This window comes from Helianthus annuus, chromosome 16 (assembly GCF_002127325.2).
Source record: "Helianthus annuus cultivar XRQ/B chromosome 16, HanXRQr2.0-SUNRISE, whole genome shotgun sequence".
Classification (NCBI taxonomy): Eukaryota; Viridiplantae; Streptophyta; class Magnoliopsida; order Asterales; family Asteraceae; genus Helianthus; species Helianthus annuus.
The window spans coordinates 55,661,111-55,733,199 of record NC_035448.2 but is presented as its reverse complement, the minus strand read 5'-3'; the positions used below and the strand labels follow the sequence as shown (position 1 = coordinate 55,733,199).

The 72,089-nt window shown below is 36.3% G+C and overlaps 3 protein-coding genes and 1 long non-coding RNA gene across 8 annotated transcripts; 3 read left to right on the top strand and 1 right to left on the bottom strand.

The window, feature by feature from the left end:
• The first annotated feature begins 14,094 nt into the window (after window positions 1-14,094).
• Window positions 14,095-16,981, top strand: LOC110916025. Of its 5 annotated transcripts, XR_002579421.2 has the most exons (8): window positions 14,095-14,204; window positions 14,373-14,478; window positions 14,717-14,887; window positions 14,976-15,077; window positions 15,188-15,250; window positions 15,431-15,490; window positions 15,570-15,728; window positions 16,664-16,981. XR_002579421.2 is itself a non-coding variant. In XM_022160781.2 (7 exons), the coding sequence occupies exons 2-7, from the start codon at window positions 14,436-14,438 to the stop codon at window positions 15,596-15,598; spliced, it is 468 nt and encodes a 155-aa protein (XP_022016473.1). In that variant the 5' UTR covers window positions 14,095-14,204; window positions 14,373-14,435; the 3' UTR covers window positions 15,599-15,796. The 5 variants fall into 5 exon arrangements, 2 of the variants coding, with proteins under 2 accessions (XP_022016473.1, XP_035841615.1); XR_004884187.1 differs by lacking the exon at window positions 16,664-16,981 and having other exon boundaries at window positions 14,971-15,088; window positions 15,570-15,796; XM_022160781.2 differs by lacking the exon at window positions 16,664-16,981 and having other exon boundaries at window positions 15,570-15,796.
• A 7,920-nt stretch (window positions 16,982-24,901) lies between these two features.
• Window positions 24,902-25,891, bottom strand: LOC110919231. Its single transcript, XM_022163507.1, has one exon. The coding sequence runs from the start codon at window positions 25,889-25,891 to the stop codon at window positions 24,902-24,904; it is 990 nt and encodes a 329-aa protein (XP_022019199.1).
• A 22,297-nt stretch (window positions 25,892-48,188) lies between these two features.
• Window positions 48,189-49,705, top strand: LOC110918494. The gene is made up of 3 exons (XR_002581370.2): window positions 48,189-48,815; window positions 48,911-49,041; window positions 49,150-49,705. It is a non-coding gene; the product is annotated as an uncharacterized LOC110918494 (long non-coding RNA).
• A 4,278-nt stretch (window positions 49,706-53,983) lies between these two features.
• Window positions 53,984-54,871, top strand: LOC118488199 (protein FAR1-RELATED SEQUENCE 5-like). The gene is made up of 2 exons (XM_035985422.1): window positions 53,984-54,276; window positions 54,407-54,871. The coding sequence occupies exons 1-2, from the start codon at window positions 54,025-54,027 to the stop codon at window positions 54,869-54,871; spliced, it is 717 nt and encodes a 238-aa protein (XP_035841315.1). The 5' UTR covers window positions 53,984-54,024.
• Window positions 54,872-72,089: the final 17,218 nt, after the last annotated feature.

Genomic DNA, 72,089 nt, shown 5'->3' with positions numbered 1-72,089 from the left:
CCGAAAACAGCGTGAACAATGGACCCATACTTCAAGCGCCCGTTCCCAAAAGAAGAAGAACCATGCCCCATGGTTGTTCTTACAAAGAATTCTGGTCCTGCAAACCAATAGAATTCTCGGGCAATGAAGGACCCATTGCAGCTTTACGCTGGATAGAGAAAACTGAGGCAGTTCTGAAAATAAGCAAGTGTGCTGAAGAAGATAAAATAATGTTTGCTTCAAATCTGTTTAAAAATGCAGCCTTAGAATGGTGGAACACTATCCTCCAATCCAGAGGAAGTGATAAGATTTATAATATGGAATGGGAAGAATTCAAGAACATGGTAGAAAGGAAATTCTGCCCTCCCAATGAAAAAGAACAGATAGCAAATAAGTTCCTAAATCTTAGAATGACCGGGGTAGACAGTAAAGGTTACACTACCACATTCTTTGAATATGCTAGGATAGTACCTACCCTTGCATCACCTGAACCAGTGTTAATCTCCCGTTACATTTGGGGATTAATTGGAGAAATTAGACATGTAGTCAAGGCAGCTAGACCCCAAACCATAGAGGAAGCTGTAGAACTAGCCAATACCTTGACAGATGAGTTAATCCGTACTAGAGAAGAAGACCAGAGGAGAAACCTAACCCAAAGGCTTACTCAAGAATTCCGTTCTGGGAATTCCAATCGTAGGAATGTAGGTTCTACCTCTGCACCCTACTGCAAAGCCTGCAGAAAGAAGCATTATGGAAGATGCTCTACTTACTGTAATTTTTGCAAGGCCCCAGGACACAAGGAAGAGAATTGCAAGAAGAAATCCAGTAATGGAATGTGTTTCAATTGTGGGGAAAAAGGTCACATTAGGACAAACTGTCCGAAATTGGCTCCAGCTGCAACCAACAAAAATCCTAAAAATGCCAGAGCATTCGTGCTAACTGCAGACGAAGCTAGACTAATTCCGGACGTCATTGCTGGTACGTTTTTAGTTAATGATATTTTTGCTAAAGTATTATTTGACTCTGGTGCAAACCAAAGTTTTATTAATACTTCGTTTTGCAAACTCTTAAATCAATCATTAACTAAACTACCACAAGAATGTCTAGTGGAAACCGCAAATGGAGAAACTGTTAAGATTTCTGAAATCTTGCAGGGGGCAAGAATAGAAATTTTTAATCAAAAATTTATTGCAAACCTTTATCCAATGAATCTGGCTGGATTTGATGTTGTGTTAGGAATGGATTGGTTAATAGCCAATAAAGCCAGTATTTTATGTGATCAAAAGACAATTCAATTAAAATCCACAAGAGGTGAAAAGAACTCAATTAAAGGAGATAAACCTTTTAGATCCACTAAATTCATCTCTGTGATGAAAACTGCAAGTTGTATAAGAAAAGGATCTATAGTGTATTTGATTTCAATAATCACTAACACTAAAGGAAAAGAATTAAAGGATATCCCAGTAGTGTCCCAATTTTCAGATGTCTTTCCAGAAGAATTGCCAGGACTACCGCCAGACAGGGAAGTTGAATTCAGAATTCATCTGTTACCAGGAACAGCACCGATTGCCAAAGCACCTTACCGTTTGGCACCCGCGGAAATGCAAGAACTGAAGAAACAACTAGACGAGTTGTTAGAGAAGGGATTCATACAGCCAAGTTCATCGCCATGGGGAGCACCAATATTATTTGTCAAAAAGAAGGACGGATCGATGCGTATGTGCATTGACTACCGTGAATTGAACAAAATCACGATTAAGAATCGGTACCCATTACCGAGGATCGATGATTTGTTTGATCAACTTCAAGGAGCTCGATTTTTCTCTAAAATCGATTTAAGATCAGGATATCATCAATTAAAGGTACAGGAAGAGGACATTCCTAAAACCGCATTCAGAACAAGGTATGGTCATTATGAATTTACTGTCATGCCATTTGGTTTAACCAATGCCCCAGCCGCATTTATGGACATGATGAACCGAATATGTAAGCCATATTTGGATAAATTCATAATTGTCTTCATAGATGATATTCTAATTTACTCTAAAAGTAAAGATGAGCATGCAAAGCACTTGCACTTACTTTTAAGTTTATTGAGAAAAGAGAAGCTTTATGCTAAGTTTTCAAAGTGTGAATTTTGGTTAGAACAAGTACAATTTCTCGGACATTTAGTTAACCATGAAGGAATTCATGTAGATCCAACGAAAATCGAGGCAATTACCAAATGGAAAACCCCAGAATCACCAACTGAAGTTAGAAGTTTCTTAGGATTGGCCGGTTATTATAGAAGATTTATTCGAGATTTTTCTAGAATAGCCATTCCTTTAACTAAGTTAACCTGTAAATCTGTTAAGTTTGAATGGGGACCAAAACAAGAAGAAGCCTTTAGAATCCTTAAGCAAAGATTAACCCATACACCCATACTAGCATTACCAGAAGGAACTGAAGACTTTGTAGTCTTTTGTGACGCTTCTAAGTTAGGTTATGGATGCGTATTGATGCAACGTCAAAAGGTTATAGCTTATGCATCTAGACAGCTTAAGAGTCATGAAGGAAATTATTCGACCCATGATTTGGAATTAGGAGCCATAATTTTTGCCCTTAAGATTTGGAGACATTATCTTTATGGTAGTAAGTTTACCATATTCACAGATCATAAGAGTTTAAGATATGTCTTCGGGCAAAAAGAATTGAATATGAGACAGAGACGCTGGATGGAATTACTTAGTGACTATGATTGTGATATCCAGTATCATGCAGGAAAAGCCAATGTGGTGGCTGATGCTTTAAGTCGAAAATATCACGAAAAGCCAAAAAGGATACGTTCTCTTAAATTAAATCTACAAGTAGATTTAAACAATCAGATTAGAAAAGCACAAGAATCAGTAATCAAGGAAGATACTGAAAAATTAAAGGGAATGATTAAGGAATTAGAACAAGGAACGGATGGAATTTGGAGGTTCCATAAAAAGAGAATGTGGATACCTAAATTAGGAAATTTACGTTACCGTATATTAGAAGAAGCCCATAAGTCTAAATATACGATGCATCCAGGAAGTGATAAAATGTACCAGGATTTAAGGAAAAATTTCTGGTGGATAGGGATGAAAAAGGATGTAGCAGCTTATGTTTCTAAATGTTTAACTTGCTCACAAGTTAAAGCTGAACATCAGAAACCCTCAGGATTGTTACAACAATTAGAAATACCAGTTTGGAAATGGGAATTGATAACAATGGATTTTGTTACCAAATTGCCTAAAACAAGGAAAGGTAATGATACAATCTGGGTGATTGTAGATAGATTAACCAAGTCAGCTCATTTCTTACCAATAAAGGAAACCTTTAGTATGGAACAATTAGCCAAATTGTATGTAAATGAAATTGTTTCATTATATGGCATTCCTTTATCAATTGTTTCTGATAGGGATAGCCGTTTTACCTCTCATTTTTGGTCAAGTTTCCAAAAAGTAATGGGAACCAGGTTAAATCTAAGCACAGCTTATCATCCTCAAACGGACGGACAAAGCGAAAGGACAATTCAGACAATGGAGGACATGCTTAGAGCTTGTGTAATTGATTTTGGAGGTAACTGGGACGAACACTTACCTTTAATAGAATTTTCTTATAATAACAGTTATCACACAAGTATCAATGCTGCACCATTCGAAGCACTTTATGGACGAAAGTGCAGAACCCCAGTCTGTTGGGCAGAAATTGGGGAAAAACAATTATCTGGACCTGAAATAGTACAAGAAACAACTGATAAAATCATTCAAGTCAAGGAACGACCGAAAACATCACGTGATCGCCAAAAGAGCTATACTGATAACAGACGCAAACCATTAGAATTTCAAGTGGGAGATAAAGTATTATTGAAAGTCTCTCCCTGGAAAGGAGTGGTAAGATTCATCAAAAGAGGAAAGCTTAGTCCCAGGTATATTGGACCTTTCAAAATTCTTAAAAGAATAGGACCTGTAGCCTATCAGCTACAACTGCCAGAAGAAATGGCAGGAATACATGATGTGTTTCATGTATCTAATCTCAAAAAGTGTTTAGCTGATGAATCACTCGTAATACCTCTCAAGGATATAGAGATTAATGAACAACTCAAATTTGTAGAAAGGCCTCTACAGATTGAAGATAGAAAGATTAAGAATCTCAAGCATAAGAGATTAGTTCTGGTCAAAGTGAAATGGGACTCCAAAAGAGGACCTGAATACACGTGGGAACTGGAATCAGAAATGCAAAAGAAATATTCACACTTATTCCAGTAGATCTCGAGGACAAGCTCTAAAACAAGGTGGGGAGGATATAACAACCCTCGGTAAAACCGACATTCTCATAATAATTCCGACACCCTAATATATCTTTAAATATATCAACTTGTCTTTATATGCACCCCGTATGTGAAAACCGAGCCCGAAAATAGATTATACTATATAAAATAAATAAAAACCTTAAAAGATAAGCTGAGGCGGGCCGCGTAGGGCCTCACCTCAAGTTCATGCGGGCCGCGCGAGTAGGTGACCAGACTTCTCTTAAATCATAAGTCCAGGCGGGCCGCGTACATGTCGGGTTAAGTTAACACGGGCCGCGAGTACCTAGAATTGTGGCACAGCCCGGTGCGGCCACGTGTCCAAAGCGTGTCGAGCCTATATCATGACCGGACCAAGCTACACCGTTGACCGAGGTTGACGCGGGCCGCGTGAGCCCGGCCCAAACCCCACGCGGGCCACGAGAAAGTGCGTTTTCAGCACTATAAAGAGAAGGCAACGGGCCTTCAGTTCAACCGTTCATTTCCTTTCTTTCTCTCTTAAATTCTGTAGTGGCGTTATTATAGCCGGGTATTATACCCCCTAAATTAGCGAGGTTCTGCTACGATGTAAGTATTATAACCCTGGAGACGTATTAGATACGCTGCCCGATTGATCTAGGGTTCCGTAACGGCTGTCGTGGTTCTGCCCGACGTAGTCGTTGGAATGCCGTCTCGGGGAGGGTATTACTAATGTTAAAATGGGTTATTATACTAACACACGTGCATTTGTGTAAATTATAGATATTCACCAGGAAACCCTAAAGAATCACCTAAGACAGCAATGTGAGTTGATCCACTTTTGTAAACCTTTTTGTTTATTGTTTTTACAAAACCTCACTTAATTAAATATATACAAAGCAGTTATTGAGTATTTGTAAGGGATACAATTATAGTGGGTATGTTGGGGTTTTGTATACAAAATTGGTTACTGGCGTGGTAACATCCCATAAGTTGAGTATGACCGTACCACTGATGTTAATTGTGATGTCTTGGATACAAATGTAATTGCGGATGTGCCCTCAATACTGCAAATTGGTTTTTACTTAAACTTGATTAAACTGGGAATCACTCACCAGTATTTTCCACTGACAAAATGTTTTTAAAACGCGTTTCAGGTAACAAAATGTGAAAGCCAAATAGAAGCCAGCTGGACAGCACTGAAGGCTTGGAAAAGTGGCAATAAAGTTACCTAAGAATAAAATGGATGTTTTTATTAAATAAATAGGATTTATTCCTATGAAACGTGTGTATTGAAAACTTGGGTTTTTACCCATATGTTTAATGTAATAAAACATGGTGGTTTACTCTGATTAAATATTTCCTAACTACGGTCCTGATGAAAATTTCCGCTGCCAAATTGGATAAATAAATGTGATACCACCGAAACTGGCTCACGGCCGCCCGTTCCCGGGAGATAGGGATCGGGGGCTGTGACAATATTGCTTCCTATCTCCATACACTTGGTTGACTTCCTCAGTGTAGTCACTCGACCCCGTTGGACATTGTTCCGCTCTATGTCCAATATCACCACACTCTTCACACACATCAAATTGAACCGCACTAACTTCCTTCTTCTTCATTCGAGCCATTTCCCGCTCTAAGGTAGAAATCCGATCCTTAGAGTCGAGATCGGGAAGTGACCGGGAAATGGGATGTTTCTTAGCTCGATCGGCCGATTCTTTCTCTTTCGACCGTTTACTCATCCGTTCCAAGAACTCCCAATCATCATCTTCATGGTTGTTTAGAAGGGTCCCATTTCTCGTTGATTCAAGTCGGTTCCATGTGTTGTCCCCGTACAAAGCACTTGACCAACTCCCACTTCTCTATTTGATGATGTGGGCATCTCCGCATCATTTCTTTAAATCTTGTAAAGGCTTCATGCAACAATTCACCCGATAATTGGCGAAAAGACCTAATTTCATCACGAGCATCGTCGGTCTTTGCCATAGAATAGTATTCATCTAGAAAAGCTTGTTGCATTTCTCCCCATGTGCGGATGCTATTGGCCGGGAGTGTAAGGAACCATTGCTTAGCTTTATCTTTCAACGAGAATTGGAACAAGCGAAGTTTAACCTCCTTTAGTGCGAATTTGTGCCCCCCGATAGTGTTACACACCGAAGAAAATTCCGCCAAATGCGTATATGGTTCATCATTAGACCTCTCGTTGAAGTGGGGAAGTATATTGATGTAATGCGGTTTACAGTCAAACATCCTCCGTTCGCATACTATCGGAGAGTCATTTTCAGTAACTATTGGTCGGAAACCGTCATTCACTCCCCGTGGAGGTTGTTGACGACGATAAGGACCGTTAACCTCTTGATCACCCATTCTCTGGTTATCCCTTCTATCATCTCTCCTTTCATTCCTTCTTTCATCCCTTCTTTCATTCATTCCTTGATTTCCTCTTTGATTGCCAACCCCCACAAAACGAGGAATCCGGTTATGGTGAGCATTGTTGTTATTGTTGCGACTTCCACCATTCCGGTTCCGTTGATAATCGTTCCGTGGTTGACGGTTGTTCTCATAACCATCATTCCTTTCGTTCCCATAACCATAATCGTCATCTCCAACATAATTGGCATTTTGATAGCCAAATTCTTCATCTTCATATCCTCTTGCATTATAGCCGTTATTACCCCGATTTAAATATGCCCAATCTTCATCATCATCCACCGATCATCATAATAACCCCCGTCATCCGAATTTTCTGTATGAATGCTTACATATTCCGGCGATTGATAACCGGGAACACTATAAGGCTCATCATCGGGGATTTCATTCCTCAAGTCATCGATGTTGAAAAATGGGTCTTCATTCACGGGATTGCGGCGATCACGATTACCTCTACGATCAGAATTGACATTCCGATCATCAAGGTTGATGGGTAAGGAAGCTTGTCGATGAAGGGTTTGTTGTTGGGGTGTTCGTTGGGTGTTATTGGGATTTTGATTTCTGAAAGGTGGTGTGGGTGGTCTAGCGTTGACGTTACCACCCGGTTGCTAGTGAGGTATAGGTTGAACATTTTGGGCGGGATGAAAGGTTCCTCGGGATTGGAATTGATTTTGATTGAGGTTTTGGTTTGAGTTGAAATTTTGATTAGAATTGTGGTTCGCCATAGAATCGGTTTCAATGGTCGGTGTGAGTGGTGGTGTTTGGTTGGTTTGATTAGAAGCAAGAGTTGCTTCTAACCGGCTTGCTAAATTTCTTCTTGCTACTCTTTCGATTTCCGGTTCGTAGACTAAAGGTGAAGTCCTCCCGGAGTTCCGCGTATGCATGCACTACCTGTAACCTGCACAAGTAACACACCCTGCATAACAAGGAAAAAGACAAAGTACAGGAAAAGAAATTATGCAATTTAAACAGTTAATCACACAAATTCAAACAATATCCAAACACAAAGCGCACGCATTCCCCGGCAACGGCGCCAAAATTTGATCGGAGTGTCCCGCTCCGGTCAAAGATAATATTTATATGCCCTTATTACCCTTAACAAATAGCTAGTGGTAGCAAGGGGTCGAACCACGAAGAGTATGTGGTTTGTGTGTGGATTCGATTGAATTATCAAGAATGTCACAATTTATGAAGCTTACTAGAATGTTTTTGTATTTTTGTTTAATTGAGAGATGTGAAATTAATTTAAAGAAATTGGTGTAATTGATTGACAACTAAAAAGTAACGATTGCACAAAAATTTGATTAATAAACGATAATGAGAAAAAGGGTTCACACCCGGTTTCGGTAATTGTCAACCTTGGGTTTCTACAAGTTTTAGATTCAACTCAAATGCATTCGATTAACGGATTTAGTGTACCGTGACTTAGGTGCTAATAGCTATCAACGTCCCGAAGAACGGACAAAAATACACTTTGTAATCAACACAAGTAAATCCTAACAACGACAATGCACAATTACATATCACCATTTCGCAAAGTCATAACTTTTAACATCGTTCGACAATTTACGAATTCGCAACAAATGTAACACTATTGTCAAAAGTTTCAAAAACCAAACACAAATTGTCACTAAGTTGAAACAAGAACAATTCGAAACCCTAAAATTAACAACTACCTACACCAGGGTGAAACCGAGATGATTAGCCGCTCATGGTTGAAGAAACTTGATCACCGGATGTTTGGAGCTAGATGAAGATCATCTTGAGGCTTGAAATATGGGGAATTGGTGGATGGTGAAGGTCTTGTGATGAATGATGATGAATAGATGGATGAATGGATTGAAGGTTAGGGTTTGGAATCAAGATTGATAGGATGATGAATTTCTCTTGATTCCGGTTGTTGATGTTGAAGGTAGATGGATTAGAGATGGAATGATGATGAATATGGCTCCAAGATGATTATTCAAACTTCAGGGAAGTGTAACCCCCATCTTCAATGCCTACTAGCCAATGAAAAATCAAGTTTTCCATCAAACCACAAAAAACTCACGTTTCAAGAAATTATAAGCCGTCGCCGACGGCCCTTAACCCGTCGGCGACGGGCTATGAATCTTGAAAGTCCGTCCGATGGCTTATGTAACTGGATACGCAGGTTATCGGCCGACGGGCTTAATCGGAAGGCGTCGCCGACGGCTTGGGACCCGTCGGCGACGGGCTCTCAAAACCTCATTTTTTGATTTTGCTTGTTTCGCTCCCGTTTGATCTGTAATGCGTTCCGGTGCTCCGGTTTTCGACCCGGTGACTCGTAAAGCTCCCAAAAAGCTCCTTAAACTTCGTTAAACCTGCATAAACACAAATCTTATTAAAAGTAGGCCATTCAAGATTGAAACTTATGTAAAAACACAAAGTTACGCAATAACGAACACCGGTTTTCAACCACGTATAACCACCATAGTTGGGCACAAGATGGCTAGCTCATTTAACCTCTTCGTGTATGCCTTGATCTCAAACCCCGTCATCTTCAAATTGAAAAATTCCACCTCCAGCTTGTGGATGTCGTCACGACTGCAGTACTCTTCTTTGATCAGTTCTTTGAAACCATTCCATGGGGTGGCATTAGCAACCGCCAACCCAAGCAGTTGAACCTGTGCCTTCCACCAGGTTAACGCAGCACCTTCGAGTGTTCCAGTAGCATATTTCACCCTACGATCTTCAGGGCATTCACACATTTCGAAAACAGACTCGAGCTTCTCGAACCAGTGTAGGAGACCTACAGCTCCTTCAGTGCCGCTGAAGGTACTAGGTCGGCAATCCATGAAGGTTTTGAACGTGCACACAGGAGGCTGAGCATGTTGACCTCCTGCAGGAACAGCTGCGAGTGCCTCAGCAACTCGTTCGTTGATCAGAGCCGTCAACTGGGCTTGAGTGAGGTTGATACGTCCTCCGCGTCCGCTCATGGTCATCACAATGTAGCAACGTAAGTGAGAAAAGTGTCGCGAGAGTGCGGAAGTGTGGGATGACAGCAGAGAGTAAGCACACAAGGTTCAAATAGAAATTATCACGTTAACTAACGCACAACGTGAACTATCTAACCGAGAATATAACATAAATTATACCACCTATTGTGTCGAGTCTTGCACGTGGAGCAAAGCGTCGTTGTGGATTGTTGAGCACTTTACAGGTTATAGTCTATTTTTATCAAAAAAGCTTTTCACTTTTTAAAACCAAGTTCACTATAACCAATGGCTCTGATACCAATCTGTTACACCCCCAAATTCCACCATGCGGAGTATCACCGCTTGGAGGCGTGACATGACCAGGATCGAGCCACCAATCATATTGAACAACGTATTTAAGTAAATAAAAACCAACCACAATACAATTGGTGACCAAAAGCTAGTTAACCAAGTTTTAATTTAAACAGCGAAAGCATAAACGTAAATCCAAAAACATAAGTCCATAGTTCATAAGTTTAAAGTCCAAAGCATAAGTTTAATAAGTTCATAAGGATTTATATATTAAACACGGAACACAACACTCCGTATCCCACAACGACTCCTTCCTCGTGCAAGCTCCAAGCATTTAACAACCTGTAAGACATGTAACAACGAGTCAACAACAAAGTTGAGTGAGTTCACGGTTGGTTGATCAGTTTTAAGTTGTTTCTGAAAACGTGGTTTGTCTTTCGTTGGCCTAATTGCCGTGGGGGTTACCCCGTAGTTGAAAGTATGATTAACCAGTTCATTCTTTATTACCCAAACCATATCCATGATCAGTGGGGGCTTCCCCATGTGAACCACTAGACCGTACCAAGGAGAATACGCAGGATTGATATTGGCATCCTACCTATGGAGGATGGCCGTACATATCCTACCCAAGGAGGATATGTAGATTCCGTTTTAAATTCTTTAACCCATTCCCAACCACCGGGAATCCCATGCCTTAGAAAGTGTGTGAACTCACCTTGGTTTGCTCGGTTAGATTAGTTACTCTAATAATCAGAAATTAAGCACGTCCTAATAAAGTACAGATAACAATCAATTTCTCATGCATAACACGTATCCTACGTACGGTTCATCTACTCGTTACTTCTATCACATACCACACAATTCAAATGCCAATTTATATCGTTAAGTTACGTTATTTTGCCCTAAATGATATAACTAGTTCACAACATAAGCAAATAATCACACAAGCGTTTTAGTATTGAAATATATGTTCTAAATATATTTTTTCCACTTTTTTATTTAAGAAAATCAACCTCCGACACTCGTTTCTTGTTACAAAAATTATGGCGAAGTTTATATTCAAAACACAAGTTATAAAGTATACTTGTAACCCTTATTTGGAAAAATAATTTTCTAAGTCTTGAGATTTTTAGAAAATTTCGCCAGAGTTTCCCCTAAAAAACGGAGGTGTCCATGCTATTAAGCATATCATTTTCTTTTCAAAATCAATCAACAACAATCCTTGAACCATTTTTACATTACCAAGAGCAAAATATATGCGTTTCACACTAATCATGAACTTGATATTTTTCGAAAACGCGTAGTAACTTGGTAATGCTTCTAGTGGACTTAGTTACCTTTCGAAACGTATTTATTTATTTAAAAATCATTCTCACAAAATGGTTTAATGTTTACAACTTGTAAATAATTTTTACAAAAATTAACCCCTTTGAACCCTTCTTGTAAATAAAACATTCTTATACTTGTCTTATTTCTAAAAATAGTGTAAGTGTTTGTAATAGTCATGATTTTCCAAAAACCGCTTTTTTAACTTGGTTTCTTTACAAAAACCTTTTTGTAACTCTTGGATTTACAAAATCATCAACTCACTAGTTTAGTTATATTTCACGGAAACATCATTTTTATCAAGTTCATCTTTAGCTAGAAAGTGGTTATTTTATGTAACACATAACCACTTTCTAATCTTGTTAAATCATACTACTAAATAATATTTAACAAGATTCATATGGTGATTAACATCACACAATCAAGGATCCTCATAAAATTAACAATATGTTCACTACAACATCATACTAGTAGCATTTTATCTTCATGTAAACTTTCATGTAATGTTTCATGTAAAGGTTTATGTTCAAGCTTCTTGTTTAAACTCTTTTAGTGTTCTTATGAATCTCAACATAATATAACTTTTAACTACTCAAAGTAGGAATAAACAAGGGTAGATCAAGACTTACTACTAGCTTATAGCTAGGGAGGAATCTCTAGTGAAAAGGATAATGAAAAGGATGTGAGAAAGCAAGAAATGAAGTTCCTTCAAGTTCCTCAAGCTTTCACCTTCACAAGGCACCTTCTACCACTTGAATGGAGCTTGGAAAGGATGAATATCGTGGTGATAGAGTGGTGGTGGTGGCGGTTCTAGTGAGGGCCGAGAGAGGGAGAGAGAGATGAGGGAGTTGGAGTGAGGTGGTGCATGAAATGATATGGTGATCTTGGTGCCCATACTTATAATCTTTTCCTAATATTTTGTTCACTCCATTAAGCAAACAATCAAATAAAATATCAAATAAAATCTATGCACAAGATATGAAACATGTGGGGGGAATGGTCCTTGTGACCGAATTCGGTTAGGGGGGGGGGGTTGGATGTAAATTTTTGAACTAAGTTGGTAATGGTAAGTTAAAATCCAAGTATACACTTACATATATTAGTTACTTGGTTTTTAGTGGGTGTTAGGGTGTTTAGGGATCACGACAAGTCAATAAATAATGAAACAATGTTTTTGACAAAAATTTAGTGTTCCGGGTAATGTCCGGTTAAATACCGTTCCGTTAAAGTGTTTAATTATTCCGTAAAGTGTCTTTTATATATATTTTTGTAACACTTTTAATTCCTAACACTTAGGAAGACATACAGGACCATTTAGTCAATTTTTCTGTACAAGACTAGTACGTTAACAAGCACATGTAAGTATGATGCAGTAACCATAGAACAGTTAAGTAATTTAGCACAGTCATTAAGCACTTTAATTAACATTAATGAATCGTACGGATACATGAAATTATGAGGGTTGTCACGTTCTCCCCCTGTTAAGAAAATTTCATCCCGAAATTTAGCACGTGGTTACTGAGGAAGCTAGTTATGTTGCGTTGGTTTCCTGGTTTTCCTGGGGTGTCACATCATCCCCCCATTGATTTGGAATTTCGTCCCGAAATTCTGCAGTAGCTTCAGTCTCAGTAGTGGTCGCACTTTTCTTAAACAGCTGGGGATACTTGAGTTTCATTTGGTCTTCTCGTTCCCAGGTATACTCTGGGCCACGACGGGAATCCCAACGGACTCGAACGAGAGGTATCCTGGTACGCTTGAGAATCTTAACATCTCGATCAGTAATCTCTACTGGTTCCTCGACGAATCGCAACTTTAATTAACATTAATGAATCGTACGGATACATGAAATTATGAGGGTTGTCACAGAACGCAAATGAACGAATGTTCACGAACATCTTACCGAGCGTTCACGAACACAATCGAACGAACGAGATCTCTATTCATGTTCGTTCATTTAATTAATCGAACGAAATTTCTTGTTCATGTTCGTTCGTTTATTAAACGAACGAACATAAATGAACTTCCCGCCGAACGGTTCACGAACTGTTCGCTAAACGTTCGGTTCGTTTACAGCCCTACGCAACACCAAACACCCCTAAATTTCTTGACGGCACACCTGTCCTCCCTTAAGTGCTTGTTTGTTTCGACCAAAAAAAGCGCGGCCTTGATAGAGGGGCATGAAAAAAAATCGCCAAAGGGTATAAATATATCTATCCTCAAGGATTAGGATCAAATACAAAGGATCCTAATTGTAAGAAGTGTAAGAAGGATTTATAGAGTGACAAGTGTCCAATAACCTAAAAAAACCCACTACACAAAAAAAATCCCACTACAAAAAAAAAAACCTTAAACATCCACCACCACCAAAAACCTAAACCCCCCCCCCCACATCACCCACCCTAAAAAAAAAATTTTTTTTTTTTTTTTTGCCGAGGGGGTGAGGGGTGGAGGGTGGGGGGGTGGGGTGGGGGTTTAGGTTTTTGGGTGGGGTGGGTGTTTAGTTTTTTTTAGATTTTTTTTAGGTTTTTGGGGGGTGGGGGTAGGTTTTTTTAGGTTTTTAACACTGTGTTCCCGAGTTAAAAATCCCTCCCTTCCCTCCCCTCCCCTCCCCTCCCCTCCATGTCTTTCCAAATTGGAAAGACTATTTTCAGGCAAAAAAAAACCCATTTTCCCTCCCCTCCCCCTGTTAAGTGGATCTCTGGAACACCATTTTCCCTCCCCTCCCCTCCCCTCCCCCTGTTAAGTAGATCTCTGGAACACAGCGTTAGGGGTGGGGTGGGGTGGGTGTTTAGGTTTTTGATAGTGATGTAGTGGGTTTAGTTTTAGGTTATTGGACAGTTGTCACTCTATAAATCCTTCTTACACCCCTATCCTCAATCCCTAAACAACTCGAAACCCTAAAATAAGAATCGGAATTTGTCTCTCATCAGAGATGGAAGACGAAGGTACGTACGTAACTATGTCCAATGATTTCTTATTTTACGTGTGTGTTTTTGGTTCTTACCAATTGAATTCAGTTGCCGTTTCTGTGTGTATACAATTGAATTTGTATAGACTGTATCTTTGTCGTTCAATAAATCCGTTTTTGAATTGATAAATTACTTTTGGCTTAGTGAAAGCTAAACGCCCCTCAGTGGATCCAAGCCCTTTCGCCCCAGTGTGGAAACAGGCTGGACATGGTTGCCTTTAGGCAGCCTCCATACAATTACCTTGAACCAGGTTCATCTCTTTCATACTTGGAATGTTGTTACCTCTTTGCTTAAGTTAGAATATCAAGCAAATTTAACCATCCTTCAGTTCACTTTTCTTTCTTCAAATTAAAACAATACAAGGATTGTTTTTTTTTTTTTTTAACAAGCAGGATCACAAGGGGGGGGGGGGGGATGTAATCCCTGCGTATATGTTTTTGCAATTTCTTTAGAGACCCTAACGATAATACTGGTAATGTGAATCTCAGAGATGGATGAGGAACAGGAAGAAGAGATCGACGAACCAGATTGCATGTATCGCATGGAGGGAGGTCGCCTAGTTCTCGCAGGAATTCTTCCTAAACCACCACCATTGCCGCCAAGGAGACGGGACCAAGATGATGATCATCCTTTTGCTGTCACTTATGAGATGTTTTGCCGTACGGATTCTTACACTACTCACAGCTATCTTACACACACACACACATATATGATCAAGATGTTTGGATTAATTAATTGGCAGAAAAGCTGAATTGAAAGGCGGAAATGTTTACCTTAGCGATCCTCTCTTTACATCAAGGGTATCCACCTTGGAGCATCCATACCCATTCCTTGCAGCATTTCCATCAAGTAACACTCCTGTAATTTAGCATATTAGTTATTAAAATCTCTTGGTCAAATGCATGCATCATCATCTTCCTTTCTGTTGATCGTACTAACAACTTATAATTAATCACTAGGATCATGCTCTAACCTCACTGAAGAAGAATTGAATGCTGCAAGAGATGCCGCTGCCGCTGCTGGTAACAATCAAACTTTGTCCTTTGACTTTTCGTTCTATATAATTAAGAGATTTGATATGTTTTGGTCTCTTGACCATATTTTTTTGTAAAATGCTACTTACAGTTAGGATAATTAAAGTTATACCGTATTGTTTTATAATCCTCAACCATTGCTAAAAATTATTTATAATTAATTAATAGGATCATCCTCGCTGATCAAGGGAAATCCTGAAGCCGATTCGTCAGCTCCTGTCGCTTCTGGTAACACTCGTTTGGGTTGTTAAAACATTTTACGACTTTGCACTTTTGACTTTTGACTATATATTATTGCTTTTTGCAGATTCGTCAGCTGCTTCTGACAACAACTAAATCTACTCGCTTGGTTTTTAAAATGTCCTGGAGTATGATCACTTCGTACTTTTGACTTTTGTTCTGTTCTCGATGGCCATGATAAGTAGCGTCGTACAAAGTTCAAGGTCCCAAAGCGCATGCTACCATGGTAATTGATATTAGTGCAAAGACATTTTAAATATCTAATTAGACACGAAATTAGGTTTTGACGTTGAATATGGTTGGGTAGTTTGACCTAAATTAGGTTTTGGGAGAAAATGATAAATTAGCCGTTTAATTTAATGAAAACTAGTTTTAAAAGAACACCTAAATTATTATTAATGTGCCTAAAGTGTTGGAAGTATAACTAGATGTCATTAACAGAGAATTTTGTGGGTTTTAGTTTTCATCGGGTCGAACCAAGAAGCTTTTACTCTATTTTATCGGTTCATTTGGGATTAAATGAGTCCCAACATGTAGATAAACATAATCAGAATACGTTAGGAGAGTATAATAAAAAAAATAATGAAATATACAATTTTCTTCAATTATGCATAAGTTGACTTTGGTCAACGAGAATAAGAAAATAAACTATAATTAACAACCAAGCCAATCTTCATTTACTCGAGCAATCTGAGTAACAAAGGGGACATTAGTCAGGGGCCAAAGGTAAATATTTAACCCCATGAACTTTAGAAAGCACACATGTATATATCTTAAGGGAAAAATTACCTTCTGAGTCCCTATATTTTACATTTTACAGGTTTTAATTACTTAACTTCAAAATCAAAATGTTTAACATTCTTAGTCTCTATAATCATTTTTCTTAACCTATTTAAATTCAAATTTCTAACATCATCCATCAAGTCTGTTTTCCTAGATTGAAAATACACTTTTTCACTTTGTTTATGTATACATGTCTAGTTGGATAAAATCCATGATCTACTTTCCTTGATTGAAGTGCAAGTAGCTAATTAGCCACTAACATGTTTTTTTCTTGATATGTTTGACCGATAGTTGTTACATAAACAATGAAAACTGAAGTAGCTTGATGAACTAACATCCCATTTTTTTTACTTTATTACATTATTACTTTACTAATAGGGTGCCTGCGCAATGCGGCGAGGAGACACGTTGCATTCTGACACTCGTTTCTGGTAGTTTTCTTATTCGTATAATATTTAGGGTAACATTATTGTGGTAGATATATGTCATAAGTATTATACATGTCTAGTAATTATTAAATTTAGAATTTAAATATCAAGTACTTTATTAATAAACCATTGATGCAATAAAGTAACACACGACTAAGAAAAAATAAGTCTTAAACATAAATAAAAGTTATATAAAGCAACAAACGTATAAGGAAATATAAGTTTTAAATATAAAAATTGAAAACTAAAATCTCAAGTGTTAAGTACTTTGCATCATGATGAGAAGAGTTTAGTAATCATACGACTTAAACATTTCAAGGATGTCATCTATATTGTCACGTCACCATTTGTCATTATTGAGATCAGCGTCCACCAGAATTTCTTGTATCTCTTCCTGTTTGATTGTTACATCTTTTGGAGGATGAGTTTCTTCTCTGTTCTCCTCTTTAACTGATACATTAGTAGTAGCTGGAGCAGTTTGGGGAACTAAAAAAAATTGTTAAATATTTTACTTACATATTTTTATCATGTTACCGTTATATATAATATAGGATAAAAACGACGTTCACAGTTAAACATAATATAAAAAAAACAATACACATGTTTTAGCAACATATATACATGTGTAAAGATCTGAAAGGATGAATATTGAAGCTCCAAAACCACTGAATAATAAATAAGATGAATGTTAAATGTGAGCATATAAGAATAAATTAAAGTTATACACAACAGAAAATTGAAGTCCCTGTAAACCTAGAATTCTAAAAAACAAGAAATATTTTGAAGTGAAAACACTAATGAATTATACCATATCTTTATTAACTTTATATCATAGTAAGTTCAGTTATTTAGTTTAGCTTTAAAGTTTATTACTTTATTATTTTTTAATTAAGAAATGCAAATTATTAGATTAATATCCAAGAATAACTGTAATATTTTATTATTTCATGTTGACTATATCTAACTACAATATCTATTTATTGCAACTTTAGAATATTAACTTATATAAGTTCAGTTGACTTGTAAATTTAGGATACTAACTTTATTTTGAACTTTATTAATATGGTCAATAACTGCATTATATTAATACCAAAAATAAAGTTCAAATATAAAATAAACTTTATTCATACGTCTAAACCAAACATAACAACTGAAAATGAAAAAAAAAACATAAAAACACTTGATAGATTTCATATTAGACTCCATGAAATCTGTTCCGCTTCTGAATTGACACTCAAGGTATTTTTAATCGGGTTTTCTGGTTTGTGTTTGAATCGACAGTGTCTTCTAATTCCTCTTCTTTGTTATTGTTCTCAGAATCTTCTAAATTAATAACCTCACTCCATTTGCATTTAGAGAGTCTCTTGGATCTCTTCCTTCGAGGCTCAAACTTCTAATACTTAAAAAGGAAAAAAATTGAATACAAAAGTTAAAAAAAGATTAAATAAACCTTATAATTACATCTTCATTAAATTCACGTTGAAGATTAGACTTGTATGGACTAAACATTGCACCATAAGAAATAATATCAATACTTTTATCACCATCATCCTGCAATAAAACACACATATAATAACATAACGAACATGTTAATATGAAAGATATACGCAAAAATAATACTTAAAAACCAGCCAAAAAAAAAAACCTTCGAAGCTTGTTCGACAACTGGGTTGTTTAAATTGGCATGTTCATCATGCAACTGAATCTGAAAAATCAAATAAGTTGACATTCACATAAAAGTAAATAAAAGAAAACAATTATTCACTGCTGTGATATAACAGAACAGACCTTAGATTTTTCAATCTCGCATACTTGTTTTTCGCAACAATTGAATTCAGAACTGGATCCATTTTTTAACTTTGTTTAGCAATAGATATAGGGGTATCCTGCTATGTATTTGTAGTAGTAACTATAAAAGTGTATTAAGGTTTAATTTTAGATTTGTCACCCCTTTATTTAGGAAGTTTGTTGTGGTTAGTTTTAAATTTTTATAAGATATATCTAAAGATGATATTAGGCAGTTTTAATAAAATAAAATATGACACATAATATCTTCATTTTATATTACCATATTTTTAATTCTTTTTATTTTTGTTTGCATAGATGGAGCCCATCTTTGTAGATTAGGCGCATTAGATCACAAGTATTAATTACTTGTACATTAAAGCATTATCGACTTGTACCTTTTAATCCGTGTGTTGATATTGAACAAGACAACTATCGAAACGTCGACAAAAATGTGTAGGTCGTCATGCTATCTTTGGATTTTTTTAAGCAATATAGCTTATAAGATATGTCAAGAATACGTAAAAAAAAATTATAAGTTTGTTGGAGGGGTGAATTGTAACTAATTATCTATAATTTTGTTAAAACTTCAGGGATTTAAAAGTAATAATTTTATGGGCTAAAAAATAAATAGTGTTTAAAAGACCAAACTACCCTCATTTTAGGGGTCTTGTTATAAATAAATGGGGGAAAAGTTCTTATTTTTTGGGTATCTTAAAATACACCTCCCTCATGCATTATCTATACTATATTATAATGCATGAGGGAGGGGTATTTTAAGATACCAAAAAAATAAGAACTTTTCCCCCACTTTATTTATAGAAAGACCCTAAAATGAGGGTAGTTTAGTCTTTTAAACACTATTTATTTTTTAGCCCCTAAACTTATTACACTTAAATCCCTAAGGTTTTAACAAAATTATAGATAATTAGTTACAATTAACCCATCCACAACAAACTTTTAATTTTTTACGTATTCTTGACATATCTTATAAACTAAACTGTTTAAAAAAATCCAAAGATAGCATGCCGACCTACACATTTTTGTCAAGGTTTCGATAGTTGTCTTGTTCAATATCGACGCACGGATTAAAAGGTACCAGTCGATAATACTTTAATGTACAAGTAATTAATACTTGTGATCTAATGCGCCTAATCTACAAAGATGTGTCCATCTATGCAAACAAAAAGAATTAAAAGTACTGTAACATAAAATGAAGATATTATGTGTCACATTTTATTTTATTAAAACTGCCTAATATCTGTACTTAGATATATCTTATAAAAACTTTAACATAATTATAACAAACTTTCTAAATAAAGGGGTGACAAATCTAAAATTAAACCCTAATACACTTCTATAGTTACTACTATAAATACATAGCAGGACACCCCTATATCTATTGCTAAACAAAGTTAGAAAATGGATCCAGTTCTGAATTCAATTGTTACGAAAACCAAGCATGCGAGATTGAAAATTCAAAGGTCAGTTCTTTTATATCGCAACACTGAATAATTGTTTTCTTTTATTTACTTTTATACGAATGTTAACTTATTTGATTTTTCAGATTTAGTTGCATGATGAACATGCCAATTTAAACAACCCATTTGTGGAAAAAGCTTCTAAGGTATTGATTTTGTTGTTTTTTAAGTATTATTTTTGCGCATATCTTTCATATTAATATGTTCGTTATGTTATTACATGTGTGTTTTATTGCAGGATGATGGTGATAAAAGTGTTGATATTATTTCTTATGGTGCAATGTTTAGTTCATGCAAGTCTAATCTTCAACGTGAATTTAGTGAAGATGTAATTTTAAGGTTTATTTAATCTTTTTTTAACTTTTGTATTCAACTTTTATCCTTTTTAAGGATCGAAAGTTTGAGACTCAAAGGAAGAGATCCAAGAGACTCTCTGAATGGAAATGGAGTGAGGTTATTAATTTAGACGATTCTGAGGACAATGACAAAGAAGAGGAATTAGAAGATGCCGCCGATTCAAGTACAAACAGAAAACCTGATTAAAAATATCTCGAGTGTCAATTCAGAGGCAGAACAGATTTCATGCAGTCTAATATGAAATCTATTAAGTGTTTTTATGTTTTCATTTTCAGTTGTTACATTTGATCTAGACGTATAAATAAAGTTTATTTTATATTTGAACTTTATTTTTGATGTTAATATAATGCAGTTATTGACCATATTAATAAAGTTCAAAATAAAGTTAGTATTATAAATTTACAAGTCAGCTAAACTTATATAAGTTAATATCCTAAAGTTGCAATAAATAGATATTGCTGTTAGATATAGTCAAACTGAAATTATAAAATTTTGCAATTATTCTTGGATATTAATCTAATAATTTGCAATTCTAAATTAAAAAAAATAATAAAGTAATAAACTTTAAAGCTAAACAAAAAAAAACTGAATTTACTATGATATAAAGTTAATAAAGATATAAACTCTTAACATCCTGTTTTTTACAAAAACTCTTAACCCTAAAGCCCATAAGTAATGGGTTGGGCTTAAATGTCTGGTTTATAACACTCCCCCTCAGACATTTAGAATTAAACACAGTTTAACAACATACTTCAGGATGATGTTAAATAGGTACTTCAGGACCTGAATAAATAAACTGATACTATTGGATCAGCTATGCTGCCTCATTAAAAACCTTACTAAGAAAACCCAGTGGGACAAAACTTAGTTAAGGGAAAAAGAGTGCAGCGTGTATAATTCTCCCCTTGAATTCAACAAACATCTTTCAATCTACGAAGACCGATCTTGTGTGATAGCTGCTCGAAACTGCTTCTAGGTAAAGATTTCGTAAACAGGTCAGCTAGATTTTCACTTGACTTAATCTGGCGAACATCAATTTCCCCTTCCTTTTGCAAGTCATATGTTGAGAAGAACTTTGGTGAGATGTGCTTCGTTCGATCACCCTTGATAAAGCCTTCTCTGATTTGAGCTATGCAAGCAGCGTTGTCTTCATAAATAATTGTCGGCTCCTTCTTGATCTATTCTAATCCGCATGCTTCTTGTATGTGATTAATCATTGATCTCAACCACACGCATTCTCAACCAGCATCATATAGTGCTATCAATTCGGCATGATTTGATGATGTTGCTGTAAGTGTTTGCTTAGTTGACTTCCAAGAAATTGATGTGCCACCGTATGTGAATACATAACCTGTCTGAGATTTTGCTTTGTGGGGATCTGATAGATATCCGGCATCAGCATACCCAACAAGCTTGGAGTTTTGATCTTTCTGATAGAAAAGACCTAAGTCTTGTGTCCCGGAAATATACCGGAATATATGTTTTACACCATTCCAGTGTCTACGTGTTGGATTCGAACTGTATCTCGCTAGTACATGTACTGCAAATGCAATGTCAGGTCTTGTGTTATTTGCAAGATACATAAGGGCACCGATCGCGCTTAAGTACGGTACTTCTGGACCAAGTACATCTTCGCCTTCTTCTTGAGGGCGATAAGGATCCTTGTGTGGATCTAGCGGTCGGACAACCATGGGTACGCCAAACGGATGTGCTTTGTCCATATTGAAACGTACTAACATCTTCTGGTTGTAGTTTGATTGATGGACAAATGTGCCATTGCACAGATACTCAAATTGTAGTCCGATACATAATTTCGTCATACCAAGATCTTTCATTTCAAATTCCTTCTTTAACAACTGAGCAGCTTTCTCTATCTCTTCAGGAGATCCGATGATGTTGATATCATCAACATAGACTGCTATTATAGTGAAATTTGAGAGTGATCTTTTTATAAAAACACATGGACTGATTACATTAGACTTGTATCCTTCTTTTTCGAGATATTCACTGAGTCGATTGTACCACATACGACCAGATTGTTTGAGACCATATAAAGATCTTTGGAGCTTTATAGAACACATATCTCGAGGTGTTGATTTTAATGCTTCAGGCAATTTTAATCCTTTAGGGATTTTCATGTAGATGTCATTTTCAAGTGTCCCGTATAAGTATGCGGTGACGACATCCAATAGTCTCATATGAAGTCCTTCAGAGATTGTGAGGCCGATTAGGAACCTAAGGGTTATCGCATCCACTACAGGGGAATACGTTTCCTCATAATCAACTCCTGGGATTTGGGAAAACCCTTGTGCTACAAGTCGAGCCTTATATCGTACAATCTCATTCTTTTCATTTCTTTTTATTGCAAACACCCATTTATAACCTACTGGTTTGACGTCTATGGGCGTTCGGACTACAGGTCCGAAAACATGTCGCTTTTCGAGCGAATTCAATTCGGCGTTTATGGCTTCTTGCCATCTTGGCCAATCATTTCTGTGCATGCACTCTTCTAAAGTTTTTGGTACGTAATCATTTTCATTGATTACATCCGTTGCTATAGCATATGCAAATATATCATCAACACGTGTTTTATTCCGGTTCCACATTGTACTATCTTGTACATAATTAATAGAGATCTCATTTTCATTCGGTACCGGTGTTTCTTCTGAAACTTCATTTTCCTCTGGAATTATAGTTGTCTCTTCTGGGACATTTACCTCTACCGGGGTTTCATTTATAATCTTTTGTGAGTTTTCACCAACTGCGTTACTTTGCTCTTTTCGTTTCCGTGGGTTTTTGTCTTTGGAACCGATTGGTCTCCCACGCTTTCGTTGTATAGTAATCGCTTCTGGGATTACTTCAATTCGAGCAGGTGCATTTGATGCTGGTACATGTGACTTTGTCACTCTATTCGTGTCTGTGAATACATCTGGTAATTCATTCGCTATTCTTTGCAAATGTATAATCTTTTGGACTTCATACTCGCATTGACCACTTCAGGGGTCGAGATTTGATAGCGATGATGCATTCCATGTTATTTCTTGTGTTACCAGTCTTTCTTTGTCCTTATCTCCCCCTAAGACTAGGAACATTGTTTCATCAAAATGACAGTCAGCATACCGTGCTGTAAACATGTCTCCCGTCATTGGTTCTAAATATTTAATTATGGACTGGGAGTTAAAACCAATATAGATACCCAGTCTTCTTTGGGGTCCCATTGTAGTACGTTGTGGTGGCGGTATTGGTACATATACCGCACAACCAAAAATTCTAAGGTGGGACAAACTTGGTTCTCGTCCGGAGACCAGTTGTAATGGGGAGTATTCATGATCAGCAGTTGGTCTCAATCTAATCAGTGCAGCGGCATGCAAAATAGCATGACCCCATGCAGAAGATGGTAATTTACATCTCATTAAGAGTGGTCTAGCGATTATTTGTAATCGTTTAATCAGAGATTCAGCTAAACCGTTTTGTGTGTGAACATAAGGTACTGAATGTTCAACATTGATTCCAATTGACATACAATAGTCATTAAAAGCTTGAGATGTAAACTCTCCCGCATTATCCATTCGAATGTTTTTAATTTGATTATCGGGGAAATTGGCTCTCAATTGTATTATTTGAGCTAAAAGTCTGGCAAATGCTACATTTCGAGTAGCTAAAAGGCTCACATGTGACCACCTGGAGGATGCGTCTATTAAGACCAAGAAATAGCGGAATGGTCCACACGGAGGATGGATAGGCCCACAAATATCCCCTTGGATTCTTTCCAAAAATGAGGGGTTTCATGTATCAATTTAGTTTGTGAGGGCCGAGTTATAAGTTTGCCTAGAGAGCATGCTGCACATGATAAGTCTTGTGGTAGCAAAACTTTTAAGTTTTTGAGAGGGTGCCCGGTTGCACTTTTGATTATTCGTCTCATCATTATGCTACCAGGGTGACCTAGACGGTCATGCCATATATTGAATGTGTCTTTATCTAACAGCTTTTGGTTACTCACCATGTATGATTCGATTGGATTGATATTAGTACAATATAATCCAGAGGATAAAGCTTCTAATTGTTCAACAATTGTTTCTTTGCCATTTTTGTTTGAAGTAATTTGAAGATATTCAATATTATGTTCAAATATTGTTTTTAGGTGGTAACCATTTTTTCGAATATCTTTAAAGCTAAGTAAATTTCTTCTGGATTTACTTGAATATAATGCATTATCAATAGTTAGTTGGGTACCCGAAGATAATATTATGTGCGCTCTGCCGGAGCCTTCGATAAGGTTACTAACACCAGATATAGTACTAATCGGTGTCTCTGCCGGAGACAACTCAGAGAAAAATTTCATATCTTTGAGAATAGTGTTAGTACTACCACTATCTACCAAACATTGATCACCAATAATAGCTCTACTGGAGCTAGCATGCATATTTCTTCAGGAAATAAATAAATAAAAAAAATAAAAGTTAATGCAAAGAAGTAAAAATAAAACATTGCAAGAGTTTCAAACCAAAACAAATACCAAAGGTCACAGTGTGAAAAGTAAAACATAAAAGGTACGATAAATATGTTTAAACATCACGAACATTTTCAATGAAATCACATGCATCCAAATGAACGTCTGATATCGTGGCTGAAGGTGCATTCTCAATCAGATTAGTTTCAGCATTCTTTCCTTTTTCTTTCATCATGCGTTGATATGCCTCAACGAGGTGTTTAGGGGTGTGACATGTGCGGGACCAATGATTTGACATCCCACATTTATAACAAATATTGCTTTGGTTCCCGCTACTTTTCTTTTTCGAAGGTCGCCCCGTATTGTGTCGACTCGATTCACCACCGCTATGTTTTGTGTTCTGGGACTCTTGACGCCATGTATATCCCCGTCCTCGACCACGACCACGACCTCTGCTGGGGCCGCGGCCTCTACCTCTACCTCGTCCGCTTTGATAATTGGCCACATTCGCTTCAGGGAATGGGCTTGCACCGGCAGGTCGCGATTGATGATTTTGTAGTAGGAGCTTGTTGTTTTGCTCCGCGACCAGAAGACATGATATCAATTCAGAATACTTAGTAAATTGACGTTCCCTGTATTGCTGCGACAGGAGCATATTTGAGGCATGGAACGTTGAGAAAGTTTTTTCAAGCATGTCTTCGTCGGTAATTTTCTCACCACATAATTTAAGTTCAGAGGTAATGCGGAACAGAGCAGAATTATACTCATTGACGGTCTTAAAATCTTGTAGTCGTAAATGAAGCCATTCATAGCGGGCTTTGGGGAGTAAGACCAACTTCTGGTGGTCAAAACGTTCTTTGATATTTGTCCATAATTCAAGAGGGTCCTCAACAGTTAGATATTCCCGCTTTAGATCTTCGTGAAGATGATGACGAAGGAATATCATAGCTTTCGCTTTATTTTGAGGTGAGGTCTGATTATCAACATTAATTGTCTCCCCCAAATTATTTGCCGTCAAATGAATTTTAGCATCAAGAGTCCAAGGGAGGTAGTTGTTACCCGAGATGTCAAGTGCAGTGAATTCAAGTTTTGATAAGTTCGACATTTTATCTACAAATGAAAGAAACATGCATTTAATAACGAGCATGTGAATATAATGGATACCATAGGAGAACTTCGGGTTCTTTATGATTAGAACTTCGGGTTCTTTATGATTAGAACTTCAGGTTCTATTCAAGAAGACAATTTTCATATGTAGTGATGAATTTGGATTTTTTTTTTCATTAAAAAAATAAGATCACACCAAATTTGTTGATATTATATTATTAATATAATATTATAATATTGAGATAATAATGTTGATGTTATATTTCTAACGTACAACAACAACTTTATATATTGAATGTAATATTACACAATGTTTTAAAAACCGGTTTTTAAATCAAACCGGATTAGGCTAAAAAATGGTTCAACCGGTTGAACCAGGTTGTACCGAGCGGTTCAACCGGGTTGACTAGCTAACTCTGTAATTTCATAAATTACAAAAGTTAATCCAAAAATGCATAATTACATATTAAAAGATAATTCAAAAGTAAATCCATAATAAAAAATTATCAAAAATATAATCGAAAATCATTCAATTTTCCAACAAGCTTTTTCAAAATGAAAGTGTACGATATGTTTAAGCCATTTGAGTGTTGAATATATAAAGTTCATGATCGCATAAAAGATGAAATTCACTATTATCGCCATCCTCATCAACTAGATGATAACTATTTTCGTTTCATACAATATTAAATAAAAACTTTTAGTTACGAATAATCATAATATATCAAAATTACGTAAGATAAGTAACATATATAATAAAAATAAGTAACAATCCAAACTAAAATAACCCTGGGCCGGTACCGGTATTACGTTTCAAACCGGTATACCGGATTTTACCGCCGGTACAAACCTTATGCCGTTTCACTTATTTACCGGGGTATTTCATACCGGATTTATATCTGGAAACGATAATACCGGTATAACCGGCCGGTATTTACCGGTTTTTAAAACATTGATATTACAAGTGTTGTTATTATTATTATTAATAGAATGAAGAGAAGGCCAGAGCCCATTTATTCTTTTTGCTATGAGAGAAAAACAATACTCCTCATCAAGGATGTGAGGTAGTAACATTGAATATTTAATAATTAATTATAATAAAATATTATTAATAGTGTTAATGAGATACAGCTTTATCCATCGTTTTGAATAGAGTGATAATAGTAGATATAATCAACCTTTCTTTTTCACAGTTTGTCATATACTATTTCAAAATAAAACTTCAAAGAGCATAGAGAAAAAAAAAATTAACAAAGAATCGTTCGGCGCAAAAAAAGCAAAAGAGGAACAGATAAACCGCCGATAAACCTTTCCGACCCACCGGATCTCTAAAAAGAAACCGTCATTGATTCGCCAGAAACGGTTGCAGAAAACGGAGCAGTTGACGCTGCAGATGAATCGCCGGAAAAAAAAATTTCGGGTCAGAGATTTTATGAATTAGGGGATTGAAACCTTTGTTTTGTTCGGTTGCAAGTGGCGGCAGTGACCGCCGTCATCTCCGGTACGTATTGGCGGCCGTTGTAGTCAACGCCAGTACCGTCATCTTCAGTACGGATTCCGTCATCTCCGGTACGTATTCCACCCTAACGGCGTGTGGTCGACGTTATTCACGGCGTTTTAACGGTATCCTATTCGTCGTTTCATCAAAAATTATCGATTTGCGTTTGTTGCGAGCGAAAAAACAGGTTTTTGGTTATGATTGTTGCTGATAAGTATATTCGTTTGGATCTGGATTCGATACAAGAAACTTTGGATATTTTTCCGTGCATTGTTTTAGTCTGCCCCAAAAATTGAGGGTGAGTTCATGTATTAGGGCGGCAGTGACCGCCGGATTGAATGAAACAAAAAAAAAATCAAGATTTTTCTTTGGATACACGTCTGTTCGCAATAATAATAAAAAAAATATATTCAATACAGTAAGAGATATTAATAGTGTACCCGGATTTGATGAACTGGAGAATGTTTTGAATGATAGCAACTTGTGGATGATTTCAGATTGCCGGTAGTTAGAGTCTTCGTGCTGATAACGTGATAAAAACCAAAGAGAAACAGAGATAAACTTGATTTTCATATTCACAATATTCAACATTACAATATATAGAGATAAACACAGCTGGAAACCCTAAAGCCCATAAGTAATGGGTTGGGCTTAAATGTCTGGTTTATAACAAATAAAGATATAAACTCTTGACATCCTATTTTTTATAAAAACATTTCTTTAAAATTTTATAAAAATATAATTTTTTATATCTGTAAAAAACCGAAAATGAACAATTTAAGTTAAAGCTCTAAAACGTACTTACGAGTCTAATACTATTTTTTATTTTTATAAAAACGAAAATTTTAAACTTAAAGTTTATTGGATGAGTACTATGTGGATATTTAAAAAAAGTTATGAACTTTAAAGAATAAAATTATACTTTATAATTTAACCAATAAAATAAACATACTTTATAGTTATAACAACTTAATTTTTTTTGTCTTTTGAATATTAGTTTTTATAAAAAAACAATATTTTTTTTTTGTTTTTTGATTATTAATTTTTATAAAAAAAACAAAACTTTACATATGTGTAACACTAATGACATATATCCACAACAATAATGTTATCATAAATATTATACGAATAAGAAAACTACCAAAAACGAGTGCCGCAGTCCAAAGTGTCGCCCCGCCGCATCGCGCGGGCACACTACTAGTAATACAGTATAGATATAGAATCTATACACCAATGAATTGAATAATTTGTAGCTTTTTTCAACTAACTAATATCATCTATAGGAGTTTTTTTGAACTTATAATCCCTAAAAAAATGGAAACAATCTGGTATTCGATTTTTGAAGATGTATTATTGAAACGCCCACGTTTTCCTTTACGATGTACAACATAACTTTATACAATTTCTAAAAAAATTTGACATGACCCGTTCGAAAATTTAACTTTTTCCCTGCCTTTAACAACATCATTTTAATTATAAACTACGACACTTTTCAAAACCACAAATTGTGACCACAAGGTTCAACATGGACAATTTTGTACAAATGTACCAAAAGATTTAAAAGTTCTAGCTACTTACTAACACACTAAACACAATTTAACATCATATGACAAAACAGAGTTTTTGACCCATTCATCATCAACAACATGAACCGGAAGCGTGTAAAGGTTGACAATTGTGTGTTCGCTCCGAATGCGCCGCAATCAAGCATGAGATTTACCTAACATTCATAACAACAAACACTTGTTAGTTCGTAACACATAACAATTACAATCCTTTAATTCCATATTCCTTTCACCCGTTAACATAGCCATGATACCCTACTAGCATATTTGCCTTCATTCGGAAGCCTTCGTCATTCTATTTTTCCAATTTGTTAGTAATGTATCACCGCATATCATTCCTTCATGTACTTACCCCATTTGACCCATATAACAAATCTAATTCCTAAACATTCCAATTATCATTCTATTTAACATTTCATCCAAATTGACGGATCCTTTAAATTTTACCACAACTTGGTCTTTCGGACATTTCTCCATACAAACTCTTTGCATTTATACAATCAAGATTCGTAAAGGGAAGTTATACTAAAATCATAGTTCTAAATAGTATCATTCATAATCTACCAACATAGTACATAAAGTTCATATGAACTTACCGCGATCTTGTGATGATTGTGCCTTTGAGTGACTTGCGCCTTCTTCCTTCTTTGTGCCTATATGTCATAATCCCGTACTTTAGCTTTCTTTCAACATTAATTTCACAATCCTTATGGTATGTTATGGAGTTTACTAGTTACATACATCATTATCATGAGAAAATTGCATCATCTTAACAAGTATTCGTGCAAAAGCCATAACTAACTTACTTAGGCATTTTATCGAACACATGGTGTGCATATCATTAGACTAGCATAATGTACAAGCATTTTAAGCACAACTTTCATAGTTCACTCTTGAGTAACATAAACATACTACCATGTTAGGATCTATCATTCAAATCAAGAACATACAATTCTAAATCTATATTCATAACAATTTCATAACTTAATCATCAAATTAACATACAAAACTTCACAATTGTTGAACATTACTTGACATGCAAGTGGGTTTTGCCCTAACCTTGGTCATTTTCGAATTTTAGCATTCTAATGATATCTAGCCTTCCTAATAACCATCAATTTTACTGAATTTTGTATTACATTCATAAATTACACAAAACCCACTTAATTAAACTTTCATCAAATCACAAAATTTGACTTACTTGAGATCAAGAACACTTAGATAATCAAGATTCTTGGGTAATGCATTCGTTTCTACAACAATCTAGCTCTTAATTGGAGGAATTTAGTGATTTAGGGTTTTGGTGAGGGAAGGAGTCCCCCTTCTGCTTCTCACGATCGTAGGAACCAGACTTGTCTGGTTTCCTCTTTTTTTGTCATGTTTTAATCCCTTTTTTACATATCTAGTCCCCCATCTTTTAAGCCTTATCCACTTACTCACTTCTAGTTACTAACTTGGCAACTTAATGCATATATGGGGTTTTTGATTTGTTAATTGGTATAAATTTTAATAATACTCTAATTTAATAATTAATAAATTTTTTTTTATATTTACCTTTTCTTTTCGTCAATGTTTTGTGATGAAACATTGAAACTCGTCACACAAGAAATTCGGGGTGTTACAAGTCTACCCCCCTTAAAGAAGGTTTCGTCCCCGAAACCTGAACACGTACCAAATAATTCTGGGTAATGTTCTCGCATTTCTTCCTCCGCTTCCCACGTGAGATCCTATCCCTTTCGATGTTGCCATTGAACCAACACTTGCCGAATGGATTTGTTGCGGAGTTGCTTTACCTTAGAATCTTTTATCGCCACCGGCTTTTCAACATAGTTTAACTTCTCATCTACTTCAATATCATCCAAAGGTACGTACTCCGTCTCATCCGCTAGGCACTTTCGCAATTGCGATACATGAAAGGTGTTATGAATTCCATCCAACGCGGGTGGTAACTCTAACCGATATGCCACCGCCCCAACCCGGGCGAGTATTTTGAATGGCCCAATGTATCGAGGGCCTAGCTTCCCGCGTTTACGAAAACGGATTATTCCCTTCCATGGAGAGACCTTTAATAACACATGATCTCCCACTTGAAATTCTATTGGTCGCTTTCGTCGATCCGCATATGACTTTTGTCTATCTTGCGCTGCCTTTAATCTTGACCTAACCATATCAATCTTTTCGTTCGTCTTGGTCACTACTTCTTTTGGCGCGATCTCTCGTTGACCCACTTCCCCCCAACAAACCGGGGTCCTACATTTCCTTCCATAAAGCATTTCATAGGGGGCCATTTTTATGCTGTTATGATAGCTATTATTATATGAGAATTCTACCAAAGGTAGTTGATCATACCAGCTTCCTCCGAATTCTATAACACACGCCCTTAACATATCAACTAATGTTTGAATAGTTCGTTCTGTCTGACCATCGGTTTGTGGATGGTAGGCGGTGCTGATGTGTAATTGGGTTCCCAATTCATCGTTAAACTTCCTCCAATAACGAGAGGTGAACCGGGTGTCCCGATCGGATACTATAGACACCGGAACCCCATGTCGGGATATGATCTCGTTCATGTAGACTTCCGCCATCTTCTCTGATTTATAATTTTCCCGAATAGGTAGGAAATGTGCACTTTTGGTCAGTCGGTCAACAACCACCCATATTGCATCGTGCCTTTTTTTTGTCTTGGGAAGCTTAGTCACCAAATCCATCGTTATATGTTCCCACTTCCACACCGGGATCTCCAAGGGTTGTAACTTTCCATATGGCTTTTGGTGTTCGGCCTTTACTTGGGAACACGTCAAACACTTAGCAACATACTTGACAATGTCTCTTTTCATCCCCGGCCACCAATAGTTCATCCTCAAGTCTCGATACATTTTTGTAGCCCCCGGATGAACGGAGTGTCGAGACTTGTGAGCCTCATTCAACAACAATTCTTTCACCTCACAATTCCGTGGTATCCAAATTCGGTTGTACCTCGTCTTCATACCATTTGCATTCTCTTCCAATTCATGAATAAATCCTTTTGTTCTTTCTTTCTTTGGGTCAACAGCATTTAAAGATTCCGTTTGAGCTTCTCGAATTTCATCAAGGAGTTTGGGGGTGACTACCATCTTCATGGATTTTACCCGAATCGGGGATGGGTACTCCTTTCGACTTAGAGCGTCCGCCACTACATTAGCCTTCCCGGGATGGTAATGAATGTCACAATCGTAATCCTTAATGAGTTCCAACCATCTTCGTTGCCTCATATTGAGATCTTTCTACTCGAAAAAATATTTGAGGCTTTTATGATCCGAGAAAATTGTACATTTCACTCCATAAAGGTAGTGCCTCCATATTTTCAAGGCGAATATAACCGCCGCCAGTTCAAGATCATGAGTCGGATAATTGCCTTCATGTTGCTTGAGTTGTCTCGAAGCGTAAGCAACGACTTTACCCCTTTGCATTAACACACAACCTAAACCTTGACGAGAGGCGTCCGTATACACCACCAAACCATCCGTTCCATCCGGTAATGTCAACACCGGAGAATTTGAGAGCTTTTCTTTTAAAGTTTGAAACGCTTTTTCTTGCTCTTCGCCCCATATAAACTTTTCACTCTTCTTTGTTAACTTCGTCATAGGAGAGGCTATCTTGGAGAAATCTTGGATAAATCTCCTATAATACCCAGCCAAGCCTAGAAAACTTTTTATTTCGCTTGGATTCTTCGGGGGTACCCAATTCATTACCGCATCTACCTTGGACGGATCCACATGAACACCATTCGCATCGATCACATGGCCTAAAAATTGTACCTCTCTAAGCCAAAAGGCACACTTTGAGAACTTTGCGTATAACTTTTCCTTGCGAAGCGTTTCTAATACATCACGTAAATGGGAAGCATGCTCTGCTTCACTACGGGAGTATATTAGAATATCGTCGATAAAAACGATTACATACTTATCAAGCATATGTCGGCACACCCGATTCATTAAATCCATAAACGCCGCTGGCGCGTTTGTCAGCCCAAAGGACATTACTAAAAACTCGTAATGTCCGTACCGTGTTCGAAACGCGGTTTTTGGTACATCTTCTTCTCGCACACGCAGTTGGTGATATCCCGACCGCAAATCAATTTTTGAAAACCAACTCGCCCCTTGTAGCTGATCAAAAAGATCGTCAATTCTGGGCAACGGGTATCGATTCTTCACCGTTAACTTGTTCAACTCTCGATAGTCGATGCACATTCGCATCGAGCCATCTTTCTTTTTCACGAATAATACGGGTGCTCCCCATGGCGAAACACTTGGTTTAATAAAACCCTTATCGAGCAACTCCTGAAGTTGCGTCATCAATTCTTTCATTTCGGTTAGGGCCAACCGATAAGGAGCTTTAGCTACCGGTTTTGCACCCGGGTTAAGCTCTATTTTAAATTCTACTTCTCGTTCAGGTGGGAGCCCAGGTAGGTCTTCCGGAAATACATCCGGATATTCGTTCACCACGTTCACATCTTCAAGCTTTGGGACACCTCGACTAGTGTCAATCTCATAAGATAGATAAGCCCTACCCCCGTTCCTCACATGTTTGACAGCTTTGACTATAGAGCACAATTTCGGCTTGATGACCCTTTCCCCTTGAACACTTATCCGTTTTCCCCCCGAGGTTACTATATGAATGATTTTCTTTTCACATTGAATTTCAGCATGATTTTGGGCTAACCAATCCATTCCTACAACTACTTTAAATTCCCCCATGTACATTGGAACAAGGTCTTCTCGCACACGCAGTTGGTGATATCCCGACCGCAAATCAATCTTACAGTTTTTGCAAATATCATGCAACAAATAGCTTTTACTATCAGCAACTTCAACTTCTAAGGGTATTGACATCTTTTCAAGCTTAAACGATGGGTGAGCTAACAATTTATTAGAAATGAATGACCTACTAGCCCTGGAATCAAATAAAACATTCATAGGCATAGAATTAACCAAGAATATACCTGAAACCACGTCCGGGCTAGCTTTAGCTTCATCCGAGGTTAGCTGAAACATCCTTCCGCGAGCCTTGGGGGGCTCGTCCTTCTTTCCATCTCTCTTTGCCCCTTGTTGGAGTTTCGGACATTCTGCTTTAATGTGCCCCGGTTCATTGCAATTGTAACACGCCTTTGAGTTTTCGGGGCACCTATAAAACGGATGTCCTTCTCGCCCACACTTGTAGCACCCCTTCTTTCCCGACAAACATTCTCCCGAATGATGCTTCCCACACGTCTTGCAAGTCGGGATTTCACCACTTGCTTTCCCTTTCTTGCTTTGGTCTTGATACCTTGCCTTTTTCGATGGGTTTGCGTTGGTAGGCTTCTCCGCTGCCCTTTTCTCTCCCCGTTCAACCTGCCTTTTTATCTCAATTTCTCTGTCTCTTGCCCATTCAATTAGTTCATTTAACGTCGCACACTTAGAGGGGTTTATAAATTCCCGATATTCAGCCTTTAACATAGCATGGTAATGTACAATCCTTTGCCTCTCAGTCCCCGCTATCTCCTCACAGAACTTCACCCTTTCAAGGAATTTGTTTGTTATCTCATCAATCGTTTCATCCTTTTGTCTGAGACGTAAGAAGTCTTCCTGAATCTTATCAATTGCGGATTGTGGACTATAATATTTCAGAAATGACTCCTTGAATTCTTGCCATGTTAACGATTGCACCTTATCATCCCCCAATTCTTTCGAGTATGCGTCCCACCAATCTTTTGCTCGAAGTTGTAGAAGGCCCGTGGCAAACATTACTTGATCCTCCGCTTCACATCTACTTCGTGTGAACACTGCCTCGGTACTGGAAATCCACCTTTGACAAGCTATCGGATCAACTTCCCCTTTGTATGGTAAGGGGTTGCATGCCATGAACTCCTTGTACGTGCATCGCCGAAAGCTTTTCTTCACTTGCAATTCGCTAATCATTTCTTTCAATTCTTCCACCTTGGAAGTTACCGAGGTATTAATTATTTCCAATACTTGCCATTCGACTTCTTGAGCTAGTCGGGGAATACTAGCCTCAACTGCTTTCATTACTTCTTCCACAACCATAGCTTTTATTTCATTTTGGCGTGCTTCGTCGTCCTCATTGGCATTCACCCTATCGGCCATCTACATAAAACATTCGTTACTTTCATTAGAATTTTCATTTCATTTCTTCCACCATCATGTCTTAACATCATGTTATCATAACACGTTTCATTCATCATTCATACTTCTTGCCTTATCGTCTTTGTATCGTATCGTTCTTATTTTAAACATTCATTCATCCTTTCTATCATATGACCATGCTAGTGCTACGTAGCTCTCATTCTTTCTAATATGTGAAAGAAACTACTCATGACTAAACCATGCTTAAACTTTCTTTGGAAACTCAACGTTTCCGACAAACAACTCCATAGTGTTCTTTATCCCTTACATCTTGATACACTTTTCTTACCCATTATGATCGAATTATATCATTCTAAATACCTTCCGTATGAATAAAACAATAAACAGAACAATATAATTTGAAATAGGCTGAAATGAGCTCCACCGTAAGTTACGGTACCACCGTAACTTACGGTGACCCTTTTTCCTTTATGGTGTCAAGCTACTGATTTACGGTGGCCATTATTTCTCCCAGGTGCTACCGTAAATTACGGTACCACCGTAACTTACGGTAGTGCCCAGCGTACTTTTATTGTTTTTTCATGTTTTTCTACTCCTTTTTGACCCGTATTAATTCCCAAACTGATCTGATTCATCCTATATCTCCCATTACGTCACGTGATCATTTCATAACGTCTCACAACAACTTAAATTGAAGTGCAAAAATATTTCATAACGTAATCATTTAGAACACTTACTTGCTTTGCGCCACGGATCGAACACACACTTCTCCCGAGCTTTTGGTTTGAGTTCAAGCAGTTGATGCTTAAATCCCTCAAACCTAGGCTCTGATACCAACTTGAAACGCCCACGTTTTCCTTTACGATGTACAACATAACTTTATACAATTTCTAAAAAAATTTGACATGACCCGTTCGAAAATTTAACTTTTTCCCTGCCTTTAACAACATCATTTTAATTATAAACTACGACACTTTTCAAAACCACAAATTGTGACCACAAGATTCAACATGGACAATTTTGTACAAATGTACCAAAAGATTTAAAAGTTCTAGCTACTTACTAACACACTAAACACAATTTAACATCATATGACAAAACAGAGTTTTTGACCCATTCATCATCAACAACATGAACCGGAAGCGTGTAAAGGTTGACAATTGTGTGTTCGCTCCGAATGCGCCGCAATCAAGCATGAGATTTACCTAACATTCATAACAACAAACACTTGTTAGTTCGTAACACATAACAATTACAATCCTTTAATTCCATATTCCTTTCACCCGTTAACATAGCCATGATACCCTACTAGCATATTTGCCTTCATTCGGAAGCCTTCGTCATTCCATTTTTCCAATTTGTTAGTAATGTATCACCGCATATCATTCCTTCATGTACTTACCCCATTTGACCCATATAACAAATCTAATTCCTAAACATTCCAATTATCATTCTATTTAACATTTCATCCAAATTGACGGATCCTTTAAATTTTACCACAACTTGGTCTTTCGGACATTTCTCCATACAAACTCTTTGCATTTATACAATCAAGATTCGTAAAGGGAAGTTATACTAAAATCATAGTTCTAAATAGTATCATTCATAATCTACCAACATAGTACATAAAGTTCATATGAACTTACCGCGATCTTGTGATGATTGTGCCTTTGAGTGACTTGCGCCTTCTTCCTTCTTTGTGCCTATATGTCATAATCCCGTACTTTAGCTTTCTTTCAACATTAATTTCACAATCCTTATGGTATGTTATGGAGTTTACTAGTTACATACATCATTATCATGAGAAAATTGCATCATCTTAACAAGTATTCGTGCAAAAGCCATAACTAACTTACTTAGGCATTTTGTCGAACACATGGTGTGCATATCATTAGACTAGCATAATGTACAAGCATTTTAAGCACAACTTTCATAGTTCACTCTTGAGTAACATAAACATACTACCATGTTAGGATCTATCATTCAAATCAAGAACATACAATTCTAAATCTATATTCATAACAATTTCATAACTTAATCATCAAATTAACATACAAAACTTCACAATTGTTGAACATTACTTGACATGCAAGTGGGTTTTGCCCTAACCTTGGTCATTTTCGAATTTTAGCATTCTAATGATATCTAGCCTTCCTAATAACCATCAATTTTACTGAATTTTGTATTACATTCATAAATTACACAAAACCCACTTAATTAAACTTTCATCAAATCACAAAATTTGACTTACTTGAGATCAAGAACACTTAGATAATCAAGATTCTTGGGTAATGCATTCGTTTCTTCAACAATCTAGCTCTTAATTGGAGGAATTTAGTGATTTAGGGTTTTGGTGAGGGAAGGAGTCCCCCTTCTGCTTCTCACGATCGTAGGAACCAGACTTGTCTGGTTTCCTCTTTTTTTGTCATGTTTTAATCCCCTTTTTACATATCTAGTCCCCCATCTTTTAAGCCTTATCCACTTACTCACTTCTAGTTACTAACTTGGCAACTTAATGCATATATGGGGTTTTTGATTTGTTAATTGGTATAAATTTTAATAATACTCTAATTTAATAATTAATAAATTTTTTTTTATATTTACCCTTTCTTTTCGTCAATGTTTTGTGATGAAACATTGAAACTCGTCACATAAGAAATTCGGGGTGTTACAATTATGTTTAGATTATAGAGTTTTTTTCCTAAAAGTTTGTTGGTGGAAAACTTATTTACCAAACTTCTAAAAAAAACGTTTTTTATAAAAAAAAGGTCTATGAAAACGAAAATGCTTCTAAAAACGTTTTTATAATTTTTTTATGAAAACTAAAATTCCATTTTGTTGAATAGGGTATTATATAAAGTTTTTTAATATAACCAACTAGATAAAACAAGTGAGCTTGTTTGATATCAATTTACTACCTGCTAACCCACGTTAGTGTGTGCACCTAACCAAGTAAATACACAAACATACAGAATATGAACAAAGCTCATATCAAACTCGTATGTGCAAGGTTTCGAAATTTAATATAGTCTCCGGAACAAATTGGTGAACAATCTTAATCAAACGAAAATAGGGGTGAAATGGTTGGAATATTATTAATGGGTTCTTCTATTTCCACACCCCTATAATCTTATTTTCACATCCCTATTTGTATACGGGCCGTATAGTCTGATACCGGCCGTATAGAATGTTTATGCACAGAATTTAATGTGGTGGAATGTTTTTTTTTGTTTTTATATGTATACGGGACGTATAGTTATATACGGGCCATATACATATTTGCATAATTTTGTTTCGAAGGTTTGCCAATGGTTTTTAGTTTTGAAATCTGTATACGGGCCGTATAATGTTATACGGCCCGTATAGAAAAATTAATTTTTTGTTGCAATCGGGAAACCGTTCAATAAATTTTGTAAATTTTAAAATAGTGTTGTATATATCGGATTATGTTACGAGTTTGTAGTTAAACGTATTTATTATGTTTAATAAGTTTCCAATTTGTAAAACGATAAATATGTATAGAAAAGTTAATTTTTCGTTGCAATCAGGAAACCGTTTAATAAGTTTTGTAAATTCTAAAATAGTGTTGTATATATCGGATTATGTTAGGAGTTTGTAGTTAAACATATTTATTATTTTTAATAAGTTTCCACTTTGTAAAACGATAAATATGTATAGAAAAGTTATTTTTTTGTTGCAATTGGAAACCGTTTAATAAGTTTTGTAAATTTTAAAATAGTGTTGTATATATTGGATTATGTTACGAGTTTGTAGTTAAACGTATTTATAATGTTTAATAAGTTTCCACTTTGTAAAACGATAAATATGTGATATGATTATGATAAACTACGACAACAATTATTAAACAAACAACTTAACATCTAAACATAAGATTAATAGTTAGAATGTTTTACATCTAAAACAAACAAAAAGATAAATTTTTACAATTTTTCAAACGTAAAATAACAAAAAAACATACAATAAGCAGCTACGGCGGTGGTGGTGGTGGTGGTGCAGCGCCAGCTAGTGGAGGTAGGGGCGCGCCAGCATGCATAGCCACAATCGCCTCGACCATCCACTGTACATCCCCTCTGACTGCAGCTACATCCGACTCGACTTGACCGAGTCTCGACTCGACCTGAACGAGTCTCTCCTCCACCTGAACGAGTCTCACGAGTCTCTCCTCCACCCCCGGTGGAGGCATCGGACGCTGTCTCATGCTCCGTCGAACGTACGGGCGATCACCCTGTGAATCCTCGGCAGCTACCTGTGATCGATCGACAGTATGATCGCCTTCCTCTCCATCGCCTCCCTCTCCATCGCCTCCCTCCCCCTCGCCTCCCTATCCATGGGGTCCCTCACCCACACCATACGCCCAAACCAGCCACCCTCCCTTGATCTCGCGAGCGAAACCCATCGATTGGGTTGTGTCCCTCCCAACCCTGTCAAGCTGGAGTGTCAGGGTCATACCACTTGCCACCTGCGGGGACAAGAGTCGAAAGAAATGCTTCGTCAGACGGGTGACGAAGGCCCCACAGCTGATGTGGGTAGAGGTACGCTTAAAAGCGTACTCGGCGAGATATGCGGCCAACCTGTACGCCAAGTTGGCCCCCCGTCAGTAAGTAAGTCGTGCAAGTAGAATAGGTCATTTTGTGTGACCCATTCCCTGCTATCATGATGACCAGCGATCGTCACGGCGATACACCGATGTAGGTATCGGTGTAACGGGTCGTAAAGATCAGTCGCCCGTGCCTTCGGGGATCGCTGATTCGGTTTCACGAACTCCCCGAACCCAATAGTGCGCCACCAAGGCCACAACAAGTCACTGGACGTGCTGATTTGCGCATCAAAAAATGTCTGGGACACTGAGTACTCCTGTGACTACAGACTCAAGGCAACGACGAACTGAGGAAGTGTCATCCTCTAAGGCTTGCCGCAAATATTAAAAGCTACGGCGTCTGTCGTAAAAAAAAATGCTGTAAACCCCCACCCCGGGTGTCCGTAAATGTAAAAGTAGATAAAAACTCTAAAGTAATCTCCCTGTGGGCCCGCTCTGCGGCGGCATCAAATAAGCGGTCCCACGGGGAGTTAGCTGGCATGAGCTCCCGGACCCGACCGATCGATCCAATATCGATCAAAAACTGAATATCAATGGTCCGAGGCGCATCCAGCACCATCTCTCGTAATCTGCCCAAAACCCTATAGGCAGCCGTACCTCGGGGGATATCTCTAATAAACTGCCCCGTCTCAGTAAAATCGGGCACAATCTCCTCCTCCTGTCCACGTCCACGTCCCCGTCCGCATCCACGTCCACGGCCCCGACCTTGACCTCGACCTCTACGGGCCGCAGCAGCTGCTGATGACTCAGCCATATCGTCTGTAAAAATAACAATTACAACTTAGCAATCACTATACGATTAGCGTTAACGTATTATACGACTACTGTTCTTGTATACGAACGTATTGTACATATCATATATACGCTCTGTACACATCAAGTATAGGTTTCGTATACTCACGTGTTATACATCTCGTACACGATCCGTAAACATGAAGTATACGACCATACGCGCAAGTATTATACGCACGTATACGCTACGTATACCTCAGATATACGTTTCCTATACACACGTATTATACGTCGTAGATACGCTAAAAATATAACAAATTGGGAATAAAATATAAGTTCATACGATCGTATACAATGTTTACGAATCTGTATACGACCGTATATATCGTATACGATCGTATACATGTTGAATATTCAAACATTATACGAGCGTATATAGTGTATACGATCGTATACAGTTTGAATATTCAACAGCTATACGAGCGTATATAGTGTATACGATCGTATACGGTTTGAATATTCAACCTGTATACGATCGTATAAATTGTATACGACAGTATACACTTGAATAATCAGTTACAATTTTCAGTTTCAATTTTTTTTTTCAAATTCAGTTATACAATCTTAATCGTTACGCCTATCTACGCTATTCGATCCTTTACTATACAAGACCATAATCTAACATGTTTCAGAATTTGAAAGTATACTATACGAAAACGTACTGTATAGGAAGAACGAGAAGAAAACGTCACAAACGCCGAAGAGCGCTATCCAAGAACGATCCGAGAGAAAACCGAGAGAATTTTTGGTGGAATGTTGAGGCCGTATGGTGGAAATGAGGTCGTATAAATCTTATACGATCTTTTTTTCTTTGTATACGGGCCGTATAAATGTATACGACCCGTATACAATAATTTAATGTTTTTTAATTCAGTCATATACTTCATATACGATCAGAGTATACGAGGCGTATACGTTTATACGGCCCGTATACAATTGAGTATTTTACATTTTTCTTAAATTACTATATGCGGAAGTGATGAAGATACGGTCGGTATGTGTTAACGTTGATTCGTTTAAACTTTTTTTCAAGTTCAATTTCAACAAGTTGCCAAGACATTTAAATAACGTGTATGTTTATCATTACAAATTGTCAAAAAATGAAATAACATTTTAAACGTTTTTTCAAGTTCAATTTCAACAAGTTGCCAAAACATTTAAATAACGTGTATGTTCATCATTACAAATTATCAAAAATTGAAATAACATTTTAAACGTTTTTTCAAGTTCAATTTCAACAAGTTGCCAAAACATTTATATAACGTGTATGTTCATCATTATAAATTGTGAAAACATGTAAATAACATTTTAAACGTTTTTTCAAGTTCAATTTCAACAAGTTGCCAAAACATTTATATAACGTGTATGTTCATCATTACAAATTGTGAAAACATGCAAATAACATTTTAAACGTTTTTTCAAGATCAATTTCAACAAGTTGCCAAAACATTTATATAACGTGTATGTTCATCATTACAAATTGTCAAAACATGCATATAACATTTTAAACGTTTTTTCAAGTTCAATTTCAACAAGTTGCCAAAACATTTATATAACGTGTATGTTCATCATTACAAATTGTCAAAACATGCAAATAACATTTTAAACGTTTTTTCAAGTTCAATTTCAACAAGTTGCCAAAACATTTATATAACGTGTATGTTCATCATTACAAATTGTCAAAACATGCAAATAACATTTTAAACGTTTTTTCAAGTTCAATTTCAACAAGTTGCCAAAACATTTATATAACGTGTATGTTCATCATTACAAATTGTTAAAACATGCAAATAACATTGTAAACGTTTTTTCAAGTTCAATTTCAACAAGTTGCCAAAACATTTATATAACGTGTATGTTCATCATTACAAATTGTCAAAACATGCAAATAACAATTTATATTCATAGGCCACCTAAATCCACGTATGCCCTGGTCCTGTATTCATCAACGATCCTATTATATTGGTCAATACGTTCCTTGTAATAGTGATACCAACTTTCTGCTAGCGTATTCCGTGTCAGTTGTCGCCAGTATCCTGATGGGGTTGGCATTGGATATTCCCCTTCTAATCTGACGTGAATAAAATGGTTCCTGTTTACATGTACAAGCGCGACTGTTCGATGCGGAATACTATCTTGGGCTGTTCTGAACATGGGGAAAAATGAAGCACAACCAAGGTCACTTAATAAGAGACAAACGACATTCCACCGGTTTGCTATCAGAAGCCCCGTGAAAGGCGTTTGTATCCACTTATGTTCAGGTGCTCCGTCTATACCAGACCAAACTAATGACTCCAGAACATTTTGATACTTAGGTTCATTTATCTTTTTTCCGTAATTCGTGGAACCGGTTGCACTCAGCATGAAACTCCTCCTGTATGAACGACCACTCCCACTCTTTAAGTGATAAGCCGACCGCTATAGATCGAAACCCACAATTACCATCACCCTGCACATTTTGTATGTGACTGAGGTGAGGATAGAAGCAAGGTGGAATGAACTTTTGGAAGTGCATGAACATATTAACTAGTGTGATAGGCAGCAAAGGTAAGTCTGGTTGCTATTCCTTTGATTTTGCGCCCTTCTTTTTCGTTTTCGAATTCTTAGCGCCTTTCGCAATCTCGCCGAAGAACATAGGTGTTTCAGCACAATAACTTTGTGGCTCGACAAACGAGCTGTGCCTGGTAGGTTCGATCATTGACTCTTGTGTGCCAAACCCAACGGGTGAATCACTATACTCGTCCTGCGTTGTAAAAAAGCTGTGTCTTGAAGGCTCCGTAAACGAATCATCCTTCCTTTGTTGCTGAGCTTTTAAAGTTGGACGACCCCGTGTGTTTTTTTGCACAACTGGTTGTTTGAGCTTCGTCTTATTGAGTTGTACCAACTCCTTCATCTTTTGAAGCAAGTTTTTCTTGACTTCTCTCGGTTGGGCACTTAAATGTTGTTTGAGAAGTGCAAGTTCGTCGTCTAAGTTAAAACAGTCCACCTCGCTCGGTTTCAGTATGGAGTCCAAATTTAACTTTCTCCAAAAAGGGTCTATCGACTCCAACGGGATCATTTGACCTAAGAAACATATCAACAAACAACATAAAACGTCAATAAGATTTTGCGTGATGAAATGCTATGATTATAAAATGTGGTTGGTCGAATAATGTATTACCATTCGTTGTATACGGTTCCAACCGACACGCACACGGCAACCCAGAGCTTGTATACAAACGGCACGCGCATGTACCGTTAGATAACTTTAATTTTTCTATTTCATTTACTTCGGCGGATATCAAGTCTAGGCAGGCATGTGAAACCTTCTTTCGTAGGAGATTAAATATTGGTTTGTTATGTGGACCCAATGTTCGGCTCCTGCTTGTTTCAATGCTGCCTTTGATTTCTGTCACCTGGTTTCTTATGAGCTTATCAATAAGTGGTACCACTTTCTCAAGGGTGTAATTAGAGTCACCTAGGTACTGCTTCAAAAGGGCATGTTGACCCTCTGCCCTGTTCGTTGTACATTGACCGAAGTTCAGATGTTGGTCGCTCTAGAACGAAACAAATAGGTCTCTATATGGTTGTAGCCAGATTGAATCCAAATAGTCCATAATCTCTGTAATCAAAGTTAAGTGCAGTTAAGACAAGTCAAATAAATACGATTATTAAACAAAAATAATATAAAACTTACCGTCGGTTTTTTTGCTTGGCAACTTTGATCGTATTCGCTCGTACCAGTAGTTGTAGTCAAGATCGGTCGTTGAGTTAATTAGCTTGCGCCACTTGTAAAGAAACCTTTTCTAGCTTTCTTCTGTTTTAAAGCTTTGCCTGCAATGTTTGAAGATGTTTTGTTGTATGTGCCACCTACATAATGAATGTCTAGCCCTGGGAAACACGGTTGCACATGCGTTCATTAGGGCGCGATCTCTATCCGTTACTATTACACGGGGTTCCATAACACTCTCTAATGAGTGTTTCAACCTCTGTAGAACCCATGTGAAGTTTTCCTGTTTCTCGTTGCTTACGAACGCATGAGCAATGCAAAACGACATCAACGTGGATGTAACATCGATAATCTGGACTAGCGGCATTTTGTACCGATTCGTCTTGTAGGTGGAGTCTATAAGCAACACATGCGGGAAGGCGTGCCACAACACGTTTGACTCCGGGTGGATGAAGAAAACATCCTCGACCCGTTCGCCGTTTTGAGATGTTCTATGGTAAAAAAACAAACCCAACCTTCTCCAATCGGTCGAAAAGTATCTGCATTGGAGTCTCGCCGACTTGTTCCATTCGACCCAATTTGGCCCGAGCGTTGTATATGGTGTTTCTTGTTGAGACATTATGGGGGTTCTGTTCTTTAATGGCAGCAAGAATGTCTCGTGGTTTTATGTTCTGATGCGTCATTTGCTCCATCGTCCTCTCTTCCGATGGAGTCAGCCTCATTAGGGACGGATGACCCCCTGGATACAGAAATGGTTCGTGGTTATGTTTAGCTTCCTCAATCCTTAGATCCCAATAACCTAACCTCTTTCTGTATGTCCCGATCAGTTAGAACTTGCAACCGGTTTTCCTGGTTCCGCTACGTCTGACCGTGGCTGTTGATTTGTACTCGCCGGCACAATCGCACGTAAGCCAAATTTTTAATGGTTGACCGCTTGGGGGTTTATCGTAAATGGTGCGTTTGGTGACGATGGCGTAGCCATTTTCGCGTCCGACGTCTCTACACCACTCTACCAATTCATCCATGCTCGCGAATTTCTAACGAGAACACTTATATGTGTCAATTAATGATTAACTCAAATGATTAACCCGTCGGTTTAGTTTTAGTATAACCGGGTTCGGGTCAGCTTCAGGTTGAACCTGCGAACCCGTTACACATTTATACTATATTATATTTTTTTACAATATATTTTACGTCGTAAATTAAATGGGGTGTGTATTTTTATGCCATGATTATAACTTTAAAAGAGAAATTAACATAGATTTTGTAATTTAAATATGATATTATTATATATATATATTTGTGTTTTTTAAGTAAGTTTTAACTTTAATATATTAATTTCAGAAAAAAAATAAAAAAATTCGGGTTGAACGGGTCGTGTTCGGGCCAAATCATGAAACTTCGGGTCGTGTTCGGGTTCTTATGTATGATACGATTTTCGGGTTCGGGTCGGGTTCGGGTTTGTGTAAAATTTTCAGGTTCAGGTCAGGTTGAACCCACCAACCCGCGAACACGACCCGTTGAGCAACCCTAATCTAAGATTTTAATAAAAAACAACATCAAACGTAAAAACACTAAAATAGTTAACATACAACAAATAAACGTATAATTAAATGTTATACCTGCTTGTTTTGAAACTCACTAGGTTCCTGGTCAGCATTTGGACCCTCGGGTGGTCCACCACTTATGGGAGGAGAATGAGAACTATCAGTCGGCGGTCCAACACTAACAGGAGGGGCTTCAAAATTAACCTGGTGTTGCGATGGATAATAACCAGCATAATTAGGCTGAAAGGCATCCAAACCCAAGTATCCGGACTTGCATCAGGCGCAAGACTGGGATCGAACGGAGCATTCAGATCAAACACGCCCGGATTGTTAACTTGATTGTTATCATAACTCCCCTGATTCGCCTCGTTATCAAACACATTAAAAAAGTTAACCCAACCCGACATTATAGTGTAAATAATTTGAATACAGAGAAAAATAGAAGAAACGAATAGAAGTTGAAAGAAAATGAATGAAATTAGTGTCGTTTATATAGAGAATTTTACGGAATATTACATCGTTTCAAATGACTAACACGTGAATCGAGGAATCTAACGTCGAATCAAATAACTCGCACGAATATCGAGGAATCTAACGTCTAATCACATAACTCGCACGAGAATCAAGGAATATAACATCGAATCAGAGAATCTTACGTCTACTCGCACGTGAATCGAGGAATAATACGTCGCGTCAAATAGTAATAAAACAATAAAATATACGAAATTCAATGTATACGGGCCGTATCATTATATACGACCCGTATGTATAATATATATACGATCACTATATAATCTTATTCTAACATGGTTGATACGAGTCGTATAACCTTATAGAATAAAGTGATCTTTGTCGGTTCACTTTATTCTATACAGGCCGTATAAGACCTTATAGAATAAAGTGATCTTTGTCGGTTCACTTTATTCTATACAGGCCGTATAACCTTATACGGCCCGTATCAACCATGTTAGAATAAGATGATACCATGTGGAATTATTAGGACCCTTATTAAATTGATAATAATGACAATAATGCGGTGAGTCTTGAGCATTTGAAATATGATAGGGACACATTGCTTTAATCACTTGTACACTAATGTATCATCCACTTGTACATTTTAATTCGCACAACAATACTGAACAAAACAACTATCGAAACATCAACAAAAATGAGTAGGTCATAATGGTACATTTGGATTTTTTTTAAAACATTATAGTTTATAAGATACGACAATAATACATAAATAATTATAAGTTTGTTGTTGAAGGATATAAGTGTAACTAATTAACTATAATTTCATTAAACAAAGAGGAAATAAGTTTTTATTTTTTGGTATCTTAAAATATCCACTCTCATGCATTATAATATAGTAATTATTATTATTATTACTGTTGTTGTGACATATAAATTCATTAGAAACTCTTAATTAGAGGGAACATCTAAACACGGTTGGGTAATCTTTGTTGATGTTTGCAAAAGACCCGATATGAACTAAGCAATCACTTTTTAAAAAAAACAAAATTGTATCCAAATTATTTCATTCAGTTCCTGAATTAATTTTACAGATACGTTGATTAATTATTTTTTCTTTAAAACCGTAACAAGCCTAAACCTCCTTCCCCAAAAATCTCCCCCAAAACTCAAACCCCTACAGTCTAATATATTCCCACGACTTCCCACATTCAATCTGCCGTTTGCCACACACACTCCAACGCAACCCTAATTCTCCGAAAAATCCACCCCTCAAACGCCCCCAAAACCCCACAGCACCATCGCTCCAGCCAACTGTTCCGACGCCTCAACCCCTCAGACGCCGGCCTTCGTCACCCCTCAAACGACACCTCCAGTTCCGAAACCACATCTAAGAGGTGATGAAAACCCTTAACCTTCTGTTTGATAATTTTCATTATTTATATGTTTGGGTCTAACATTTGATGTGGTTGAGGGTATAAAAATATATATATACTTGGTCCAGATTCTTGTATGTATTATTGCACGTGTAGTTTTTCGGAATAGATTCTTAGTGTATTGCACGTGTGGTCCAGATTCTCATTTCATCAATTAGTGTAGGTTTGTGATCAATTTTGAATTTTTGATATGTTTTTCTAGTATTTATTCTGAATTGAGGTGGTTCCGCTGATAGTACAATGATAGCCCATTGGTGAAATCCAAATTTTTCGTTAAAAAAGGTAAATTACTTTGGTTTGATATGACAAAAAAAGGAGATACAAAATAACTTTTTATTTATTTTTTATGAAATATATATTTCCTCAGTTTTATAATCTTAAATAGCTTTAACATACTTTAGTTTATTTTAAAATATAACATGGAGTATATAATGTTTATTGTTGGTTTAGTTTATTGATATTAAATAGCTTTAACACACTTTACTTTACTTTATTTCATACTTGAATCTGCTATAATTTTGTATGTTAGGGCATGTTGGAGAGTTAAACTTACCCATGGGAAGGGCTAGGTTTAGTTAGATTTGTAGTTACAGAAATGCACCAAGATGTGTCCATATGTAGTCTATTTGGCTTATATGGATATCAAGGACCAATTATTGCATTGTCTACGTATTAAAAAACAAACGTACCTAGTGCTCTTAATATACTATCTTGATAATATCACCAATTTAATCTTCAGTACGGTTTAGTACATATAATGAATGATAATTTAAACAAAATAAGTACTTAAACCTATAACATATATATGCATTCTTTGATTGTTGCAAAGACAAGAAAAGTGTAATTGTGTAAGGGAAGGCAAATTCGTGCAAAACCACACGTTTCAATCTGAATATTTCGCTCACTAACCAACTATAAATGTAGTATATGTATATGCATATTTGATCTTATTTGTTGAAAAGCTCTAATAAAGTTAAACTTTTTTCTTATCTATGTGAACTCTAGATATGGCAAGAAAACATTCTCAAGAAGATACCTGAGACCTAGGAAAAGATAAAAAAAGCCAAACGTGGACGTGGGATTGCTTGTTTTTCAAAGAAGATACCCGAGCACAAGAAGCATATATATTTTGATAAAAATAACGAACGATATTCGGGTTCATAGGTAATGACTATGTCTGTGTGTATATATATGTAGTGTGTGTGTATATATATATTGTTGAATATATTTATAGAAATTGATGTTGTATTGAGTTGTAGGTCATACTAGGGTTCATGGAGGACTATATAAAAATGTGAGCCAAGACTCAATACCACAAGTACACACGAGGCCAACCTTTTGTGGCTCTAGCTATGGGTCTAATGGACGGGTCCACTATCCGCCAATCATGGTAATACATTTATAGTTTGCTAAATTTAAATGTTATATATGTATATATATATATATATATATATATATATATATATATATATATTAAAAGTGTTGAATGGTTTTGCAGAGTCACACCGAATGTGAGTTGTTAATGAATATGGCTGATATGTTAGAGACGGTGGCTTATGGTATGGCATGGCCTAGCACGTCAACGATGATAGGTTCTAGCCCAATATCTGAGGGTCGTGTCAAGGTGGAAGTGGATGATGTCGTTAATAAACATAAGAAGTCGGAATTTTATTCAGTCACCAAAACAAGTGAAATTAAATTGGTTGAAGATTTGGTTCTTTAATATGTTCAATGGCCAAGATAATGCAATAAGGGTATAATATAAATATATTTTAGTATATCAATAGTTACAATATTTTTTTTTTAAATTCTCTTAAGAATGAAGGGACACAGCATGTCACATAACACCCCCATTGTGAACTCACGCTGTGGGTCACAATCATAGAGGTGCCTCACCATTGGTAGCAGACTCAATAATACATGATCATGACACCACAATGACTTCAGCTTATCATCCACAGTTACAAATGGTCGCTGACCCATTTAATCTTATATCTTTGGTTAATTTAGTTATATTTGTTAGTGTCCAGACATTTTGTTTGTTATTTAGATTAACGAAGACGATCACCAACTTCCAAGTCCACTTGAAATGGAAGAACAAAGATCTTTTTAAAGGCAGTTTTGTAAATATGGTTAGTTTTCAAGAACTTGTTTATATAACAATTTGTTTATGTATGTTGTATACATATATTTATTTACTAATGTTTTTATAATGATTTTTAGTTGGTATCTATGCAGCAGCAACAAATTGTTGCAAATGCTCCCATACAAGTATTCGAACCCGTAAGGGTACCCGAACCCGTACCCGCATCGGATACCTATATGGGAGCATTTGCAGCAGTTTGTTGCTGCTTCATAGATACCAACTAAAAATCATTATAAAAATATCAGTAAATAAATATATGTATATAGAAAATATATATCTATATATAAAAATTGTTATATTAACATGCTTTTAAAACTAACCATATTTACAAAACTGCATTTAAAAAGATCTTGATCATCCATTTCAAGTGAACTTGGAAGTTGGTGATCGTCTTCGTCAATCCAAATAACAAACAAAATGTTAGGACACTAACAAATATAACTAAATTAACCAAAGATATAAGAGTAAATGGGTCAGCTACCATTTCTAAGTGTGGATGATAAGCTGAAGTCATTGTGGTGTCATCATCATGTATTATTGAGTCTGCTACCAATGATGAGACACCTTTATGACTGTGACCCACGACGCGAGTTCACAATGGGGTCGTTATGTGACATGCTTGTGTCCCTTCATTCTTAAGCTACAATTTTAAAAAAAAAAATTATAGTAACTATTGATATACTAAAATATATTTATATTATAATATACCCTTATTGCATATCTTGGCCATTGAAGAACCAAATCTTCAACCAATTTAATTTCACTTGTTTTAGTGGCTGAATAGACTTCCGACTTCTTATGTTTATCAACGATATCATCCACTTCCACCTTGACACAACCCTCAGATATTGGGCTAGAATCTATCATCGTTGACGTGCTAGGCCATACCATAAGCCACCGTCTCTAACCTATCAGGCATACTCATTAACAACTCACATTCGGTGTGACTCTACAAAATCATTCTAACACTTTTAATATATATGGAGAGACCGTTTATTGTACAATAGCCTTTATCCTACAAATTGTACGCGATCACCACAGCCGTACGATCTTCTGGTTATTAAACGCGTTGACACTAGTTTTTATAATTATGTATGTATGTATATATACATATATATATATATATAGAGAGAGAGAGAGAGAGAGAGTATAATGTACAAAAGCCCTAATCATACTTCACGTACGCGACCATCCTGACCGTCAGATCTTTGTGATTAAAGAGTGATTACGCAACGATTAGGATTTTTCATTAAGGGCAAATTAGACATTTTTCATTCTTGAACCAGGGTAATTCAGAAATTTACTAACATCAAGGAAATTATGCGAGTTCGTTATCTCTTGCATCCCGGTAATTACGATTCGTATCAGTTTCCAATAATTTTCACTAGGTTAGAACCCCGTGTATTACACGGATTGAATAAATGTAATTTTATATACTAAATTAAAACAATTATTCTTTAAAAATCTCGTTTATTACACGGGTTGAACAAATGTAATTTAATATATTAAATAATAAAAAAAAATTATATCTCTAAGAAACTCATATATTGTACTGAATAAATGTAATTTTATATACCAAATAATAAAAACCCGTGTATTGTACGGGTTGAATAAATCTAATTATATATACTAAATAATAAAAAAAGTTATATCTTTAAAAACACTGTGTATTACACGGGTTAAATAAATGTAATTTTGAAACCTTGTATATTACACGGGTTGGATAAATGTAATTTTATAAACTAAATAATAAAAAAAATTATATCTTTATAAACCCCTGTATTATACGGGTTGAATAAATCTAATTATATATACTAAATCATTATCATCATCATCATACTCAGTAAATCCCACAAATACCAAAGCTAAGGTAGGGTCTGATGAGAGTAAGATGTAAAGGCTGCTTTCAGTAAGACCCCCGACTCGATAGTAGTTTTGCATCAAGCTTTGGACATAAGGCACATAACACTCAGCAATCGGGACAAAGACCGATTAGTGCATGTGCCCTTTTGTCTTTCTGCTATCAACGCTACCACATGATGATGATGCGTGATTAACCGTCCGCCACTTTTAACGTTATTTTCACAAATTTAGTGAAATAACGTTAAAATTAGTGCAATTTCACTTTTGCCCTCCGAGCGTCCACACATACATATATTATTAAAAGTTAGATTAGATTATATATGAAATTAAGTGTATAACAAAAAGTTTTTATGAATTTCAAATGTAAAATTAATTGGAATCATTTACTAAAAGTAGGTTAGATTATATATGGGCTTATACGTGTGAGTAATTGTGATTATTGAATGGTTGAATTTTGAGGGTTTTGAAATGTGAATTTGATTATGATAGATTATATTTTAGTTTTAAAACTTCTAGAATGATTGAATCAAATAAAAGGATTATGATTTCCTAGAAACAAAAATGACGGAGTTTTTTTTTCTGATCATTTTGAACATGAGCAAATAGAACGATAGCATCTTAATAAAAAAAAATAACTAATTACAAATGTGAAACCCAATAATTTTACTTTTGTCCCATTGAAAAGATAAGTACAAACTAAATTTAAAAAAAAAATGAAATATGAAAATATGAGATAGAATAATCGATATTTTTTTTTTTCATAAAATAAGAGATAAGGGTAAACTAAATAAAAAAGTATCAATTTGGTAAATAATAATATTAAGTATGAAAAGGTAGAAAATTACAAAAGTAGACATCTTCAATGAATGACACGTGTCCAAAATCAAGTTTCTTTTATTATATAGTATAGATTTTTCAAATTATCAAATTAGCGGTTTTTTGTGGGCGATTAGGGTTTCCATCTCTTATTGTTTGTAATGGATCCACAGAGTAGTAATGCTCGAAACATAGATGATATTGAATTTGAATATGCTGAGGTCAATGCCAGTCATGATGCTGCAGAGCAATATAGGAATCCGACATCAGATAAGCACGTTCTGTTAGATGATCAGACCAGTAAGTTGTCAATTAAATGGTTTCAATTTTCCAGAATTCAACCAAATTATTGGTGTATGATGTGTTGTTTTTGCTCGTTCATCATTTTTTGATTATTAGCTTTTTTGAAATGTAATATAATCACGCATGGTTATATGAAGAAGACCTGTGTAATTCACTAACCATGCGTTATTTTTATGAAGTATACATTACTGGATGCTTTTTTTCCTTCCTGCGTTATTATTTTTTGATGCATTATTATTTTTGATGCAATTTGCGTGATTTGTTCTTTTCCTGTGTGTCTTTGGTTAGAGGTCATGTTTATAATTTTGTTTTTGTCATTTTTAAAATGTGTAGATGAAAGATTGTATATTCCGGAGGTAGCTTCATCATGTGTTCCTGTTATCGGAATGGAATTCTCTTCCATAGAGCAAGCATATGTTTTTTATCAGACATATACCAAGAAGGCAGGGTTCTCTGCTCGAAAAGGAGGTGAACATCATGTTGGTGGTATTATCAAGACTAAATACTTTGTGTGTTCAAAGGAGGGGCATAAACCACAGGAATTTGATGATCCTTATTCGAAGTTGTCTAAGCCATATAAACGTAGGAACAGACCGACTATTCGAACCGGCTGTAAAGCTCAAATTAAGCTTTAATCGACAGACGGGGTGTTGTATAAGGTTGATAAGTTTGTTCAGTCGCATAATCATTCATTCGTGTGCCCCAAAGATATGCATTTATTACCAGCTTATAGACATCTTTCCGAAACACAAGAAGAGATGATATGGGAGCTTGGTACATTGAATCTTGGGCCAGTGAAAGCCTTCAATATAATGAGACAAAGATACGAAGGTTTTGAAAATGTTGGCGCAACTAAAGACGATTGCAAGAATTTTAGAGCTAGGATACATAGCTATATCGGAGAGTATGATGCAGATATGGTTATCAATAGATTGACCGGTAAAAAGCAGTTTATGGTTGATTATTCATTCGTTCATTCAGTCGATGAAAACAAACGATTAACTGGCTTGTTCTGGGCCGATGGTTTGTGCAAACGTAACTATGCTGAGTTTGGAGATGTCATATCGTTTGATGTTACATTTAAAACCAACAAGTTAGTCCTCACTTCAATGTTAATCTTGTTATTTTATTTGTTGTATAGTCTTCTTGTTTTTTATTCATTTTTAATCTACATTTTGAAGGTATAAAATGATTTTTGTACCTTTTTCTGGTATTGATAACCACTGCCGGAATTGAAGGTATAAAATGGTTTTTGTACCTTTTACTGGTATTGATAACCACTGCCGGAATGTGACGCTTGGAGTCGGGTTGCTAGCATCCGAAAGCATTGAATCATATAAGTGGCTTTTACAATCATTTTTGGACTCATTTGGTAAGCAGCCGAAGGTGGTCGTCATTGATCAGGATCCCGCGATGAAACAAGCTATCGAAGCAGTGTTCGATAAGAGTAGGCACAGATTATGTATGTGGCACATAATGAAGAAACTTGCTGATAAGGTTAGGCTCAACTACAACATGCGTGATTATTATTACAACCTGCGTGATTATTTTCATGCGTTATTATTTCCTACATTCAATTTTTTTTACTTGCCCTTGTTCAATAAGTTCCAATTCTTTGTTTTAATAGGTGGGACATGAGTTGTGTAACAACGAAGAGTTCAAGAGACGTATGTGTGACATTGTATGGACTGATTCGATTGCGCCAGAAACGTTTGAGATAGAATGGAAGCTGATAATGATTGAATTCGGTCTAACCGAGAATAAATGGACTGATGATTTGTTTGGCACGAGATCTTCGTGGATTCCAGCTTTCTATCGTTACGAGCCTATGTCTGGGCTTATGCGGACCACCTCCAGATCAGAGAGCGAAAACCATTTTTTCTGTCAAGTGGCGAATTCTCAACTTACCTTTGTTGAGTTCTTTAACCATTTTGATGGTGCAATGGACGTGCAAGGATTTAACCATCGGAAGAATGACCATATATCTAGAAATACAATCCCAGATAACTTTTCTGAATCTACTTTAGAGGATGATGCTATGATAATGTACACTAGGTCAATTTTTGCTGATCAACAGTCAGAGTTACAATGAACACTGTCCGAGTGCCTTCCTATGGAGACTAAAATTGAGGAACCATTTTTGAAGATAAGTATGAAGGATTGGAAAGCACACGGCGACGGTTTACTAGAGGTAACACTATCTAGAACAGCTAACATGCGTTATTTGATTTTTAATTTTCAATTGTTTTTGTTTAGGTTTGTTTCAAGAAGGGGGATGATGTAATTGCATCATGTAGTTGTCGCAGGTTTGAACAATATGAATTGTTGTGCAAACATATATATTTTGTGTTCAAGATGTTCAAAGTGAAAGAAATTCCCAACAAGTACGTTATGAGAAGATGGACCAAAGACGTGGTACCGAATGATCTAAATAATACATTTGATTTAAGTGTTGATGATAATGATGCGCATAAAAAGGCTAAAGAGGTTGCGTATGAGATTATGCAGACCGGAGAGTATCTTATTGGTAACTTGATGAAAGATTTTGATCATCTTCTTGTAGTCAGGGATCGGATGAGGGAGATGAAAGAAATGGTTGATGAACTTCACATAACCAAGCTCATCGACCCTAAGTTTGATAGATATTCAAGGTTAATCGATTACGAGAAACCGAACACTGATGCTCCTAGTACAGTCCGTGTGCCAACCGGTATTAGAAACAAAGGACGCGGTTCACATAAGCGGATTAAATCAAAAAAAAAAAAAAGAGAAAATTATTAGTCTAAAAGGCAAGAGAAGTCGGACATGCAGTGTTTGCAATATCAAAGGTCATGATATTCGAACTTGCGAGGTTTTAAAGGGTAAAGCTAGTGCTGCCGATAAGAATGCCAATAAGAAGGGGAGGAAAAGAAGAGCAATTCAGTTAGAGAATGATCCTGGTTTAGTTGACGAGGAGGTAGAAACTGGTGATAAAGAGGAGGAGTATGAGGAGGTTGATGAAGCAGATAATAGTGATTCTGAATGGGAAGACGAGTAATTTTTGAACCATAATTGCATTCATTTAAACATTCCATTTTTCATGATTTTATTAAGACACAACTGTATGTAATCTATTACATTCAGAACATTTTACCATCATATGCGTGATTGAACATCTCATTTGATTCTTTTTTACCCCTTTTTGATATGCAGATGCGTGATTAATCATATCTATACAAGACTATCTGAAATGGAGATCTCAAATGACCATTAAACCCCTCTCTAACATTTTTGCATAACCTGTCTTAACCCTTGTTCACAGCGATTTCCACCCAAAACATACCCAAACACAGATTTTTATCATCATAACTAGCGTCATAAAAAAAGACACATACGTGATAATAATTAGCATGCATTTTTCATATTAATAATGCTAAAACAACATTCATAAATATACCCACATTCATAACATGATTTCCGTAAATATACCAACATATAAGTTTAATACACCAAAAACCACTATAGTTCAAAATACCAACAACATTAGGACATCCCAAAATATCAACAAAAAAGTGGATTAATCAGCCATACCACTTAGTTCCGTGTCAATATCTTCCCAAGCTCCTTCTCAGTCGTCTCCATCTTCTCTTTAATCGTCTCCACTGCATCTTTCAGATATGAGTAAACCAAGTTATCTGCAGATGACTGATCCTTCATCATCTCTATGCCATTGTCCCTCAATGAAGATTTTGGTTCTTCTAGGAGTTTCCCCCAGACTTCCCGGGTCTTCTTTTGCTGTTCTAAGAGTCTCCACTGCACATCCAGAATACTGTTAGAAGAGTTAACATTAGAAGCAAGCTCTGTCAACCTGCGGGTTGACAGGAGCTCCTTGATTGCTTCGCTTGAGAGATCAGTAGACATTGTGGTTTTCTTTGAAAAGAGATGTTATTTTTTTTGCATAAATCTAATGGGGGGAATGATATATGTATATAGATTGTGAATTAATATGGTAGTTGAAAGAGCTTTTGTAATTAAAATTAGATATCTACAAAATGACTAGTCATGTCGATTTAAGAGTCTAGGTGTAGGTTTCATTATTATTAGGAATAATTATATTTTATATCAACTTGTATCCTTTATATTGTTTAATATTTTTAACAAATCTTAGTAGCCTACATAATTCAGGAGCTTACATAATGCTCAGTGATTAAACATATGCGTGATTATTTCAGTTATAAGTTGATACATGCGTCATTTTTAATAATGTTTATATCCATGCGTGATAAGTTGTTCTATGCGTCATTTTTAGTACATGCGTGATTTGGTATAATAGCGTGATAATTTGTAAATGCGTGATAATTTGTACTGGGCCAAGAAAACTCCAAAAAAAAACAGCTAGGATGATTCCTGAACTATACAGTTGTCATGGTTAATAATTTTAGTTGTCCTCTTGTTTGCTATTTCCTTTTATATATCATTGGAAAACCATTCAAATATTATCTTTAAAGATGGCAGATTCTTGTAATTCATCATGTGGTTCTTCTTCATCATCCGGTATGCATGCTTATCTTAAAAATAGGATTGGGGATCAAATAGCTGAGGACAAGTCTTGTTGGAAACTAACATTTCTAGAGTTAGGGAGAACATGAAAATGCGAGAAGAGATTTTCAATTTGTTGTCTGGTATGACAGATTCAAGTGTCAAAGAGGTGGCTATGATGTTTATGGTTGATCTTGGCAAGCGGGATGAGAAACAGTTAAAAGAGCTTGCGGATGCAATAACCGTCTTAGGATGCTCTATGGACACGAAGATCAAGTTTTTGGAGTCCTATTTCTGATGGTTATTATGTATCATCAATCATATGGGTAGTGAAATCATGCGTTTTTTATGTTTTATCTAAGTGTTTTATTTTTGTATGGAAATTGTGTGTTGAATAAGGAAATTATCCCATTAGTTTATGATTAATCAGAAAATTTAAGAATTAAAAATAAAATTAAAAAACCAACATGTCTAAGATGTTTGCAACAAAGAACATCAACAAAGTAGTTTTACGACTTAGCATTTTTTCCCCTTTTTAAGGTTGAAGAACTGATCCAATCGGTTCTTAATTTTGTTATCTAGATCGCGCAAAACATCTACGGTGCTCGCTTTCTTCGTAAATTCCTTAGCTTTGTCGAATACTTCTTTCCTTATAAGATTGTAGTCGGACAATACAATCTTACTAAGATATCGGTACCGTAAGAATCGAAGTTGTGAATCTTGAATCTTCTTTTTATCTTCGTTCTCAAACCCCGGATTCCATGGAGATTTTCCTTTGTATGTCTCCATATGCCTCATAGTGAAGACACCACAGTCGCAACCGTTTTGAAGAGTTCTCCAATCCATTTCCTTTCGAATTATGCTTGTTGTTTCCAAGTTTGTTATCCACTCTTTTTGTCGAATCTTGCCTTTTAGGTATAGTACTAGAACTCTTCGCTATAATCACGAAAAAAATCATATTAGTACCTAGTCATTGTAGTAATATAAAGCTACTTAGAATTACCAGCTTTTCGGGGCGCCCACGGTAGCGTGTGCTAAACGGTTCGTCAAACCTAGAGTTATCAATTAACTCGATTTCGCCATTTTTCAAGTGAAAGCATAGGCACCAGAAATGATCAGATAGTAGTACTGGAATGAAGATTAGATCCAATGTGTCAACTTTCTTCACCTGATACTTACACAGTATATCGTCTACGATTGGTGCAAATACTTTCAATCGATCATTGTCTGTGTATTTGGCCCAAACATTTCGTCTTGCTGCAAAAAGTATGGTGATTTTTTTCATTAAACTCCATCGGTCCGTTAGTCTTAAACAAGCGTGATTATCATATAGAATGCTTCGTTAACCTTAAACATGTATTCATTTATCTTTCAACATGCGTGGTTATCGTATAGCAGGCTTGGTTTACCTTAACAATCGTGAATACATTTCAATAGTATGATTGGTTAAACAAGCGTGATTATCATATAGTATGTGCATTTCAATATTATGTGCATTAACAAGCGTGATTACATTTCATAGTATGTGCATTAACTTTTAAACAAGCGTGATTATCATATAGTATGATTGGTTAAAAACCTTAACATGCGTGATTACATTTCAATATGTGTGGGTAACATTTAAAAGTTCAAACATGCATGATTAATAGTATAATTTATACATGCGTGATTATTGTGGAAAAACTTACAAATATTGTACTTGGCAAGAACAGCCTGTAGGGTGATAATTTTGTCCCTTTTTTTCTCTTCAAAGTTTAACACATCTACAAACGCGTCCACTCCACTTGAAGCTAGGTATTGCGATGGGTGAAAGCTTTCAAAAAAGATTTTTAGTGTTTCGACTCCACTTTCAGACTTGTATATCAATGTCCTGTTGTTTAAAACCATAAAACGACAGTTTAAAAAACAGACGAAAATTTTGAAAATTTTAGGCTGTTTATAAGAGACAAAACATCTTACCCAATATCTTCGACCGGAGCTAAGAGATAACAGATTATTGTTTGGTCACGATCCAGAAGTGGCTCGTATAAGTTGGTTATCCTGTTGCAGTAAGGTGATCTGTATGCGTCACCTAATTCTGCCATTCGTTTTTCGTTCTTTTCCCTCAACATTTTGAGACGCGTTCTCACTAGTTGTGTATGTCTCTCGTCATCCGTTAGTTGTTTATGTCTCTCGTCATCCGTCTTCTTTGTGTTCGCAGACACCGGATTGTTGCACTTACTTTCATTTGGTGTTTGTAGGATTGGAGCCAATTTTAAAAGCGTCTCTACCGACTGCATTTATGCATCCGTCACTTCATCAGTTTCTTCGGCGGATGTGGTCGGAGGCATTTCTTTACCATAGATGTCAGGGTTTATCTTTTCAAGCTCATTCAACATCGACTCGGTTATTGTATTCTGACTTTGTGCTTTTTGTTGGCTGCACTCTGCTAAATTTACAGCTTGGTCCATTTGGTGTACCACATCTGCTTGTGTCACTGTTTGTACGTTCGAGTAGGTTAATTTTTTGTAAACACAAGTTAGAATACGGTTAATAATTTAGCAATGATCGTATTTGTTACCTTCTGTCGTCTACTTGTATACACCTGGTTTGATGGTTTGTAATGCAGCCAGGCATGAGTCTGAAATACCCCATCATCATATGTCATATTATCAACATCATGACATCCTATAAAATCACAAACGTTTTCGTTATTATTAAACATAAATTCCCGTAAATCTTAAGAAATAATACAAATTCTTATTTACCTTTTGTTTTTCCTGTGTTTTCATCTTCCACGGTTGCATCTCCATCCCCTCCTAACTCTTGAATTGTATCGCCACCCTCTCCAACTTTGTTTTGAATCGCCTCATCACCTCCAGAGCTTACTTGATCAGTTCTCGTCGGTTCCGTATTTTTAACCGCATCATCCCATCTTTTACACATTCTCATTATTTCTGGATCCCAGAAACACTTTTCCTTTACGTCCGTAACGAGATTATTAATTTCCGTAACCGGAGAAATGTATTTATTTATATTCTTGTCCATTGTTTTCAACAACAGCTGAATAATTGGAGTTTTATCAATACCATGCGTGATTATCTCCCTCATAAGCGTAATTTTCATTTTTAGCAATATCATGCGTCATTATCTAGGTAACTAGCGTAATTTTTTTTAATGTTTTTGTCCATTTTTGTTGTTAATCATGGGCTTTGAACAGGGTAATGTTTCTCCTAATAAATTGGTCCAACAGGCCAATGTTTCTCCTAATAAACTGGCCCAACATGTTAATCTAGTGGGTAGTTGATATCATTAGAAGCCCATTGCACTTTTTATGACATCAAGACTTATGCTAATGGGCCTCTTGTGCCGGTCATATATATTTGGGCTTAGTGCAGGCTTATTACTTTCTTAATCTAAATTGACCCAGTTACAGTAGCTGTCCAAGCCAAGGTCTTGTAACCAGCAGTAGCATACGTCCAACTTGAAACCCACCTGAACAAATTTAGACGCCCCAAACCAGCCCAAACCTGGCCCGTTATACCCAGATTTATCCACTAGTAAACACCTAGTCTCAAGATGGTTTCTAAGCGGCCCAAGAGTGACTCAAATCATGCGGTATTAACACAAAAAAGTGACTCAAATCATGCAGTATTAATTTGTTAAACTAACATGCGTTATTAATTTTTTTAACTAGCGTCATTTTTCTAGATGTACATGCATTATTTTTCTAACATCATAAACAAGTATTATTCTGTATTACGAGGTTCTTAAAGCTCTTAAAGCATGCTTTATTCATAATATCATAAACAAAAGTCCAGTTTACCTTCTTATTTTTGTTTGAGGCTTCCCACGCAGCGTGATCATAGATCACCCCGGTTAGTTGAAGTGGAGTGTTGCAGTAGTCAAGCTCTTTTTGCGTTTGTGTCCCTATGCCCATTTCTTCTAGGTTCAAATCTGAATTATGTTCACTAGGATTCCAGCCCTCAAACCAATCGGTAGTTGATGGTATGTAACCTTCGTCAATCGAATCTTCACCAGCCAGGTTTCTTCTTTTGTAGACCTGTGTGGTATCCACTGGTGGTATTGTGAAGTCATCCGTATCTGTCCTAGGCTGATCTGAAGTATCGAATGCGGCGAGGTTTTCTTGTACTGCAGCTGCCTTGTGTAATGGGATGTTGTCAGCGAACAGGTCCGTGAATAACGTCGAAGTTTGTTGATTGATGATTTTGAATAGCGTTGTTGGAGCCTCTTCATTTTGATGATCATCGTCATTGATGTCCGAGGCAGTCACATGTTGTTGATCCTAGCGATTGTCATGCGTTTCTTCATCTTTGTCAACTTCATCACAATCTTCAACATTCAGCGGCCCATTGTTGTATAAATATTCTTCCACGTCGTCAATCATACCCGATGTTATATACTTTATGACTGGCAGTTTGACAATTCATCGAAAATTTTGTGCCTGGAGTTGAAATAATGGTTGTATAGAAGCTGCATATAGTTGTTTGAAAAAAACCAAATTACTACTACCAATATTGTATTAACATAAATTTTAAAGATATCTACAAAACATACCGTTAGAAATGCAACTGGTCCATTGTATTGTGAGTCCAGTTTTTTCCAACCTTGTCTAGTTCGTTTGAGCGATTCTAAAACAAAGGAGCACCAATCCAGCTTTGAAATGTCTTCCTCTTTGTCAATGGCAAGTAGAAAACTTTGTTTAACCGTTGTTGACTTTGTTATCTCTACAAACAAAGTGTTCCAGTAGGCTAGAAAATTTAACTTGAATAATCTGCCGCCATTTGTTTGTTTTTTCATTGCTTTTGCAACTAATGTATGAGTAATTTTGTTGGTGTCCGGCCACTAGTTTTTGAACTCATCAATTGTTGTTTCGGCCCCTTGAGTAGCAGTATTTTTTTCGACTATCGCTCCTTTCCGAGGCTTATTTTTTTCCCGTACTATAACATGCCCTTTTGGAATACCAAACACATCATGTACTGAATCTCGGGTGATTTCTATCTTATGATTTCCTATGCTTAGTGTGCTGTATTGCTCGTCATAGTTTCGTACGAGCCAATAACCTAGACGTGTGCTTATATGATTAAGCTTTATATCAAGCACATCTGCTACCTGTGCTTCTGTAAATTGTTTTACTGTATCTAAGAAACCTGAAGGACTACACCGTAGGCTTATTACATCATGATGGTATTCATAGTACGGTCTTGGTTCCGTCCTAATTGGTTCCGCTTCGATAATCGTCTGTTTCCCCTTTCTAGGATCCATCTGCTTGTCTTCTTTCGATGGTTTCTTTTTTACTGGCTCAAAGTCATCATCATCTTGGTCAGTTGAAGTCTTTGGCCTCTTTTTTGTGTTTTCGGCCCTTTTGCCTATCAAGTCTTTAATCGGTACTTCAAAATCATCATCATCATCTTGAAGATGTAATTTTTTTTACTTTTTCTTTACGTTTAAATTGCGAGGTTGGTTTGTTATCATCGGCTGAATGGGGGGCTCAAAATCATCATCATCATCAGCCGCCCCTACATTCATATTTCAAAACCAATTAAATCAAGCAAATTAGCTTTTTTATATAATAACAGGCGTTATTATTTTATTGGTTGTGCTTAACAAATCTTATACAACTTGCGTTATTATTTTCATTGGCTTTGCTCAACAAATATTATACAATAGGCGTTATTATTTTTGCCAACAATTTTTTTTTCATAACAGAAGTTGTTTAGTGGACAAAAAACAAGCCACAGGATGTCCATCCTTGCATCAGTTTCAATGATTTCCCCACCAAAACTAATTAATTCTAATCTTAAGACCCTTTTGGACATGTTAATACCTGTATTACAGAATGCATACTAACATATTTTCACTTAGACATGGTGCTCAACTAATCTTATTCACCATGCGTAAATATGTTCATTTGATGCTTTATTATTTTCATCCTGCTAAATCAAAAATTTTGCTTTAAAAACGGATGAAAACAAAGGGCAAGTTAGATAAGAAGCCCCAATATCAAAATTTAACCTAATAAAACATTCAATACTTTTTTAAACAAAACGGAAAGTTACCCCAAAATCCCCAATTTCACAATTTAACCTAATAATACAGTGGATGGTGGATGAACAATCTAATACCGCTAGTTCATATCCAACAATCGTCTAATATCAATGATGCTAATACCGCTTGTTCATATCAATGAATCAACATCAAATTACGCTAGTTCATATCAAATAACGCTCGTTAATCAAACCGGATTTTTTAGAAGATACCTGGATTTATGCCGCTAGTGTGTACCGTGTGCACCGGATCGTCTCACTTCTTGCTCCTTCTCTCTCGTTTAGCTTCAATTTTTGTGTCACCATACAATGAAACCACTGATTAGTATGACAATTCAACTAAAACCTTGTGAGTGATTGAAGAAAGAAATAAACGGATGAGAAGATGATTTAATCGATACCTCTTAATGCCGTATTTGTCATCCTCACTTCAAATCGATGCTCGTTTGTTGTTCACTGTTGTCGTCGTTCTCCCGTAATCGCCTTCAACCTCACCGTCAATTTTGGGGTTTAATTATGGTTTTTAATTTGAGAGAGAGATTTAGCCGGGTATATAGGCATAGTAAATTGACTATTTTAAACTTTTGTTACAGTAATTACGCTTTTGATCCGCTTCTTATCATCTAATTAATCACGCTTTTAATCCCCTGATCTGACGGTCAGTATTGCCCCGTACATTAAGTACGATTAGTCATTATGTATGTTAACCGCTCTCTCTCTCTCTCTCTCTCTCTCTCTATATATATATATATATATATATATATAGGGGGAGGTTCATTTGAGAAGAATCTTCTTGAAAGAAGAAAAATAAATTAATCTAGACCCTATATTTTTTTTATCAATGGTTGGGAATTAAGATATCATTTTTATCCATTTTTATTTAATGCTTTAATTACTAAGGGTAATATAGACAATTTGATGTAGAATACTAATAAATATTTTAAAGAGTTACTTAAGTCTCATTAATGCCACCATAATTTTCTCCTTCACCACCATTAATGTGTTGGATCCTATACTAATTTATTAGAAGTGGCAAAATTATTTAAAAGTGTTGTGTCCTACACATATTTTATTATGAGTCGCAAAATTATTTAAAAGTTTAGGAGTCCTACACATTCTGTACCCTACACCAAAACAATGTTTTAATAGTGTAGGAAACGTTGAATATGTAAGATCAAGTGCATGATGTTTTTATTGTGTAAGGTGCACAACTATTTTATAAGATAAACTCATTAAATGATTAGAGTTCATTAATTTGAATAGCAAAAATAAATAATAGACTCATTAAATGATTTGTCCAAATTACCTTTGTATCCTTTATTCTTTTTATTCTTAATTTGTAATTTCTTCTCATTTGAACTCTCCACTATATGTATAAGGGGAGGTTCATTTGAGAAGAATCTTCTTGAAAGAAGAAAAATAAATTAATCTAGACCCTATATTTTTTTGATCAATGGTTGGGAATTAAGATATCATTTTTATCCATTTTTAATTAATGCTTTAATTACTAAGGGTAATATAGACAATTTGATGTAGAATACTAATAAATATTTTAAAGAGTTACTTAAGTCTCATTAATGCCACCATAATTTTCTCCTTCACCACCATAATTTTCTCCAAATGCGAAGGTTAAAATTGACAATTGCTCATAGTAATTGAGTTGAGATATTTCAAAATCTTTTTAAACCCTAAATCAAAATCAAAACCTTACGTTCTTCTTCTCCAACCGCTACGATTTCATCTTCTCCAACTGTCGACCATCATTACCGGTGCGATTTCATCTTCACCGTCGCCATCCTCCGGTGCGATTTCATCTTCCCCAACCGCCCGTGCGTGCTTCCGGTGCGATTTCATCCAATGATAATGACCACTACAGCTTTGGGAGGTAACATAACTACATGATTTGATACTATTGTTTACTATTTTGAACACAAACTTGATCCGATTGTTCAATATCTGGCTGTTGTACGGGAGAAACGGAGCACGCGACAAACCACAATCGAAGAAGATGAATCCAGGTCTTGATTATATATTGCATATCTTTGTTCCTTGGGTTATGTTCGCTACATGCGATTTTGTATAATTTGGGGGTTTGATAAGGTGCGAATCTGCTAGGGGGTTTAGATTCAATGTTCTGCTTTTATTGGTTTTTTATAATATGTGAAATACATGTAAAATTTATGTTTGGATTCTTATAACATGCGAATTCTGAGTAGTTTTGGTTACTGTTTTTTATAATATGCGATGTATTGAAAAACATGTAATTTGGAAAAACACTGACTTTTAACAATCATTTTTTGTATTATAGAAATTGATGATGATGACAACTTTGAATTACCTATTAGCACATTGAGAAAAGTGAACACAATGAAGAAAAAATGGTCATAGAAGAAAATGATGATGATTTTGTTGAGCCTGTACCAAAATGGAAGAATCTGAAAGGTGGAAATACGAAAAAAAACGTTCTAGTTCACAGAACGACGAAGGTGATGACTATCAGCAACCGGCTAAGAAATCTAAAATGAAAAAAAAGAAGCCTTCCAAAATAGTCGAAAAAAGACGAGCCAACCAGAACCTTGTTCTTATCTCAGTCATATCGGTGAGAAAATCGGTAGGCCAGATTTTTATGTTTTTCTTTATGGGTTGCCAACAAAATACAAAGCCAAGTTCTTTTTTGCTTTTTTGGCCCATATATTATAACATTTATCACACTTCGAACACTTAACACGACAACTGATGATGTCTGCTGAACCCTAATCGTCCCTCCGAAGCTCTTGTGCTTCAATCAGATTTTAGTGTTTTAAGTTATGATGAACAAATGAAGAATCGGGTGCCTTGGTTGATCTTGATGAACACTTCTTTATTTTGCTATTAATATTATATAGGTTCTAGAATTCTAGATATGAATATATATAATTCTATACATGATATTATAAATTACCGATATCCCACAGATATCTCACCGCGATAAACGATATCTCAGATATCAGTCCTTGACCGATAATCGATATTTTTCCGCATTAACTGCATATCTTCCGATTTAGTTTACGAGATCTTTGGAATATCAAAAGGATCTAAGCCGGTTGTTATGGTTGTTGATAAGAGAAAAGTAAAAAAAAAACTGAAAAAATTGAAAAGAATAAGGAACCCGAAGGTGGAGATAGTATTATAGATAAGTTCAGCCTCATGTCTTGGTTGCAAAAGCCATTAACAAACAAAGAGAAGGAGGGAGCTTGTTTAAAATCAATTTCCTAGCCTGTTGTAACATAATTTTTGTGGAGATTATGAAAGCTACAACTGTATTGATAAATGTTTGCTCGGCGTAGACACGGTTGAAGATATACCACATCTAGATCGGTGCTCGTATATATTGGAATCTCTACGTCGCACCAGAAAGGGGTGGAAAAACCCAAACATACAATAGATGGGTGAAAAAATGAATACGTATTCTAACTAAACATTACCTCGGTTGAATATTTAAACAACTTTTGTACACACATGAATACAACAAGAGGCATCTGCTATTCAAGCAAGTCATCGAGATGCTAGTTATTCGTTATATCACGTCTGCGATGATTGACGATAAAGAACATGTCTATAATAAAGGAGCTCTGTCGGATAATGAAAATGGAAATGATTATGAACAAGAGTAATGGCAAGATCGTTCAACGGATGAGTATACAATACCACCCATTGACACGACAAAAAACTACAAAAAATGAACTACACCTGCAATAGAAGATGAAGAGGAACCTTGCATGATGACAACTAATATGCTTGATTTCAGCATTGACATGACAAAAACATTGTGGTTAACCTTGTGATGGGAGTTGGAACACAGACACAACAACTCATGGATTATTACAACATTCCCATTCAACTTTCTCCTAACATAAGCTACCTTTTCGAACAACAAACACAACAACGAGAAGCTTCGAACATATAGAATGTTTTTGAAATCCTGAAATTATGCAAGTGTGTAAGCAGTGGAAAGACACACTTTGAAAAACAACAGTTTGTGTGCCTGATTCTGTTCGTGAGCCTGAATCTACTGCTTGTAATGATGAAGAAGATAATGCACAAAAAGAAAATATAGAATGTAGAGGGAGTGCAGAAGATGAAGGCCAAATCAATAATGAGGGCAGTGTGAGAAACGGAGAATCAGAAGGTAACATGCGATTTCAACATGCGATTTTGACAATACATGCGATTTTGACATCACATGCGATTTTGACATCACATGCGATTTTGACTGTTATTTATTAAACGTGAGAATTGTGTACAGAACTACTGTAGAACAATGATGGAGGGATAACATACACATGCATTGCGAAAATGCAAACTGTCGAACCAGTTTATACGTACACAACGATTCGCTGGTGCAAGATAAACAATTTTATTACAAAAAAAAATATTTGTAAAATTTAAATTTTAATACTAAACACTTAAGTACTCGCATGCAAAAGGTGGGCACAATAATGATGACATTTGTGGAACAGAAATTGAGCACTAAATCTAGCAGATTCGACACAAAAGCAACAAAAAGAGAAGGAAAAGGATATGTGCATGGGTGTCAATATTGAAAAAGAATTGCAATCGGTTGAATCAATTTTATTTCACTTTTCGCACGTTACTATCTAAAGTTCATAGTTACTACTTGATTTGTTATGTCCTATCACAAAATTACTTTTAAATAAAAAAATTAAATAAAATTCTTAGCACATACATAGAAAACAAAAAAATGTAATGTAAATAACTACGTATATAAAAAACAAAAACTATATTTTAATCGATGTGACTATCTAATGATGTCTAATGATGACTTTTAACATAAATATAAGAACTTACCCCCTTTACCTACCTAATAAATCTACTACTTTTATATATAATTACTGATATATCATATTTTCCCAAATAAGACACCAAAATACCCCCAAAACCACAACATGAGCTCCCAAATAACAAATCTCACACCACAAAAATGTCTGAAGAAATACACAAATCAAGGAGTTATTGTCAACTCGCACGTTCATAGAGATAAGCACTGATGTCAACTCTTCTCACTTGATTCTTGATGTGCAGGGTCGAGTTCTTGAGCAAACTAGGAAGAATCAAGATATGTGGGAACAACTACTGGAAGAATTCCCATCAACCTTCAAGGACAATGCCATCGAACACATGAAGGAACAGTCTCGAGCTGACAACTTGGCACTCTTTCCTGAAGGATGCTCTGTTTCGGTGAAAGATAAGATGGAGTTCAGTTTGAAGGAGCGTGAAAAGATATTTGCAAGAAAATAGCTTATAAGGATATCTTTATCTTGAACTTTTGGTATGTTTATATAGTTTATTATGCTACTGTGATGTTAGTGACTATGGTGATTGTTTTGGTGGTGGATGTTTTTTAAGTTAATTATGGACAATATTATATAACAATCAAGTTGTTATATGGTATTTTATTGCTTACTAAATAGGTAGTTATGGTTTTTGAACAACTGATTATAAAAGTCTCGCATGTTATCTATTGAAAAAATCGCAAGTTAAAAAAACAGATAATATTTTTTTTCCAAAATCTCATGGTATGAAATTATAAAATCTCATGTTGAAAAAATAAAACCATATGTAAAAGGGAAGTAAAATCGCATGTTATAACACAAAATCGCATAAAATCGCATGTTGCAAAAATAAAACCACATGTACAAAAAAACGTAAGTAAAATCGCATGTTTTAACACAAAGTCGCACGTTATGTTGATTAACAGGCTTTATTCTTTATCTTCTTAAACCTCTTCCCATTCATCTTCATCACTATCGTCATCGTACAATCTGAGGTAATCATCATTCTCTCCACTATCATCTTAAACATCCACGTCATCAACTTCATGGTCGGGGTCTTTGTCTCCCTTCTTTTTCTTTTGTTTCTTACCTTTCAATATATCCTATGTCCGAATATCGTGACTTTTTTCATGGCATACACTACAAGTCCTTGATCTTTTCCCTTTGCGACTGATCATTTGTTTCTACTTTAATTTTATCCTCTTATGTGAGCCACGACCTTTGTTCCTTATACCGGTCAGTACACGGACAATTGGTGGTGCATCAATTGTTGGTTGTTTATAACCAATTAGCTTTGAGAACCTGTCAAACTTTGGATCAATTGGCTTAGTTATGTGAATCTCGCCCACTTTTTCTTTATTCTCCTTCATTTTATCTCTAACTTGTCACACCCCCAAAATACCATGTGGAATCCACCGCGAGGCGTGCGACATACCAGGATCTAGCCACTAATCACATTGAACTAACAGTAGAATAACAATCACAAGATCAGAATCAATTGAAAAGTGTGACAATCGGCAAAATTCCAGTAATTCTGTACAACCTGAACAACTATTTCAACTATTATTTTCGCGTGTTTGACTTGATTTTAATTAATTAAGTCTTCAAAATCTAGGAATTATGAAAATCATAGTGAAGTATGATAACAAACCTGTTGTGATTAGAAACAATATCCTAGACTAACAATAGGAACGCGAATAAACGATACTTGTCAGTACTAGTCGCGGTACAGTCTGACACGATAAAAACAAGACATATAGATATGTCTACACAAATATTCTATAAAAAGCTTTGTCCAAAAATAATATGTACCTTATTATTTAGAAAATCCCAATTAAAAACCAAATTGTCCAAATCCGTAGAAAAATACAGTGATCCTGCGGGAGTGTACAACATTCCGCAGAACGAAACAGTAACTGTCCGGAAACCGAAAAAATAAATATTATTTGACATAAATAATATAATGGGTATTAAAAACGACATAAAATCCGCAATTGAATCTTATTGCGTTAAGCTGCACGGCTAGTTTAGTAAACTGCCAGTCAGCAAAGCCGGTACCGGAACCGTGTCAAAAATAATAAAATTTTTAGTCCAAAAAGTTGGATTAATTATTTGGATAATAAAACATGTGCAAAAATAATTTTGTTATGTATTTATCTAAACGAAACACGGTGTCAGTATTTAACCCGGTACAGGACCCGAACCGACTTTTTCACCCGAACTACAAACTAAAAATTTTGGTGAATTAATTTTACCTAGTTTCACACTACTTTAAAATATTAGAGCTTAAAACCTTATAGATATTTTTATATAAAATGTCAAATTTCTAAAAATTCCTAAAGATCGTTGACTGTCTTATGAAATCCGCCCACTTCCTACCGATACGAGAAGACTATAAGGTTGAACGATTAGCACGAATCTATACCGACGAAGTCATTTGTCGACATGGGACACCTCGTGACATCATCTCTGACCGCGATGGTCGATTTACCTCGCGCCTTTGGGAAACTTTTCAATCCGCTCTCAGTACTACTCTTAATCTTAGTACCGCATTCCATCTCTAAACCAACGGTCAGACTGAACGCGCGATTCGCACCCTTGAAGACATGCTTTGTTCATGCGTTATAGATTTTGGTGGTAATTGGGATTCGCATTTACCTTTAGTCGAATTCTCGTACAACAACAGTTATCAAGCTAGTATTCAAATGGCACACTTGAGGCATTATATGGAAGAAAATGTCGATCGCCTATTGTATGGCACGAGATCGGAGATGCACAAATTACCGGTCCTGAGTTATTAGAAGAAACGACTGACAAGATCCTCCAGATACGAGACAACCTCTTGAAAGCTCGGAGTCGTCAAAAGAGTTACGCCGATAAACACCGCAAGCCCCTTGAGTTTGATGTTGGTGATCTCGTACTCCTAAAGGTTTCACCTTGGAAGAGGGTGATCCGATTCGGTAAGAAAGGAAAGCTAGCGCCTCGATACGTTGGTCTTTTTAAGATTCTTGAAAGAATTGGCAAAGTGGCCTACCGACTCAAATTACCGGAGGAACTCAGTAACGTACACCCGACTTTCCACGTCTCGAGCCTCAAGAAATGCCTAGCTAAAGAAAACCTGCATGTCCCTCTCGAGGATTTGCAATTGAACGAAACTCTACACTTTGTGGAAAAGCCAGTAGAAATCATGGACCGAGCGACCAAGAAACTCCAACGCTCTCGCATTCCTATAGTGAAGGTTCGCTGGGAAGGCAAATGCGGCGTCGAGTTCACTTAAGAACTTGAAAGTGAGATGAAAGCTAAATACCCACAACTCTTCGTTACGCCTGTGTCGTAATTTTGGGACGAAATTCCCAAAAGTATGGGAGGCTGTAACAACCCGACTTTTCAGGTCATTACTTATATCTGTCATTTCTTGCTAAATTGACTTGTACTCCCGAGATTCCGATTATCGCTACGGGTTGACTAATTTTAAACTATATTTTACAACGCCTTCACAACGCTTAATCAAAACGCAGTTATCACATTTAACACGGTTTACAAAGCATACTAATTACACGCATTTTATCCCTCGTTTAGACTAAACGCTATCGCAACGCAAACTCGAAACGCAGATTTACTTTTATGCATCTTAGTTATTATGTGTGTTGTTTGTGTGATTACTTGTTTTATGTTATGGGGTTATCTCAACGCAACGCTTACTCGCAACTCACTTAAATGCAACTCGCTTAAACGCAACACAACGGTTAATGCACAAAACGAAAGTTGGAAAACTAACTCGCACAACACGGCTGTCCGAATCGACATCCGACCGAATGGACATCCGTCCGGATGACCATCTGATTGGATGGCCATCCGACCGAACAGCCATTCGACACCTCGCACTACTCCACCGCCTTAACTCTCCTCTCAT

Bases quoted from the DNA above. Each gene is read 5' to 3' on its own strand.
- LOC110919231 (XM_022163507.1), bottom strand. From the start codon at position 25,891: ATGTCGAACTTATCAAAACTTGAATTCACTGCACTTGACATCTCGGGT.
- LOC110916025 (XM_022160781.2), top strand. From the start codon at position 14,436: ATGGTTGCCTTTAGGCAGCCTCCATACAATTACCTTGAACCAG. The intron at 14,479-14,716 runs GTTCATCTCTTT...TGTGAATCTCAG, and splicing joins ATACAATTACCTTGAACCAG to AGATGGATGAGGAACAGGAA. The intron at 15,078-15,187 runs GTAACACTCCTG...ATTAATCACTAG, and splicing joins CCTTGCAGCATTTCCATCAA to GATCATGCTCTAACCTCACT.
- LOC118488199 (XM_035985422.1), top strand. From the start codon at position 54,025: ATGGTTTTTGTACCTTTTACTGGTATTGATAACCACTGCCGGAATGTG. The intron at 54,277-54,406 runs GTTAGGCTCAAC...TTGTTTTAATAG, and splicing joins TGAAGAAACTTGCTGATAAG to GTGGGACATGAGTTGTGTAA.